Here is a 72,089-nt window from a genome sequence, read left to right as displayed (position 1 = left end):
ACAAATAATGGATATGATTCAGTTATAATTTAAAATATATTTTATTCAAAAGCTTACCAAACATTTGTTTGTAGCTAACTTAACTTCAATAAAAATATACTTGTATCAAACTTTAAAGTTTTCAGTTCAGATCATTTACGAACTTTAACATCACTTACAAAATCTAAGATCACTTAAAAACTTTAAGATCACTTACAAACTTTTAAACTTGCAAATTGACTTACAAAAAACTTTTAATTTGAGAACAGTTCATCATAGAAACATAGAAACATAGAAAATAGGTGCAGGAGCAGGCCATTCAGCCCTTCTAGCCTGCACCGCCATTCAATGAGTTCATGGCTGAACATGAAACTTCAGTACCCCCTTCCTGGTTTCTCGCCATAACCCTTGATCCCCCGAGTAGTAAGGACTTCATCTAACTCCCTTTTGAATATATTTAGTGAATTGGCCTCAACTACTTTCTGTGGTAGAGAATTCCACAGGTTCACCACTCTCTGGGTGAAGAAGTTTCTCCTCATCTCGGTCCTAAATGGCTTACCCCTTATCCTCAGACTGTGACCCCTGGTTCTGGACTTCCCCAACATTGGGAACATTCTTTCTGCATCTAACCTGTCTAAACCCGTCAGAATTTTAAACGTTTCTATGAGGTCCCCTCTCATTCTTCTGAACTCCAGTGAATACAAGCCCAGTTGATCCAATCTTTCTTGATAGGTCAGTCCCGCCATCCCGGGAATCAGTCTGGTGAACCTTCGCTGCACTCCCTCAATAGCAAGAATGTCCTTCCTCAAGTTAGGAGACCAAAACTGTACACAATACTCCAGGTGTGGCCTCACCAAGGCCCTGTACAACTGTAGCAACACCTCCCTGCCCCTGTATTCAAATCCCCTCGCTATGAAGGCCAACATGCCATTTGCTTTCTTAACCGCCTGCTGTACCTGCATGCTAACCTTCAATGACTGATGTACCATGACACCCAGGTCTCGTTGCACCTTCCCTTTTCCTAATCTGTCACCATTCAGATAATAGTCTGTCTCTCTGTTTTTACCACCAAAGTGGATAACCTCACATTTATCCACATTATACTTCATCTGCCATGCATTTGCCCACTCACCTAACCTATCCAAGTCACTCTGCAGCCTAATAGCATCCTCCTCGCAGCTCACACTGCCACCCAACTTAGTATCATCCGCAAATTTGGAGATACTGCATTTAATCCCCTCGTCTAAATCATTAATGTACAATGTAAACAGCTGGGGCCCCAGCACAGAACCTTGCGGCACTCCACTAGTCACTGCCTGCCATTCTGAAAAGTACCCGTTTACTCCTACTCTTTGCTTCCTGTCTGACAACCAGTTCTCAATCCACGTCAGCACACTACCCCCAATCCCATGTGCTTTAACTTTGCACATTAATCTCTTGTGTGGGACCTTGTCGAAAGCCTTCTGAAAGTCCAAATATACCACATCAACTGGTTCTCCTTTGTCCACTTTACTGGAAACATCCTCAAAAAATTCCAGAAGATTTGTCAAGCATGATTTCCCTTTCACAAATCCATGCTGACTTGGACCTATCATGTCACCATTTTCCAGATGCACTGCTATGACATCCTTAATAATTGATTCCATCATTTTACCCACTACTGAGGTCAGGCTGACCGGTCTATAATTCCCTGTTTTCTCTCTCCCTCCTTTTTTAAAAAGTGGGGTTACATTGGCTACCCTCCACTCCATAGGAACTGATCCAGAGTCAATGGAATGTTGGAAAATGACTGTCAATGCATCCGCTATTTCCAAGGCCACCTCCTTAAGTACTCTAGGATGCAGTCCATCAGGCCCTGGGGATTTATCGGCCTTCAATCCCATCAATTTCCCCAACACAATTTCCCGACTAATAAAGATTTCCCTCAGTTCCCCCTCCTTACTAGACCCTCTGCCCCTTTTATATCCGGAAGGTTGTTTGTATCCTCCTTAGTGAATACCGAACCAAAGTACTTGTTCAATTGGTCTGCCATTTCTTTGTTCCCCGTTATGACTTCCCCTGATTCTGACTGCAGGGGACCTACATTTGTCTTCACCAACCTTTTTCTCTTTACATACCTATAGAAACTTTTGCAATCCGCCTTAATGTTCCCTGCAAGCATCTTCTCGTACTCCATTTTCCCTGCCCTAATCAAACCCTTTGTCCTCCTCTGCTGAGTTCTAAATTTCTCCCAGTCCCCAGGTTCGCTGCTATTTCTGGCCAATTTGTATGCCACTTCCTTGGCTTTAATACTATCCCTGATTTCCCTAGATAGCCACGGTTGAGCCACCTTCCCTTTTTTATTTTTACGCCAGACAGGAATGTATAATTGTTGTAATTCATCCATGCGGTCTCTAAATGTCTGCCATTGCCCATCCACAGTCAACCCCCTAAGTACCATTCGCCAATCTATCCTAGCCAATTCACGCCTCATACCTTCAAAGTTACCCTTCTTTAAGTTCTGGACCATGGTCTCTGAAATTACTGTTTCATTCTCCATCCTAATGCAGAATTCCACCATATTATGGTCACTCTTCCCCAAGGGGCCTCGCACAATGAGATTGCTAATTAATCCTCTCTCATTACACAACACCCAGTCTAAGATGGCCTCCCCCCTAGTTGGTTCCTCAACATATTGGTCTAGAAAACCATCCCTTATGCACTCCAGGAAATCCTCCTCCACCGTATTGCTTCCAGTTTGGCTAGCCCAATCTATGTGCATATTAAAGTCACCCATTATAACTGCTACACCTTTATTGCATGCACCCCTAATTTCCTGTTTGATGCCCTCCCCAACATCCCTATTACTGTTTGGAGGTCTGTACACAACTCCTACTAACGTTTTTTGCCCTTTGGTGTTCTGCAGCTCTACCCATATAGATTCCACATCATCCAAGCTAATGTCTTTCCTAACTATTGCATTAATCTCCTCTTTAACCAGCAATGCTACCCCACCTCCTTTTCCTTTTATTCTATCCTTCCTGAATGTTGAATACCCCTGAATGTTGAGTTCCCTGATCATCCTGGAGCCACGTCTCCGTAATCCCAATCACATCATATTTGTTAACATCTATTTGCACAATTAATTCATCCACCTTATTGCGGATACTCCTTGCATTAAGACACAAAGCCTTCAGGCTTGTTTTATTAACACCCTTTGTCCTTTTAGAATTTTGCTGTACAGTGGCCCTTTTTGTTCTTTGCCTTGGGTTTCTCTGCCCTCCACTTTTCCTCATCTCCTTTCTGTCTTTTGCTTTTGTCTCCTTTTTGTTTCCCTCTGTCTCCCTGCATTGGTTCCCATCCCCCTGCCATATTAGTTTAAATCCTCTCCAACAGCACTAGCAAACACTCCCCCTAGGACATTGGTTCCGGTCCTGCCCAGGTGCAGACCGTCCGGTTTGTACTGGTCCCACCTCCCCCAGAAACTGTCCCAATGCGCCAGGAATTTGAATCCCTCCCTGCTGCACCACTGCTCAAGCCATGTATTCATCTGCGCTATCCTGCGATTCCTACTCTGACTATCACGTGGCACTGGTAGCAATCCCGAGATTACTACTTTTGAGGTCCTACTTTTTAATTTAGCTCCTAGCTCCTTAAATTCGTTTCGTAGGACCTCATCCCTTTTTTTACCTATGTCGTTGGTACCAATGTGCACCACGACAACTGGCTGTTCTCCCTCCCATTTCAGAATGTCCTGCACCCGCTCCGAGACATCCTTGACCCTTGCACCAGGGAGGCAACATACCATCCTGGAGTCTCGGTTGCGGCCGCAGAAACGCCTATCTATTCCCCTCACAATTGAATCCCCTATCACTATCGCTCTCCCACTCTTTTTCTTGCCCTCCTGTGCAGCAGAGCCAGCCATGGTGCCATGAACTTGGCTGCTGCTGCCCTCCCCTGATGAGTCATCCCCCTCAACAGCACTCAAAGCAGTGTATCTGTTTTGCAGGGGGATGACCACAGGGGACCCCTGCACTACCTTCCTTGCACTGCTCTTCCTGCTGGTCTTCCATTCCCTATCTGGCTGTGGACCCTTTCCCTGCGGTAAGACCAACTCACTACACGTGCTACTCACGTCATTCTCAGCATCGTGGATGCTCCAGAGTAAATCCACCCTCAGCTCCAATTCCGTAACGCGGACCGTCAGGAGCCGGAGGTGGACACACTTCCCGCACACGTAGTCGTCAGGGACACCGGAAGTGTCCCTGAGTTCCCACATGGTACAGGAGGAGCATAACACCCGACCGAGCTCTCCTGCCATGTCTTAACCCTTAGATACACTTAAACTGGTAATAACAATGTTAAAAGTTACTGACCAATATAAGAAGAAAAAGAAAAACTACTCACCAATCACCAGCCAATCACTTACCCCCTAGGCTGTGACGTCACCTTTGTATCTTTGCCTTCTCCCTGTAGCTGCACTGGTACGCCTCTCGCCGACCCCGGACTCGCGCTGCTCCGAGCTCCCGCCTCCTCGACTGACTGCTCGAACTGCTCGACTCCCGCTGGCCTTTATAGGCCTCTCGCCGACCCCGGACTCGCGCTGCTCCGAGCTCCCGCCTCCTCGACTGACTGCTCGAACTGCTCGACTCCCGCTGGCCTTTATAGGCCTCTCGCCGACCCCGGACTCGCGCTGCTCCGAGCTCCCGCCTCCTCGACATCATCATAGGCAGTCCCTCAGAATCGAGGAAGACTTGCTTCCACTCTTAGCATGAGTTCTTAGGTGGTTGTACAGTCCAATACGAGAACCACAATCTTTGTCACAGGTGAGACAGACAGTGGTTGATGGGAAGGGTGGGCAGGGAGCCTGGTTTGCCGCATGCTCCTTCCGCTGCCTGCGCTTGATTTCTGCATGCTCTCGGCGACGATACTCGAGGAGCTCAGCGCCCTCCCAGATGCTCTTCCTCACTGAGGGCGGTCTTTGGCCAGGGACTCCCAGGTGTCAGTGGGGATGTCGCACTTTATCGGGGAGATTTTGAGGGTGTCCTCGTGACGTTTCCTCTGCCCGCCTTTGGCTCATTTGCCGTGGACGAGTTCCGAGTAGAGCGCTTGCTTTGGGAGTCACGAGTCTGGAATGCGAACTATGTGGCCTGCCCAGCGGAGCTGATCAAGTGTGGTCAGCGCTTCAATGCTGGAGATGTTGGTCTGGATGAGGACGCGAATGTTTGTGCATCTGTCCTCCCAGGGGATTTGTAGGATCTTGCGGAGGCATCGCTGGTGATATTTCTCCAGGGAATTGATGTGCCTACTGTACATGGTCCACGTCTCTGAGCCATTCAGGAGGGAGGGTATTACTATGGCCCTGTAGACCTTGAGCTTGGTGACAGTTTTGAGGGCCTGGTCTTCAAACACTTTTTTCCTCAGATGGCCGAACGCTGCAATGCCTGCTCTTGTTGATAGGAGACTCCCGAGATAAGGGAAGTGGTCCACCTTGTCCAGGGCCGCGCCATGGATCTTGATTTCTGGGAGGCAGTGCTGTGCGGCGAGGACAGGCTGGTGGAGGACTTTTGTCTTCCTGATGTTTAGCGTAAGGTCCATGCTTTCATATGCCTCGGTAAATACGTCGACTATGTCCTGGGGTTCAGCCTCTGTGTGTGCGCAGATGCAGGCGTCGTCCGCGTACTGTTCCTCGACGACAGAGCTTGGAATGGTCTTGGACCTGGCCTGGAGACGGTGAAGGTTGAACAGCTTCCCACTGGTTTTGTAGTTTAGTTCCACTCCAGCGGGTAGCTTGTCAACTGTGGGGTGGAGCATGGCAGCGAGGAAGATTGAGAAGAGGTTTGGGGCAATGACGAGGCCCTGCTTGACCCCGGTCCGGACGTGAATTGGGTCTGTGATGGATCCGTTGGTAAGGATCGTGACCATCTTTAAAAAAGAGGACAAGTCCGACTGCAGCAACGACAGAGGAATCTCCCTGCTATCAGCCACTAGGAAACTCGTCGCTCGAGTCCTCCTAAACCGCCTTCTCCCCATGGCTGAGGAGCTCCTCCCGGAGTCACGGTGCAGATTTCGTCCCCTCCGGGGCACAACGGACATGATTTTTGCAGCGTGACAGCTGCAAGAAAAATGCAGGGAACAGCGCCAGCCCTCATACATGGCCTTCTTCCACCTTACAAAGGCCTTTGAGAACAGTTACAACAGTAACGACAACAATAATGACAACAACAATAACAACAACAGGAGCAAAGAAAGGCTGCACCCATCTCTCCTCCACCTTATTCTAAGACCGCCCGCTACGCTTGGTCTTGTTGACTTCACCCCTGCCCGCAGGCAGTGGCTCAGTGTTTCTCTGGTTGTTATCAAGCTCATTCTTTCGAACATCTCGGGTAATGCACACTTCTTGATGGGGAGGGGTGGGGGGGCAAGCGGTAATGTGGAAAGGCCTGGCTTGGGCCTCGTCAGAGGCGGATTTGTGGATTGGAGTGGCAGTGGCAGTTCATTCTGTCAATGGGCGCGAGGTCTGGGCTTGTTCCCTTATTGCAGCAGCTAACTCCGACATTCCCTCCCTCATGTACCCCGACAGTGTGTCAACTATCTGCAACATTCCCTCCCTCATGTTCACTGACAGCGCATCAGCTACCTGCGACATTCCCTCCCTCATGTGCACCAACATTGTATCTGCTGCCTGAGACATTCCCTCCCTCATGTTCCCGGACAGTGTTCCCATTTCTCGTGAGAGTGTTTTTACTTCTCCCGACAGTCCCGACACCTCATCACCCATCCCACTGATGCCCATCCAGGAGTGCACCTCAGGAGAGTGCTGTCGAGCTCGCCTTACTCTCCTCAACCTGGGTGTGCATCGCTGCATCCCACTGGGACCCATAGGCTTGGACAATGGGGCCCTGGGTGTGGCTCACTGCACCCCACTGGGACCCGCAGCCTCGGAGGGTGTGACCCTGGGTGTGACTCGCTGCACCCCACTGGGACCCGCAGCCTCGGACGGCGGGGCCTCGGGTGTACCTCACTGCACCTCACTGGAATCCCCAGCCTTAGACTATGTGAAACCATGAAATGTCCCAGCAACACTCGCACCACTCAGGAAAGGGGCTGGCACCTCAATGGGCGGCATCTGCACCTCCTCTAAAGTGAGTATAACAGTGGGGGCTTCATCCATAACCTCTCCCTTCCCCTCACCCCCATGCTCTTGGTCTGGAAGATGGGATTGGAAGATGTTCTTCTCTTCAGGCTTGTCCGCATCTAAATCTTCTTCCACATCGGCTTTAGCCTTGTCAGGGTTGGCCTAAAGTTCTGCAAAATATAACAGAACAGACAAATGGTTAGTAGCAGAGGAGGGGGCAGGGTGGCATGAGTAGACTCACACAGCACAGGCAGAAGGCTGATTTGAAGGACCACGATAAATGATAACACATTGCATCAACCGAAGCGTATCTGACGGAGACATCCCCAGGAACCGAAGCATGGCTAGCCCGCACAGTACTTAACATTTAGCAAAGCCAAACTGTGTAATTTGCAGGACTTACCCTCTCCCTCGAGTGTGGGCCCAGCTTGTGCAGTGGTGATTGCTTTTCTCCAGGCAGGACCCATCAAAGCAGCGACCCTCTCTTCCAAGGGTGTCAGTGGGTGCAGATATGCCGGGCCTCCTCCTTTTCGAGTTTTTTCCCGTTTGTTGTGCGCCACCTTCCTCTGCAAAGATGAAAATATAACTTTTTAGAGAGGGTGTCTTTCTGCTGGGTGGGGCATTATACAGCTGGTCACATTTACAATTGCAATTCCATTGAATAAATGAAAATATTACTTACACTAACTACTTGACCAAGGTCCTGCCACTTCTTTTTGCACTGGTCTCCAGACCTCGGAGTGCTTACCATTGCACAGTAATCTTGTACAAGTTGGTTCCAGCTGTTTTTCATTCCTTTTGGTGAAACTTTTATATGATCTCTACTGGTGTCCAGCTCATGCCATCTGGCCCCAATTACAGTAACTAGTGCCTCCACTTCATCCTGTAAGAAATTCTTGGTCCTTGAGCCGCGTTGCATCTTGTATTGCAGCTCCGTTTTTTCCAATGAGAATTAAAGTTGTCACACAGAACTGGCTCTTTAAAAATGGCCGAATACAGACTGGGCATGTGCGCCCATAACAATCACGTCAAAAATTTCCTTTTTTTCCCGCACATGCGCAGAAGGGCGGGCGAATCGTTTTTTCGACGCAGGCATTAGATTCCACCCATAGAAGCTAATGGACATGCTGCGTGGCACCAAGTTCAAAAAATAGAACGGGGAAACTTGCTAATTTTTTTTTGGAGTAGTTGGGGCCAAATAAAACAGCCGTAATTCTGGAAACATGCCAAAAAATGGCATTGGGGAAAATTAAGCCCTAGAATATGAGATACCAAGAGGCCATCAGTCAAATGTAACTTTATATTTATTTCCAAGAGGAAACGGAAGCCATGTCTGACCCATTGCCATGACCAGGCTAACCTCGCCTCAGAAACTGTTTGATTTCCGGTGGATTCAAGATGTTACATAAAATAAGTTTTTTTTAAAAACCTTCTTCCATTTCTTGCAGATTAAATATCACATTCAACTGGCGCCATAGAAATGATGTCCATCCCATTTATCCTTCAGTCACTATAAACTAAACACAGCAGCTTTATGAAATAGACGGTGCTTTGCACACCAGGGGGAGAAATTGGCCTCTTTGCACTTCCTGTTAGCGCCTTCGAGGGGCGATAACAGGGCGCTAATGGCATACTGACTGGGTGCGGCGAAGGTACTGACACCTGCGAACTTGCACGGCGGGTGAGCCTTACCGCCCCGATCTCCTGTGCCCCGAAGACCATGACGTCATCTGGTGTGCAGCGCCCCGTTACCGCTCCGGATCCTAAATTCGCTTCCGCCCCATGCAGCATCGCCGAGCGTCTACAACGGCAGCTGCAGGAGGCGTTGTGAGCTCGTCCGGCCGCTTGGGGAATGGTAATTAATGGCATTGGTGGTCAGGTAGGCCAATAAAAATATTTCACCCTACTGTGCTGCGTTTTGAATTTTTCCCGTGCCGCGATTGATCAGCCCAGCTCTCTGTTACAGTGCTTGGGTCTGATCTTTGCAGATCGCAGGTGCCGCCGCCGACCTTGAAATGACCTCAGCATTGGCCCTTCCCTTTAAGGGAGTGATGGAGCCTGTGATTCTGGCAGCCCTGCAAGGGACACTGTGCAGCCTTCATCCCTCTTGCTCCATTTAGTGCTCCAATGGAAGTGCTGGCGCTTGCTTTAACCAAATCAGATGTTTGCGTCCTTTAGAGTCGTGTGGTGCCCGGCGATGCTTGTGCGGGAGCGTAAGTGTTATCGTCCCAAATAGGGCGTTACACAATTTCTCGCCCCTTGAATTACTGTGGAATTTAGAATAATGTTTACCGTAGAAGCATACAGCACAGGAGGCCATTAGTCTATCATCCCTATGCTGCCTTTGTATAAGAGCTATCTAATTAGTCCCACTCCCTTGCTCTTTCCCCAGCAAATACTTCCTTTTTAAGTATTTATCCAATTCTCCTTTTGAAAGATGCTATTAAATCTGTTTCCATCATTATTTAGGCAGTGCTTTTGAGGTTAACATACACAATTATAAAACATTTATACGAAATTCCTTCTCAGGTTTTCTAGTGGAATGTTAAATGGTTTATTTGAAATGGTTCGGTAAATCCATTAAGAAAGTAGACAAAGACGTTTTACACAGAGCCTTGTTGAGTATGCTCAGATAACACAATGTGATTTCAATGCCTTTTTTTCAAATATTCTGTAAAATAAAAGCTGCTTCAGGATATTACAGACTGGTATCCTGGGCATTCATTAACAGCAGTCTGCTTCATCTGTCAAATTGAGAGGGGTCACTCTTTATTATAAAGCTTTAGAATCACTGGGGGTAACTTTGACTTTGTGCGAAAGTGTAAAACAGGTGCTAGCAAATCGGCAGCCCTGGAGTGCAGGTTGCAAAAGCACAGACTCTCACTGGGCTACAGGCTTCTCAATCACTGACTCTCACTGGGGTACAGGTTTTAGGATCACTGACTCTCACTGGGGTACAGGTTTCTCAATCACTGACTCTCACTGGGGTACAGGTTTTAGGATCACTGACTCTCACTGGGGTACAGGTTTCTCAATCACTGACTCTCACTGGGGTACAGGTTTCTCAATCACTGACTCTCACTGGGGTATAGGTTTTAGGATCACTGACTCTCACTGGGGTACAGGTTTCTCAATCACTGACTCTCACTGGGGTACAGGTTTTAGGATCACTGACTCTCACTGGGGTACAGGTTTCTCAATCACTGACTCTCACTGGGGTGCAGGTTTCTCAATCACTGACTCTCACTGGGATACAGGTTTCTCAATCACTGACTCTCACTGGGGTACAGGTTTCTCAATCATTGACTCTCACTGGGGTATAGGTTTCTCAATCACTGACTCTCACTGGGGTATAGGTTTCTCAATCACTGACTCTCACTGGGGTACAGGTTTCTCAATCACTGACTCTCACTGGGGTACAGGTTTCTCAATTACTGACTCTCACTGGGGTACAGGTTTCTCAATCACTGACTCTCACTGGGGTACAGGTTTCTCAATCACTGACTCTCACTGGGGTACAGGTTTCTCAATCACTGACTCTCACTGGGGTATAGGTTTCTCAATCACTGACTCTCACTAGGGTATAGGTTTCTCAATCACTGACTCTCACTAGGTATAGGTTTCTCAATCACTGACTCTCACTGGGGTACAGGTTTCTCAATCACTGACTCTCACTGGGGTATAGGTTTCTCAATCACTGACTCTCACTGGGGTATAGGTTTCTCAATCACTGACTCTCACTGGGGTACAGGTTTCTCAATCACTGACTCTCACTGGGGTACAGGTTTCTCAATTACTGACTCTCACTGGGGTACAGGTTTCTCAATCACTGACTCTCACTGGGATACAGGTTTCTCAATCACTGACTCTCACTAGGGTATAGGTTTCTCAATCACTGACTCTTACTGGGGTACAGGTTTCTCAATCACTGACTCTTACTGGGGTACAGGTTTCTCAATCACTGACTCTCACTAGGTACAGGTTTCTCAATCACTGACTCTCACTAGGTACAGGTTTCTCAATCACTGACTCTCACTGGGGTACAGGTTTCTCAATCACTGACTCTCACGAGGTACAGGTTTCTCAATCACTGACTCTCACTAGGTACAGGCTTCTCAATTACTGACTCTCACTAGGTACAGGTTTCTCAATCACTGACTCTCACTAGGTACAGGTTTCTCAATCACTGACTCTCACTAGGTACAGGTTTCTCAATTAGTGACTCTCACTGGGGTACAGGTTTCTCAATTACTGACTCTCACTGGGATACAGGTTTTTCAATCACTGACTCTCACTAGGTACAGGTTTCTCAATCACTGACTCTCACTAGGTACAGGTTTCTCAATCACTGACTCTCACTGGGATACAGGTTTTTCAATCACTGACTCTCACTAGGTACAGGTTTCTCAATCACTGACTCTCACTAGGTACAGGTTTCTCAATCACTGACTCTCACTAGGTATAGGTTCCAGGGGCACTGACTCTCACTGGGGTACAGGTTCCAGGGGCACTGACATTCACTGTAATATGTGTTCCATTGCAGTCAGTGGAAATAAAAATCGGGAGCAATGTAAAATGGGCTGCCGATTCTCCATCACCCGCTTTGCACAAAGAAAAAATCCGCCTCATTATGGTGGTGAGTTGTCAGGCAATTCCAGTTGATTGAATAGGCTGATTTTTTAGGGCATGGCAATTACATTCTGGTGCAGATAAATCAAATAATAATTTGATCCGTGGCGCAATATCATTGCAGCAAAAATGGTGCGTTATTGTCTGTAATACTATAATTTGTTGGATTCTTTCTTTCAAAATGCATTATAGAGGTGACTTTAATTGTGTTTGTGAGAGTTTTTTTTAACTCTCCCCCGCACCCCACACTCCCATCACCCCCCGCCCGCCCGCACCATTCCTAATTTTTTTACCTCCTCTCAGAACTGCTCCCACTCCCTTGCCATAATTTCTCCAGTCCCGATGAAGTTATAGGAAGGAAGGAAGGGAGGGAAGGAGGAAGGGAGGGAGGGAGGAAGGAAGGAAGGAAGGATGGATTTTCAGCTTTGTTGATTTCGGGTCGGTAATGGCAGCAGGGCAGTAAAGTTTGTTCTCGGGAACAGCTTGCGCCTCAGTCAGCAAAATTGGGTGGCTGGGTCCTGAGTGTGAGGCAGAGCGCTAAGGGAGGCGTTGTACATCTCTCTTCAGGCAGTAGGCCGGCTCAGCATGTGAAAATCCCAGCTAAAGAGACAGCCTGGGAGTACTCTGAGAGGCCTGGAGGGCAAGAAAAACTTGGAAAAAAAACCACCAAAATCATGCCAAATACATAACTCACGCCACCACAACATAAATCGCAAAGAAAAAGAAAAAACAATCACACTTACCTGTGGTCAGCATTATTTACCTCAGTGCAGTCAGTACAGGTTGCACTGCCCGTTTTCACAGGCGGTCCCAGCAATGCGAGCTGTGGAGTGTACAGGTTGGGCGAGAGTCAGAAAGCGAGCCGGTGTCACAACCAGGGGCATTGCTTAATTCTTCCGGGTGGTACTGCTCTGCGCCCCTGCAAACCGGCCCCGAAAACCCCCGCGAGGTGCTGGAAGCTGACTGAAGAGCTCATCGTCACCATTGCCGCCGGTCTGAGGCGAAAACAGAAGCGCACATCACCGGAAAATCCAGCCCTTGGATTTATATAGCGCCTTTCACAACCACCAGTCGTCTCAAAGCACTTTGCAGCCAAAGAAGTATTTTTGAAGTGTAGTCACTGTTGTAATGTGGGGAACGCGGCAGCCAATTTGTGCACAGCAAGCTCCCACAAACAGCAATGTAATAATGACCAGATCAACTTTTTTTGTTATGTTGATTGAGGGAAAAATATTGGCCATGTCACCAGGGATAACTCCCCTGCTCTTCTTTGAAATAGTGCCATGGGATCTTTTACGTACTCCTGAGAGGGCAGGCAGGGCCTTGGTTTAACGTCTCATCCAAAAGACAGTACAGCACTCCCTCAGCACTGCACTGGAGTGCATGAGTAATGGAACGAGTGCAGATCTTAGGAAATTCCCGGCCATTGACCTTGCTGGACTATTGTCCCAGGCACCAGCTTCCCGCTATTACCTCACACATGTGAGCAGTCATCAAGATTTTGTAGAGGCATTCAAAATCCAGAAGGGTTTTGTTGTGTATGCAATAACTCAATAGACTGAATACTGTAAACTCTGAACAGATACAAACCTGTCTGTACTTTATTAGGGCCCAAAGTGATTACATTACAAGATGGCTGGCCTTTTATACCTGGGCCGCACACACGTGAGCACATCCCACTGACCTCCGACAGTGGTGTCACCTGGTGGCTAGTAAACCCAAGCATACATACATAATAATATCCCCCTTTAAGATATTAGTAATAGTCTTTTTACAAATTGAGATGGTCAAGGGCTTTCTGCTCCTGAGTTGAACGTTTCAGTTCAACTCCAGCCTTGGCGAGCAGTCTGAGTCTGTTATGACTGGGGGTTGGGAGCCAATCTGATGGGAGTGGCAATGACCACGTCAGGGATTGAAAGTCCAGATTCATTGATGACGGCGGAGTCCTTATATGACTGAGGGTAGGTTGGTTGGTCACTGATTGTATCTTCCTCAGACGGTTCCGGTTCATCCCTGTGCCCAGCTTTATCTGATCGACATGTCTGCCCATTCTTGAGCTTGATGATAAACACTCTGTTACCTTCCTTGGCCGTAACAGTACTGGCGCTCCATTTTGGACCTTGACCATAATACAGTACATACACAGGATCATTGATAGAAATGTCGCGTGACACAGTAGCGCGATCATGATACCCTTGTTGATTTTGACATCTATATTCGACACGATTATTCAAGTCAGTGTGGACAAGAGAGAGCCTGGTTTTGAGACCTCTCTTCATCGGTAGTTCAGCAGGGGAGACCCCGGTAAGCATATGGGGTCTTGTCCTGTAACTCAGCAATATGCGTGACAAGCGAGTTTGCAGTGAACCTTAAATTACATGTTTCATACTCTGCTTGATGGTTTGGACCGCATGCTCTGCTTGTCCATTGGATGAGGGTTTGAATGGTGCTGACCTCACATGTTTGATACCATTGAGTTTCATGAACTCTTGAAACACCATACTGGTGAAGCAAGATCCGTTGTCGCCTACAACGATGTCGGGTAGACCATGCGTAGAAAACATGACACAAAGGCTCTCAATGGTAGCTTTGGATGTGCTGGATGACATGATTGCACACTCTATCCACTTGGTATAAGCATCTACCACAACTAAGAACATCTTTCCCAGGAAGGGACCTGCAAAGTCGATGTGGATCCTGGCCCATGGTTTAGATGGCCACGACCACAGACTCAGCAGCGATTCCGCTGGTGCTTTACTGAGCTGCATGCAAGTGTTGCACTGATGCACACATGATTCCAGATCAGAGTCAATTCCAGGCCACCATACATGAGACCTGGCAATGGCTTTCATCATGACAATACCGGGATTGGTGCTATGTAGATCATGCACAAATTTCTCTCTGCCTTTCTTGGGCATAACAACAAGATTACCCCACAGTATACAATCTGACTGAATGGATAGTTCATCTTTGTGACGGATGTAAGGTTTGGGCTCCTCACACATTTGCTTGGGTATGGCAGACCAATCACCGCTAAGGATATAATGTTTCACAACCAATAATATCGGGTCCTGGCTGATCCAGGTCTTAACTTGTTGGGCCATGACAGGGGTTCCTTCACTTTCAAAAGCATCCATAACTAACAAGAGGTCTGCTGGTTGTGGCGTTTCCACCTCCGGTGTGGGCAACAGCAGACGGCTCAGTGCATCAGCACAATTCTCAGTGCCAGGTCTATGGTGAATGACATAGACATATAATCATAGGCAGATAATGTCAGCACCCATCTCTGGATGCGGGACGATGCATTAGTATTGATACCTTTGTTTTCCGAAAGCAATGAAATGAGTGGCTTGTGATCTGTTTCCAGTTCAAACTGAAGACGAAAAAGGTACTGATGCATCTTTTTAACCCCATACCCCATGCGGTCGGCTCTTTCCGCCTTTGACAAACTTTTTGAAGCATATGCAACAGGTTGTAATTTGCCCAACTCGTTAACTTGTTGGAGCACGCAACCAACTCCTTATGACGAAGCATCACAGGTCAATAATGGATGCTTACACCATAATGTACCAGCAGCTTGTTTGAGCAAAGCAGATTAGTAGCATTCTCAAAAGCTCTATCTTGAGACACACCCCAAACCCAGTTGTCACCATTCTTAGCAGCATGTGCAGTGGCTCGAATAAGGTGCTCAATCTAAGTAAGAAATTACCGAAGTAGTTGATTAGACCAAGGAAGGATCGCAGCTCTGTCACTTTCTGAGGCTTGGGTGCATTCTTGATGGCCTTGGTTTTCGAGTCTGTAGGCCTGATACCGTCAGCAGCAATTTTCCTCACCAGGAATTCGACATCCAGTGCCATGAAGACGCACTTTGAGCATTTCAGTCTGAGTCCCACTTAGTCCAGACGATGTAGAACCTCTTCCAGGTTGTTCAGATGTTCAGCGGAGTCACGACCTGTGACCAGTATGTCATCTTGGAACACGACGGTTCTGGGGACGGACTTCAGTAGACTCTCCATGTTCCTCTGAAATATGGCTGCAGCCGAGCGAATTCCAAAAGGGCACCTGTTGTAGATAAACAGTCCTTTATGAGTGTTGATGCATGTAAGTTTCTTCGATGTATCGACCAGCTCCTGTGTCATGTAGGCCAACGGCAGATCCAGTTTAGTGAATGACTTCCCCCCGGCTAGCATTGCAAACAGGTCATCAGCCTTCGGTAACGGGTATTGATCCTGTTTCGAAACTCGGTTGATCGTTACCTTGTAGTCTCCACAAATCCTGACAGTGCCATCACTTTTTAACACACGAACAATGGGGCTGGCCCATTCGTTGAATTCGACCGGTGATATAATCCCTTCACGCTGGAGTCTGTCCAGTTCAATTTCGACTTTCTCCCTCATCATGTACGCAACAGCCCGAGCTTTAAGATGGACGGGTCTTGCATCTGAGTCCATGAGGATCTGCACCTTGGCTCCTGTGAAATTTCCGATGCCTGGTTCAAACAGCGAGGGGAACTTGCTCAGCACTTGAGCACATAGAGTATCCTTCTCCGACGACAACACTTTGATGTCGTTCCAGTTCCGTTTGATTGTTTCCAACCAGTTCCTGCCTACCAGTGTTGCCTGGAACAATCCATAACGGTAAATCGTGAACCGCACCTTCATACAGCACCTTGATTACTGCACTGCCAATCACCATTATGAGTTCTTTAGTGTACATACACAACTTGGCATTGTCTGGACTCAGCTTAGGCCTCACAGCCTTAGTATCCCACAGCCTGTCGAATGTCCTCTGGCTCATTATTGATTGACCCGCACCCGTGTCCAATTCCATTGATACCGACACACCATTAAGTTTTACATTAATCATTATCGGTTGGCTCTTTGTTAGGAACGAATACAGTCCATACACTTCCTCCTCTGGTATCTCAGATTGCATATCTGGATCCACGCTAGACTGCTCATCATCCTCCACGTGGTGTGTCCCAGCACGCTTGCTCAGTTGCGGACACATGTGCTGGAGATGCCCCACTCTCGAACAGCCTTTACAAATATACTGTTTAAACTGACACTGATGATGCTGATGATTTCCCCCACAATGCCAACATGGTGATCTCGGATTCATTCCTATTGGCAGACTTTGAGCAACCACAGGTTTCACATATGCAGTCAAGTAGGCCCTGCCATATGCAGCTCAGCCAAACGACGATACTATCTTGTTTACAGTACTTGCCGAGTTCCGATTCTTCAATGATATCTGCTTTAAGCTTTTGTCCATCGTCATGCATGATTGGGCAATTGTGATGGCCTTGCTCAAATCCAGCGTCTCTGCCACCAGTAGCTTACGCAGGATCACTCGTGGTTGATGCCGATTACAAAGAAGTCCCGCAGCATGTCATCCAACGCAGTTTCAAATTTCAAACTTACATGGTCCAACTAGACGTCTTAGGTCGGTAACGAATTCCAATACATCCTGGCCCTCCGTATAGAATCAATATCTTGAGATGATGATGCCTTCATCTGGTTGGAGATGGTCACGTACCAGAGTACACAATGTTTCATAGTCCTTGTCCGTTCAACTTAAGGGCGAGAGGAGATTCTTTATGAGTCCACAGATTTTCGGACCACAAACCGTGAGGAGGACCGCCTGGCGCCGAACTGCGTGTACCTCTTCCTCCATTTTGATGGCCACAAAATACTGGTTCAAGCGGGCTACAAAGTCTGCCCAATCTTCTCCCTCCAAGAATCACTCCAAAATTCCAATTGTGTTCATTTTTACATGCGAAGATTCTTGTTACCTCGTCGCCAAATGTTGTGTATGCAATAACTCAATAGACTGAAGACTGTAAACTGTGAACAGGTACAAACCTGGCTCTACTTTATTCAGGCCCAATGTGATTACATTACAAGATGGCTGGCCTTTTATACCTGGGCTGCACACACGTGCACACAGCCCAATGACCTCCGACAGTGGCATCACCTGGTGGCTAGTAAACCCAAGCATACATACATGACAGGTTTTGATACAGTAAATAAAGAAAAACTGGTTCCAGTGGCAGAAGGGTCGGTAACTGGAGAACACAGATTTAAGGAAATTGTCAAAATAACCAGAAGTGACTTAAGGAAAAAATAATTACACACGAATTGTTTTGATCTGCAATACATTGCCAGAAAGGATGGTGGACGCAGATTCAATAGTAACTTTCTAAAGGGAATTGGATAAATACTTGAAAAGGAAAAATGTTCTGGGCTATGGGAAAAGAGCAAGGGGTTGGGAATAATTGGATAGCTCTTTCAAAGAGCTTGTCAGATGTGTGGAATTACCACTCACCTCGTCTAACAGGTTATAGTTTTCGGACTTGAGACTTATGAGAAATTATACAAGACACATGAGTTCTGCCTTTAACCTTTTATTTTCCGAAGACAGATTCAAAACCCCAGCCACTATTCGAGCAATACACCAATAATGTTACAAGAAATCATATATACAATCACCCGCAGATGATCAGTCCAGCGTTGATTGTAAATCCCCTTCCCTGACTGGAGCAGGCTCTCTCAAGTCGAGCTGACTGCCCAAGTTCCTCCTTCCAACTGCAGTAATGGTATCTTTGGACCACTGTCTTTTAGACAGGTTTTCTTGCCTTTCTCAGTAAATCAATAATTCAGGCTCGTGTGAGGCGCTCCTTTAATGTTTGATTTGAATTCTGTGACTTGTTACATTTTCATACATACACATACTGTGTTTGCTGCCTTTATCAAAACCCAAATTGTTCAGTCACTCATAAAAGTTTACAGAAGTGGCAGTAAACCATTTGGTCATATTTTACATGTTACCTTGCGTCCTCCTCTTCACAACTCCCAAGGTTTGACTCCTCCCTTTAATCACATGACCGTGTGACTTTTGCATTGTAGACACGAAGTCTGCAAACCGTGCTTGAAATGAAAGGGGTTTGTTTATTTATCCCTGTTGTCTATGACCACTCCCTGCTGTAAGTGGTTTCCCTTAGGTGTTTTCGACGCACCCCCACGTTACACTAGTTCTAGACCGGGGGATAATTACTGTACTGAACAGATGAATGAGTCACGGACAAATACCTCAGTCTCAACTGGCAATACTTTATTAAAGTTAAAACACACACCTGCACCCAGTAAAACCACACACACCCTGGTGTGTAAAACAAACAAGTACAGTACAATACACAGTGTGACCTGTCTAACAGGCCCCTAACGCGAGGTACCCCAATGTCTAAAACACCTCCCCTGTAAACCCCTAAGAATTTGATTGGGAGAACGCACGATACCCTCTCACACTGTGGCTGTGATCTTAAAAGATGTGTGTGCAGAAATGCTCACTGATTTCACTGGCTTACTCGCTGCTTCTTCCAATGAAAGGGTATCTTCTCTCTGTCATAATACGGAGGGTTGGATTCTTGTAGGGACGAAGCAGCGATGGTCTGGGAAATTATGGCTTGATGTTCAGTCATGGGGCCATGATCCAGGGGGAGGTAGGATGAGGTGTCAGAGAGTTGGCGATCAGCCTCTGCAAGGTAGGGGTCGGTTCGCCAAACAACAACAGTGCCACCCTTGTCAGCAGGTTTGATGACAAGGTTAGGGTTGGATCTGAGCGAGCGGAGTGCTGCAATTTCAGAGGGAGGTAGGTTGGAGTGTGTGAGGGGCGCAGAGACATTTAGGTGGTCGATGTCCCATCGGCAGTTTGCAATAAAGAGATCTAGAGAGGGTAAGAGGCCAGAGGGAGGGATCCAGGTAGAGCGAGAATTCTGAAAACAGAAGAAAGGGTCAGCTGTGCAGGAGGGAGACTCCAGGCCGAAGAAGTGGGCATGGAGGTGAAGGCAGTGGAAAAAGAGCTCAGCATCGTGCCGAGCTCAAAATACATTGAGGTGGGGGCATAAGAGGATGAAGCTCAGGCCTTTGCTGAGGGACTGATCGTTCGGGGTCAGACAGGGGAAGGTCAGAGGGTATACTGAAAACACGGCAGGGAGTGAGATTGGAAGAAGAGATGGGATCAGAGGGAAGTGTGGGGGAAGAAGGTTCCGGAGGGGCATTGGTGTCCAAGAGTTGTTGAAGTTTATGATCCTTGAAAGGAAGGAAAAAAGTTTTTGGTTGAAGCGTCCGATGAGGCAAAGAATGAAATGTAACTGCGGACCAGGACAGCTTAGTGATCGAGTGAGTCGGTGCTGCTGAACAGAGAGGTCGAGGGTGTGCATGTGGCGGTGCTTAGTGTTGAGTGTGGATCCCAGGATCCGGCGAGAGCAGTGCTTTGCGGAACGCTGAATATCTCGTAAGTTCTCCACTCCATTCCCACTCAGACTTCTCTGTCTTCGGTCTCCTTCACTGTTCCAACAAAGCTCAACGTAAGCTCGAGGAATAGTACCTCATCTTTCGTTTAGGCACTTTACAGCCTTCTGAACTCTTCAAAGATTTCAGGGCGTAACCGCTGCCAATCTTTGGCTCCCTTCCCACAGAGCCTGTTTCCTTCTTTTATTTTCTCCTTTTCTCTAATGACAGTTGTTCTTAATCCCACCATTCACACCCTACCTTGACTAATGTTTTTCTAACTCCTGGCATTACCATTTGAATTTGGGCCATCATCCCTTTTGTCTCTCTAATCTTTCCTGTCTTCCACCCTATCACAGACCTTCCCTTCTGTTCTTTCTTCCCCCTCCCACTTTCAGTGCTTGTTAAGAATCTGTTTCTTTTCGAACACTCTCCAGTTCTGACAAAGGGTCATCAACCTGCTGAGATTTCCAGCATGTTCTGTTTTTATTCAAAAATTAAGGGGCTGTATATTCTTACCCAATGGGCCAAATAATCTCCTGTGCTGTATCAGTCTACGATTCTATGGTTCCATGTGTGAGTCCAGTGAGTGTTAATAGGCTGTTAAAAGGTAGATGGGTATCCCAACCAATCTAGATTGTGTTGTCACCAAATATACACAAATATTTTCTGCCAGAAGCAGGAATCCTGGCTGATTTGTCTCCCTAGCTCAGGAATGTTGAGCACAATGTTGGTACCTCCACTATGACCTCATCTGTTATCCTCTGGTAGCAATCAGCCCAACTCAATTCCAAACTGGGCAGGTACCCCTTCAATTCAGCTTAGTTCTTGTGAGCTTTGAACTGCATCAGTAGATTATGATGATGCACTGAGACATTGTTACCACTACCTCGGAAAGGCAAGGGTCCATCCTATCTTGCAGCTGAACAGTAGGCAGCAACATTTCAAACAAATCAAAGGAAGGAGAAGACAGCAGGGAGGCGGTGATGTTACTATACAAGCTCAACCTCTGAAAAAAATTAATGCCCATTCTCTGCAGATGTGTTCTGCAAGTAGGAGTGTTAATGACCAATAGGTGAACTCCAAAGGGCCGAACTGCCCTTTTGATATGACTGATTTGAAGTAACATTTGCATATTATTTGTGTATTGCTTTCTTCCCCATTAAACTATTCCTTTCAATTTGTCCTCGAACATTTACAGCTGCTCACACAAATAGTTGAAGTAGTCACTGCACAGTCCTTGGCCGATGCTCCTTCAAACCCCCACAGAACATCGGGGAGTAGGATATTTGCCTCATGTCTCAGGGGCTAGTTGTGCTTGTGCAGTGCAGCCTCAAAGATTCACAGATGTTCAAATATAATTGAGCTCGAGGGTCACAGTAGAATTTTGTTGTCGTTGTGATATGCACAGTGGTGGCAAGTGAAAAGTCAGCTATTGTTCTGTGCACTGTACTGTTAACATTAAACCTGCAGCTCTCACACCAGTACAAAGTCACTTAACGATCATCCTGGGAGAATCATTAGTGTTTCATCCACTAATACTGCTAATGGCCAGCTCCAGCAGGGGGCAGGGGCATGTGACCGTGTGGAGCTATCTCCATTGAAGATTCATCTTTACACAGTGATAAATATTATCTGAAATTATATGATAGATTGATAAGGTACTGATTTGTCCTGTGCCTCAACAGCTTCCTGTTTTTTTAATTTTAATTTGACATTTATATGTTGTTTCAGCTCATATTTTAAACTAGTGTGAAGCTGGTGCTGCAGATGGTATTGTTTTAATATTTTATCCAATTTATTACACACAAGGCCTGATTGTATTAAACTATTTGCTTTAGTTTACAGTTATGGAAATTAAGGGAATCTTGATCCACACCAGTTCTTTTATCCATATGAACCAACTCGTCACCCCTAATACCCGTTAATATTCCACCTAGTCGAAACTATCACTTTTCGGATGAGATATTAAACCGTGGCCCTGTCTGCCCTCTCAGGTGGACATTGGGGGCTAGAATTTCCGTAACTTTTCCGGGAGCGCAAAGGTTGCGCCAGGTGGAAAAGATTTTTTGATCCTGGGAACTTACGCTTTAGCGCTCCAAGAGGGAAGTGGAGCGCTAAATAGAAACATAGATAGAAACATAGAAAATAGGTGCAGGAGTAGGCCATTCGGCCCTTCTAGCCTGCACCGCCATTCAATGAGTTCATGGTTGAACATGCAACTTCAGTACCCCATTCCTGCTTTCTCACCATACCCCTTGATCCCCCGAGTAGTAAGGACTTCATCTAACTCCTTTTTGAATATATTTAGTGAATTGGCCTCAACAACTTTCTGTGGTAGAGAATTCCACAGGTTCACCACTCTCTGGGTGAAGAATTTCCTCCTCATCTCGGTCCTAAATGGCTTCCCCCTTATCCTTAGACTGTGTCCCCTGGTTCTGGACTTCCCCAACATTGGGAACATTCTTCCTGCATCTAACCTGTCTAACCCCGTCAGAATTTTAAACGTTTCTATGAGGTCCCCTCTCATTCTTCTGAACTCCAGTGAATACAAGCCCAGTTGATCCAGTCTTTCTTGATAGGTCAGTCCCGCCATCCCGGGAATCAGTCTGGTGAACCTTCGCTGCACTCCCTCAATAGCAAGAATGTCCTTCCTCAGGTTAGGAGATCAAAACTGTACACAATACTCCAGGTGTGGCCTCACCAAGGCCCTGTACAATTGTAGCAACACCTCCCTGCCCTTGTACTCAAATCCCCTCACTATGAAGGCCAACATGCCACTTGCTTTCTTAACCGCCTGCTGTACCTGCATGCCAACCTTCAATGACTGATGTACCATGACACCCAGGTCTCTTTGCACTTCCCCTTTTCCTAATCTGTCACCATTCAGATAATAGTCTGTCTCTCTGTTTTTACCACCAAAGTGGATAACCTCACATTTATCCACATTATACTTCATCTGCCATGCATTTGCCCACTCACCTAACCTATCCAAGTCGCTCTGCAGCCTCATAGAATCCTCCTTGCAGCTCACACTGCCACCCAACTTAGTGTCATCCGCAAATTTGGAGATACTACATTTAATCCCCTCGTCTAAATCATTAATGTACAGTGTAAACAGCTGGGGCCCCAGCACTATCACTTCCCTTAGAGCGCTAAAGTGTGCAAGCGGAGCGGTAGCGGCAGAGTGCTGAGTGCTGAACAATGTTCCGTCCAGTGCTGCTGTCTTCAGTAGTATGGCCACGGGACCTGCGCTACATGCATAATAGCCCCAAGCACTGTAAGAGAGTGCAGGGTTGACGAATCGCGATTCCAAAAAAAGCGAAAGACACCAGACTGGGTGTTGAATAGATTTTGCTCTCCCTGACTACCGCTGCCTTTACATATTACTCCCCAAGTGGCCAGGCAAGGTGACGCCTCCTGCAGCTGCCATTGTTGACACCCGCCGATGCTGCAGGGGGCGGGAGCGAATATCACATCTGGGGCGCTAATGGGGTGCTGCACACCGTAAGACGATCTATGGGGTGCAACAATACGAGGTGGTAATTATCAGCGCCAGCCTAAAACCGCCAGGGAAGTTCGCGGGCGTTAGTGAATTTGCCGCGACTGGTTGGTAACCCCTTTGTGCCCCATTACCGCCCCCCGCAGGCGCTAACGGGAGGCGCAAACCAGGCCAATTTCTCCCCCAAAAGATCCTGTGGCACTATTTCGAAGAAGAGCAGACGAGTTCTCCCTGGTGTCCTGGCCAATATTAATCCCTCAAGCAACATCACCAAAACAAATTTTCTGGTCATTATCATATTGCTGTTTGTGGAAACTTGCTGTAGCAAACTGGCTGCCGTGTTTCCTACATTGCAACCGTGACTATACTTCAAAAGTATTTAATTGGCTGTAAAGCACTTTGAGAAATCCGGAGGTCATGAAAGACATTTTTATAGAAATGCAAGTCTACCTTTCTTTCTTTTTAATCTAATTCCACTCTTCTGCTCACTCCACATACTGTTTTATATTCCACCAATCTAAGTCCGCTCTCCTGCTTGTCCCCCATACACTTTAACATTTATTTTCAAGCAACTAATTCCTTTTAAAATAATTTATGGACTCTGATTGAACAGAACATTCCACATTCTAGCCAGCTTGTGAGTAAAGACATTTTTTTCTAGCCTCCCTTTTAATTATTTTCGTGATTATCATAAATGTATGAACTCTGGCTACTTCTCACTGATTATTGAAACAATCTATCACTATTTACCTTATAATAATCCTTAATAATTCTATCAGGGTAACTCTTAGGCTTGTCAACTCTAGTTAAAAAATGCCTTAAGTTCTCAAGTGTTTCTTCATAGCTTTAACCACTCATCGCTGATTATGCTAAAGAATCTTCACGCACCTTTCCATTGTTTTTATATCCTTCCTATAATGGACTTCAAAGAACAGCTCAGAATTATAAGATTGCGGCCTAACTAAGATCTTGCAGAAGTTGATGTCATTTTATTTTCCTAATTTTTGTCAATGAATGTATCCGTTTCTTATTATATTTTGAGGGGAAATATCTTTTCCCAGTGTTCTTTAGTGACAGGACAATTTGTAAACCACTTTATATTTGTTTATTTTCTACATATGTGAGACGGTCGAAGAGACAGCAGGTGATCAGATGAAGCTTAAAATGGACTGCACCTTTTCCCACGCAATTTGAATTTGGTTTCTTTCTGCTCAGTTAGCGCTTGATGTGCATTATGCTGTAAATGCTTAGAGAGTTAACTTGGACCGGCAACACTTTTCCATTTTTAGCAACATCTTAAGTTCAGTGTCTGAAAAGGTATGGCAAGTCACGTAGCGCGCAGGACTGTCAGGTTAAAGAGTGGTTGAAGTGTGCGACAATAGTTCTCAGTTATTGGCACTTGTTGCACACATGGGACTATGGCGGCCTGGTAAGATACAGTTGTGTTTAAGCTTTCATTCCCTGAATGTTTTTTTCTCAGGACTTCTCAGGGGGAAAACAGAATATAAATCAAGATGTTGCAAGGACTCCTGCAGATAAAGCTGTCATATCGATCTACAGAATGGCACCTTGCTTTCCTGAGCAGTTCAATGCAAGTGACAGAGGCAACTTACCTGCTCTTAGACCTGATTCATTTGACTGGATGTGTGTGTGTGTGTGTGTATGGGGTATGTTTGTGTGTGGGGGTGGGGTTATATAAGTTAGTTCAGTGAATCAGAATTAGGCATCATTAACTACTAGGCATAGGCAATCTCCAAACAAGGAATTGTGAAAAGTTAAGGAACTGTTTGGTAGCCTTAATGTACATTCTTGTCAGTGTATTAATCCCAGTATTCTTACAATTCTCCCCACCCCCATTGTTTAAATAATTGCATTTTAACTTTTGGGATAAAACTCTGCCCATACCTATATCCAAAGATCCCTTCTCTCATAGGTCAGGCTGGAGCCAAGCAATATGAATGTGGTCCTTTCTGGTTGGAACCCATTTTCAGTGCAATATTCCCTCAGAATTGTTTTTTATTCGTTCATGGGAAGTGGGCATCACTGGCGAGGCCAGAATTTATTGCCCATCCCGAATTACCCTTGAGAATGTGGTGGTGGGCCTTCTTCTTGAACCGCTGCGGCCTGTGTGGTGAACATACTCCCATAGTGCTGTTAGGGAGGGAGTTCCAGGATTTTGACCGAGCAACAATGAAGGAACGGTGATATATTTCCATCTCAGGATGGTGTGTGACTTGGAGGGGAATGTGGAGGTGATGGTGTTCCCATGCGCCAGCTGCCTTTGTTTATCTAGGTGGTAGAGGTCGCAGGTTTGGGTGGTGCTGCCAAAGAAGCCTTGGTGAGTTGCTGCAGTGCATCTTATACATGGTACAAACTGCAGCCACGGTGCGCCGGTGGTGGAGGGAATGAATGTTTATGGTGCTGGATGGAATGCCAATCCAGCGGGCTGCTTTGTCCTGGAAAGTGTCAAGCTTCTTGAGTGATATTCTGCCCCAGTTAGTATCAGTTGACTTCTAACCTTAGAACTTGTTCACTGAATTGTCACTGAATTGTCTGTAAATGTGATATAAATCAGTTATAGAAACACAGGTTATACGAATCGCAAGTTCAGATGGAAATGTAAATAGTATCATCTCCATTATTAGACACTAGAAATGAGATTCTGCTGAGAGAGTTTGAGGAGCTAGGGCCGATATTAAAACGCCGAACTTCACAGGTAATAATCTCTGGATTTTTACCTGAGCCACGCACAAATTGTCATAGGGACAAGCAAATTAGAAGGTTAAATGCATGGCTTAAAAATTGTGTGGGAGACAGTGGTTTCCATTCAAGGCACACTGGCACCACTACTGGGGAAAGAGGGAGCTGTTCCATGGGGATGGACTCCACTTTAACCGGGCTGGGACCAGTGACCTGGCGAATCGAATAGCTAGGGCAGTAGACAGTGGGGGTGGGGGAGGGGGGTGGGGTGGTCGGCAGGGGTTGGTGGGAGAATTCAGGAAAGTGTAAATTCTAAAGCAATAAGAGAAATGTCCAGGTTGTAGAGCAGAGTATTGATCTGGGTAAAGATAAGCAGAGTGGATCAGGAAGGGACAGAAAGATTAATAAAGGTAATACAGCATTAGTGATTAAAGTTCAAGCTAAAGGTACTATATCTGAATGCATGAAGCAATTGCAACAAAATAAATTAATTAATAGCACAGATAGAAATAAATAGGTTTGATTTAATAACCATTATAGAAACGTGGTTGCAGTGTGACCAAGATTGGGAAGAAAATATTCCAGATATTTGACTTTTAGAAGAGACAGGCAGAAGGCAAAAGGAGGAGGGGTAGCCCTGATAATAAAGGAGGGAATAAAGACAGTAGAGAGAAAGGAACTTAGCTCAAACAAAATGTATGGGTGGAGCTAAGAAACAACAAGGGACAGAAAACTGTAATGTCTGTAAGCTTGTAATGTTTGGAGCTCCACACTATGGATGTGGACGTATTGTGTACTGCAATTGCACAGTTAATAATAAACAGAGCTAGGCAGATTTCCGGAGGCTTCCGAGAGAGCTGCCTGCCATGTAGGAAGCTGTGTGTGCTTGTGCTCTGTGAAGATATCAAAAAACAAAAGTGGGAGTAGTGTATAAGGCCCCTAGCAGTGGTTGTAGTGTCGGGCAGAGTAGAAATCAAGAAATTAGAGATGCATGTAATAAGGGTAATGCAGTAATCATGGGGGACTTTAACTTTCATATAGACTATGAAAACCACATTTTCAGAAATAGTGCAGAGGAAGAGTTCATGGAACTTTTCTAGATCAGTATGTCAACGAATCTATGAGGGAATTGTCTATTTTTGATCTAATACTGTGAAATGAGACAGGGTTAATTAATTATCTTGTAGTAAAGGAGTCTCTGGGGAGCAGCGATCATAATAAGATAGAATTATATGTTGTGTTTGAGAGTGATTTAATTAAGTCCAAAACTAGGCTCCTAAACCTGAACAAAGCAAACTATGTAGGTATGAGAGGCAAGTTGGCTAAGGTGGGTTGGGAAACTAAATTAAAACATATGACAGTAGAAAAGCAATGGCATACATTTAAATAAATCATTCATAATCGGCAACGAATATACATTCCCCTTAGGAGTAAAAATACCATGGAAGAAATGGTCCAACCGTAGCTAACAAGATAGTATTAGATTAAAGGAAGAGGCTTATAATATAGTAAGCCTGAGGATTGGGAGGATTTTAGAATTCAGCAAAGGAGGACCAAGAAATTGATAAAGAAAGGGAAAATCGAATATGAGAGTAAACTAGCAAGACACATAAAAACAGACTGGTAAGCTTCTATAGGTATGCAAAAAGGAAAAGATTAGCGAAAGTAAATGTGAGTCCCCTACAGGCTGAGACAGGAGAAGTTATAATGGGGAATAAGGAAATGGCAGAGAAATTAAACAAATACTTTGTATCTGTCTTCATGGAAAAAGATGCAAAAAACCTCCCGGGAATAATGGAGTACCAAGAGTTTAGTGGGAATGAGGAACTGAAAGAAATTAGTATTAGTAAAAAAATAGTACTGGAGAAATTAATGGGACTGAAAGCAGATAAATCCCCTGGACCTGATGGCCTACATCCTCGAGGTGGCTATAGAGATAATGGATGCATTGGTTGTCATCTTCCAAAATTCCATAGATTCTAGAACAGACCCCACGGATTGGAAGGTAGCAAATGCAACACCACTATTTAAGAAAGGAGGGGGATAGAAAATGGGGAATTACAGACTAGTTACAAAAATTGAAAAGCAGAGTATTTTTTAAATGGTGATAGATGAGAAATGTTGGTGTTCAGAGGGAACTGGGAGTCCTTGTACACAAATCATTGAAAGTTAACATGCATAGACAGCAAGCAATTAGGAAAGCAAATGATATGTTGGCCTTTATTACAAGAGGATTTGAGTCCATCTTTACTGCTAAAGTTTATTTTTCCTTTTAACTGCGGCTGTGCCTCTGCTGAACTGGTTCTACTGTTTTTTCAGCTCTGCTGCCGTTCTACTGGTTTTCAACTTCGCTGGTTGTGGTTTTACGGCGATCTACCATGATCCATAACTTGTGTCAATGTAGCCATCATCTTTCTGCACCGTTACCGACTCTCCTTCCTGCAGCACGTCCTCGAACTCTCTACACTTCAAACAGCTTCTGCGCCTCCCTCGCCTGCTTAGGACAGCGGTTCGTTGATGCTCCGTGCCGACCCCATCCTGTTCGTGTTGGCTTTGTCCTTCCATGGAACCTCTGACTTTGCCCCTGGTCTCGCTATTATTGTATCCTATTAACTACTATATTTAAACAGGCCTATGTAACCTGAGCTTTTCTCGTGTCGATTCCTGTGCGGAATTTGGCTGCCACTCCGGACCCGAGCCATTCAATACTTTTCCACTTTTTCCCCCCTCTTTCTTTTTCTCCCTATCCCTCCATGATCGTTCTCTCCTGTCATCATGCCTCCTTTCATTTCTCCTCTCTCGGATATTCTGCCCTCCAAAATCCCTATCCCAATCATTCATTACTCTTTGACCTTCCTATGCTCCTGCCGCTGTCCCAGGCTTGACTCCCTCCTAGATAAACCTACAGCTTCCCTCTATACTTCCCTTGGCATCCTAATTCCACTGCAATTATGAGCTCCCAAATGTCCAGTCTACGGCCCTCCAGTCACCATGACATTTCTGCAGCTACCAATCTGCTCAATCAACACCGCCTTTGATGCCCTAGTCCCTGTTAAAACAATTGCTCTTTCTCACCCTGCCCATTCCACCTGGTACAGCCCTTATGTCCAAGGGATGCAGACTTGGACGGGTATGGCAGGCAACTGGTTTAGCCATTGACCGCCAGATCTGCTTGGACCACATAAAGCATTATTGGATCCTGCTCTCATCTGTCAAAATTGCTCACAATTCCAGAATAATTCTGGAATGTAAAGATAACCCCTGGCTACTATTCTCTGCTGCTAACCATCTTCTTAAACCCCTCTCCCCTGTCTCCACCCTCACCTCTGACAATAAGTGCAAGGAGTTCATGGACTTCTTTGTCTCTAAGATTGAGATCATCCTTTCAGCTGCCTCTGCCTCTTCCCTTCCTTCCCCTAGCCCACTGGGCCAAACTTCCTCTAAGGATCCCCCCTGCCCTAGCCCTGACCTCATATTTTTCTCCAGTTTCTCTTCGATCTCCCCTCATGGTCTTTCTGAGCTCATCCTGTCCGTGATTGCTTGAATCTATTCCCATCAAACTGCTGACCACCCAACTTCCTTTCCTGGCTCCCATGTTAGCTAACGTTGTTAACGGTTCTCTCTACTCAGGTACTGTCCCCTCTCCCTCAAATCTGCCGGCATCAGCCCTATCCTCAAAAAACCAACCCTCAACCCCTCCGCCCTTGCAAACTACTTCCCCATCTCCAACCTCCCTTTCCTTTCCAAAGTCCTTGAATGTGTTGTTACCTTCCTAATCCATGCCCATCTTTCCTGCAATTCCATATTTGAATCCCTCCAATCCGGTTTCCGCGCCTGCCACAGTACTGAAACGGCTCTCATCACAGTCACAAATGGCATCCTTTGTGACTGTGACAAAGGCAAACTATCCTTCCTCTTTCTTCTTGACTTTTCGTGCAGCCTTTGACATGATTGACCACTCGATTCTTCTCCAACGTCTCTCCACTGATGTCCACCTGGGTGGGACTGCACTCACCTGGTTCCATTCTTAGCTATCTAATCATAACCAGTGAATCACCTGCAATGGCTTCTCTTCCCGCCCCCGCATCGTTACCTCTGGTGTCACCCAAAGATCTATCCTTGGCCCCCTCCTATTTCTCATCTACATATTCCCCTTGGCGACATCATCCGAAAACACAGCATCAGTTTCCATAAGTATGCTGACGACACCCTGCTCTACCTCATCCCCAGTTCTCTCGACCACTTCACAATCCCTAAATTGTCAGACTGCTTGTCCAACATCCAGTTCTGGATGAGCAGAAATTATCTCCAATTGAATATTAGGAAGACCAAAATCATTGTTTTCGATCCCCGCCAAAAACTTCATTACCTAACCACTGACTCTATCCCTCCTGTCTGATGCTGAACCAGACTGTTCGAAACCTTGGTGTCATATTTTACTCTGAATGAGCTTCCAACCACATATCCATGGCATAACTAAGACCGTCTACTTCCACCTCTGTAGCATTGCCCATCTCCGCCCTTGCCTCAACTCATCCACAGCTGAACACCTCATCCATGTCTTTGTTACCTCTACACTTGACTGCTCCAGCCCACTCCTGGCTGGCCTCTCACATGTTACTCTACGTAAACTTAAGATCATCCAAACCTCGGCTGCCTGTGTCCTAACTCGCACCAAGTACCTTTCACCCATCACCCCTGTGCTTCGATTTCAAAGTTCTCAACCTTGTTTTAAAATCCCTCCATGGCCTCGCCCCTTCCTATCTTTGTAATCACCTTCAGCCCCAGAGCACCCGAGATGTCTGCACTCCTCTAATTCTGCACTCTTGAGCATCCCTCATTATAATCGCTCACCCATTGGTGGCCGTGCCTTCTGTGGCCTAGGCTCTAAGCTCTGAAATTCCCTCTCTAAATTCCACCGCCTCTCCACCTCTTTTTCCTCCTTCAAGATACTCCTTAAAACCTACCATTTTGACCAAGCTTTTGGTCACCTGCCCTATTTTCTCCTTATGCGGCTCGGTTAAATTTTTTTAAATCACTTAATACTCCTGTGAAGCACCTTGGACGTTTCACTACATTAAAGGTGCTATATAAATACAAGTTGTTGTGATTGTTGTTGTTATAAGAGTAAAGATGTATTACTGCAATTTTATAGGGCCCTGGTGAGACCACACCTGGAGTATTGTTTACAGTTTTGTACCGAAGGAAGGATATACTTGATATTGAGGGAATGCAATGAACCAGACTGATTCCTGGGATGGGGGGATTGTCCTATGAGGTGAGATTGAGTAGATTAGGCCTATATTCTCTTGAGTTTCGAAGAATGAGAGGTGATCTAATTGAAACATACAACATTCTTACAGGGCTTGACAGGGTAGTTGCAGGGAGGATGTTTTCCCTGGCTGGGGTGTCCAGAACCAGGGGTTACAGTCTCAGAATAAGGGGTCAGCCATTTAAGACTGAGATGAGGATAAATTTCCCTACTCCAGAGGGCTGTGGAGGCTCAGTCGTTGAGTATGTTCAAGACAGAGATCACTAGACTTTTGGATATTAAAGGAATCAAATGATATGGGGATAGTGCAGGAAAGTGGAATTCAGTCCAAGATCAGATCAGCCATGATCTTATTGAATGGCAGAGAAGGCTCGAGAGGCCGAATGGCCTACTTCTGCTCCAATTTCATATGTTCTTATGTTATTATTATTGCAATTTATAGCATCCTGTAAACTCTCTGATAACTGCTGTAAGCCTCATTTGAATCCCTTCATTGAACATGTTTGAGTAACGGATTACCATGGTCATATTAAGCTAACAAAGTGAAATACGAAAGAACTTGCATTTACAAAGCGTCTTTCATGATCACAGAATGTTCCAAAGCACCTCACAGCCATTGGTGCAAGTTTAAAATGTTATTACTGCTGTAATGTAGGAAACACAGCAGCCAAAGTTCCACTAACAAAGATAATTAACAGATAATATATATTTTTTTAGACACTGGGATGAACTCCCCTGTTCTTCTTAAAATCGTGCCATGGGATGTTTTACATCGATCTGAGAGGGCAGAAGGAGCCTCAGTTTAACAGCGCATCTGAAAGACGGCACCTCCAACAGTGCAGCCTCAGCCTGGATTATATGCTCAAATCTCTGGAGGAGGACTTGAACTCACAATCTTCCGATTCAGAGGCATGAGTGCTACCACTGAGCCATGGCTGACACTCAGGGCTGGATTTTCGGTTGTCTAACGTCTCAGTTAACAGCCAGAGGGGGCGTTAATGGATGCGTAAGAGGTTACCGACTGGGAGTGCAGCTTGTAGCGTCTCGACCGAAAATTCATTAGAGACTCACCGGGGGCGCAAACTAGTAGCGCCTGGCAGCTGATGATCAGTGCGATCCTGATGTCAGTCCTGGTGCAACGCCCCGCTTGGGTGCGACCACCTCATTTAGCAGTGACCAAGAACGTCTGGGAAAACAGTCAGTACAGGCTTGCAGAGTCGTTAACAGGTGGCTGCTTAAAAGGATGAGGCAGCGCTTTCCTCGGAGGTCACAGTCAATACAACGTTTGCACACAGCACGGTGCGTGAGCCTCCGAGTTTGCAACGGCAGATAGACATAACAGTACAGGTTGAAAACAAGTGATTATGAAAACTTTAATGGGTGTATTACTATGCCGTGCCTTTAAGACTCGGCTTTTCCCGGGATCTGAATCGGAGATCTGCGCATATGCAATGGGTCCGCCAAATTTACCGACCAAACTATCGGTATCGCTAAAATTACCGCTCCGCCTGGATTAACGCCCCAAATGAGGCGCGACCAAATTTCTCCCCCTTGGTGTTACTGCCTGATGTACTTAGTGGTTAACAAGAACACATCCTAGAGAAGCTCACATCCTAGAGATGGTGGTTACCACTGAGCGTTTCAGTCAACACTAAGCATGATTAGCTGCAGAGAAAAAGCTCCCCCTATTCTGCCCCCAAAGATTACCTCAGTCTCGACCTCACAAGAGCATCCCCTACTTGTACTAGGTAATAGGACATGTTATTTCCCCACACCAGCCCCCTGTAGACATTTTGAATAAGTTTGCTAATTTAGTGCTAAATTGCACTGAATTAGGAGCAGCTTTGCAAACCAAGTCTGTGCCCACCAAGAGCTGGGCTGAGACCTATTGGGCTTTTACAGTGAGAAGTTAGCGATTATGGGTTTCTGTCTGACATGGTTTGGATCAGATGTAATACTGTCGTTTCAAGAAGGCATATCAGTCCTGATTATCAACACTGTCCCTACACTCTGCAATATCTTACCATCCCTTTTATTTGAGATCTTAGTTTTGTCATCCTAGCTTCTGTTATGAGGCAAAAATACTCTGTAATGAGTCTGACAAACTGATAAAATCAGGATTGCTTTAGGGATGTGAGAGTGATAGAAGAATATCAATGTCTCTGAGCCAAATGAAAAGTTCATGCTACAAAACTACATTAAAACTGTTAATCATGGTAATTAAACTGGGGAAAAAGTCTGGAGCAGCCCTGAAGCAATCTGTTTGACATGTCTACAGATGTAGTATTGAATTCCAAGAATAGCACTTATTATAATGCAAAGAACAAATACACATTCAAGTGTGAAAGAAATCAAATCCTGATTTTATTTCCATGAGAAATTTTCCCCCAGCTGATAAACATATTGAAGAATAGTTTCTGAATGCAATTAGGAGGAAAATGAAAAATAAACTGAGATCTCACTGAACAATCTGTCTGCATTGCAGTCTGCTCACTGAAACAGTGGAACAAATTAATGCCCTTCAGAGGTTGTAAAGGCAGGCAACAAATATCATTCCAAACATCGAGAATTTCGATTCCTAATCCAGGTTAACAAACTTTAACTTACTTTCTTTTGGAAAAAGGAGACTTTGAAAAAAGAAAGTCTTGGATTCAATGTTCCCGCTGGCCTGGCTGTGCACCAATCACGAGGTCCCATGTGGCCGAGCATCAATCAGAAGATTGCGCGTGGCCTGTGCACCAATCGGGAGGTTCTGTGTGGGCTTGCATCAATTGGGAGGTCCCGCGTGGCCGTGCACCAATTGGGAAGTCCCGCGCAGGCCGCTCACCTATCGGGAGGTCATGTGTGGCTATGCACCGATCGAGAGGTCCCATGCAGGCCGCTCACCAATCGGGAGGTCCTGCGTGGCCGTGCACCAATTGGCAGGTCCCACGTGGCTGTGCACCAATCGGGAGGTCCCGTGCAGCCGTGCAACAATCGGGAGGTCCTGTGTGGCCGTGCACCAATCGGAAGGACCCGCGCAGGCCTCTCACCAATCGGGAGGTCCTGCATGGCCGTACACCAATCGAAAGGTTCCGCGTGGTCGTGCACCAATTGGAAGGTTCCGCGTGACCGTGCACCAATCGGGAGGGCCCGTGCAGGCCGCTCACCAATCAGAAGGTCCTGCGTGGCCGTGCACCAATCGGAAGGTCCCGCGCAGGCTGCTCACCAACTGCCGCCACTGGAAGATACTGCGCAGCAAATTTAAAGGGCCCATGCAGGAAAAGAAAAATTAGAGGGAGCATTGCTTGGATTTATATAATGCCTTTCATGACCTCAACACGTACCAAAGCACTTTACAGCCAAGTAAGTACTTTTAAAGTGTTGTCAATGTTGCAATGTAGGAGACATGGCAGCCAATTTGTGCACAGCAAGGACCCGCAAACAGCAATGTGATAATGACCAGAATAACCTGTTTTTGGTGTTGGTTGAAGGATAAATATGGACGAGGGCACCAGGGAGAATTCCCCTGCTCTTCCTCGAATCGTGCCGTGGGATTCTTACTATCCACTTGAGAGGGCAGATGGGACCTCCAATTATGTCTCATCCGAAAGTCGGCACCTCCAACAGTGTAACATTGAGGTGAGTGAATTTAAGTTCTCGAGGAACTGACAAAAGGAGATTCAGGCAAATTGTTCACTGGGGTGATGTGCTCATAATACCAGGAGACACAAGCTAAAATTTAAAAGTAAGGGTTTAAGGCGAGAAGTCAGGTGGAACTCTACTATCTATAGGGCATAGAGTCGTGGAATTAGTTGCCAGAGTATAGGTTCAACTGGACAACTGGATGCATTTCTGGAGAGAGAAACATTTGAGAGATGTGGTGAAAAGGCAAAGAGATGGGTGCAACAAAAGAACAATCTTTTCCTGTGAGATTACTGTTGGGTAGAATACACAGTGCCTGCATTTTGATTTCTGGTGGATGTTTCTGCAAGCTACATGAATACATATTTCAATCAGCCAGGGAAAAGTTAATTCATTTGCATTTGAGTTCTGATTCCTCCCAGTTAATAGGCTCTTGTGTTAATTATTCAAATGGCCAGTTTTAATTTCAAAGCAGCTGAACCACAGGGATTCCACACTGGTTTCAGAAGAATTTTCTGTTTTTAAAAGCTGTAAAATGGTAGGCAATCTATCATTGAAGGTGCTCTGGTTTATTACCTTTTGTTCTAACGTGTCTTCAAAAGGTCTTGAAACAGGTCAAAGAGCCAAGCCAGCCGCTGTGATAACAATCCATACAATGGGGCAGGGTCAATAATTGGTTGCAGTCTTTTTATGGACAGCGTTGCCCTCGACCTCATGCTTCTGGATATATCTGGCGATGCCTGTGCCAACCCACTCAGTCTGTGGCCAGCAGAAGATCTGGACGTGTCTGATCCAGAGGTAGCTTTTTGCCATGCACAAAGTGAGCAATCATTCCAAGGATCTAAGTTATGTTGAAACGCAGTTCAGCAGAAGCATCTTTGTTGTTTTATTATATCATAAAGGATCACAATGCTTTTAAAATCTTGTAAATGCATAGTATTTTCCACTGAGTGCTGTTCATTTACCTGCTCTTTGTTGAAATCAATTGTCTTTTGGTTTAAAAAGAAAGACTTACATTTATACAGCGACTTTCACGGCCACCGAACATCTCAACGCGCTTTAGAGCCAATTAATTACTTTTTGGAGTGCAGTCACTGTTGCAATGTGGGAAACGCAGCAGCCAATTTGCGTACAAGCAAGCTCTCACAAGCAGCAATGTGATAATGACCAGAATAATCTGTTTTTTTGATTGAGGGATAAATATTGGCCATGACACTGGGGATAACTCCACTGCTCTTCTTCGAAATAGTGCCATGGGATCTTTTACGTTCACTTGAGAGGGCGGATAGGGCCTTGGTTTAACATCTTATCCTAAAGTCTGAATCTTAGTCTGAGAGTGTATTTTCAATCCACTGACTGAAGACCAGGAGAGTCACATGGCAGCACATGGTACATCCCAGTCGCTGGCATACAGTGGCAAGGATCCTCTGTTCAATCCCTAAGCATCACTATTATATGCCTATATATATATTGGGCAGGTGAAGGCAAAACTCTAGATCAGAGAGGACATGGGACCTGCTTACAGAAGTGGCCAATGGCATTGAACCCAAATAAATATTTGGCTAAAATCCAAAAATCTTAACATTGAGGTCTATCTAAGTGATGTCATAATGGCCTTTTCCTGTTCCGAAGTATCATGTTCCTATGCTAAAACGGCATGGCTGATTGGTTGGTGAGTTCTCCATTTCTGTGCAATTGCTAGATTAACTGGGATATCTCTGTTACTGTGCTAACTTTTGCAAAGCATTTCTAGAATAAATTTATGATAGTTCTTTGAAAAAAAAGTGACCCGATTGTCGCAGTGGCTCATTACATTTATACACTGTCAGCTCTGGCACTGCGCCATACTGGCCTGGAAGGCCACAGGTTTAATCTTCAATCAGCTCAGACTTCACACTTCTCCACTACAGTAGCAGCAGACTGTGAGGGCATAGCTAGCCAGGGTCACACTTCTGATTACTAGCTAATCATCAGTGGTGGAACGGATGTGAATTTATATGTGAAGTGAGGACCATATCATTGCCCAGACTCACAGATAAAGAACACAGGCGACCAGCTCACGAGACCACTCCAGCATGAGTTAGCACACTCAGAAAAAGAAAGGAGAAAATTGTGGGTTACGGGGAGTTCATGAGGCCACATGCAATGTGCCTATGGTCTTGTGTTACTGATGACATGTTCTATAGATTTATGAGCACGTTATCTTTACTTTTATAATAATTAAGGAGATGGTAAAACACCTTTAATGGAAAACACAACCTTTATGGCTCCAGCAGCACAGTATTACATGCTAAGGGTTTAATGGCTAGCCTTGGTTGCCAGCACAACCTGTTTCATGGCTACTGTGCCATGGCACATCATGTTGAATATACCTTTTTACCACTCAGATCAGGAACTTATGAGACATGAACACACACAGGTAGATGAGACAGTCTCTCTCACACAAACTCACACACACAGACACATACACATCATCATAGGCAGTCCCTCGGGATTGAGGAAGACTTGCTTCTACTCTCAGCATGAGTTCTTAGATGGCTGTACAGTCCAATACGAGAACCACAGTCTCTGTCACAGGTGGGACAGAAAGTCGTTGAGGGAAAGGGTGGGCAGGGAACCTGGTTTGCCGCATGCTCCTTCCGCTGCCTGCGCTTGATTTCTGCATGCTCTCGGCGACGATACTCAAGGAGCTCAGCTCCCTCCCGAATGCACTTCCTCCACTTAGGGCGGTCTATGACCAAGGACTCCCAGATGTCCGTAGGGATGTCACACTTTATCAAGAAGGCTTTGAGGGTGTCCTTGTAACATTTCCTCTGCCCGCCTTTGGCTCGTTTGACGTGGACGAGTTTCGAGTAGAGCGCTTGCTTTGGGAGTTTCGTGTCTGGCATGTGAACTATGTGGCTTGCCCAGCGGAGCTGATCAAGTGTGGTCAATGCTTCAATGCTGGGGATGTTGGCCTGGATGAGGACGCTAATGTTTGTGCATCTGTCCTCCCAGGGGATTTGCAGAATCTTGCGGAGACATCGCTGGTGATATGTCTCCAACGACTTGAGGTGTCTACTGTACATGGTCCACGTCTCTGAGCCATACAGGAGGGCAGGTATTAGTATGACCCTGTAGACCATGAGCTTGGTGACAGTTTTGAGGGACTGATCTTCAAACATTCTTTTCCTCAGACAGCCGAAGGCTGCACTGGCGCACTGGAAGTGGTGTTGGATCTCATCATCAATGCCTGCTCTTGTTGATAGGAGGCTCCCGAGATAGGGGAAGTGGTCCACATTGTCCAGGGCCACGCCGTAGATCATGATGTTTGGGGGGGCAGTGCTGTGTGGCGAGGAAAGGCTGGTGGAGGACCTTTGTCTTACTAATGTTTAGCGTAACGGCCATGCTTTCATACGCCTCTGTAAATACGTCGACTACGTCCTGGAGTTCAGCCTCTGTGTGTGCACAGACGCAGGCATCGTCCGCGTACTGTAGCTTGACGACAGAGGTTGCAGTGGTCTTGGACCTGGCCTGGAGACGGCGAAGGTTGAACAGCTTCCCACTGGTTCTGTAGTTTAGCTCCACTCCAGCGGGGAGCTTATCAACTGTGAGGTGGAGCATCACAGCGAGAAAGATTGAGAAGAGGGTTGGGGCGATGACGCAGCCCTACTTGTCCCCAGTCCGGACATGAATTCGGTCTGTGATGGATCCGTTGTTAATGATCACGGCTTGCATGTCGTCGTGGAGCAGGCGGAGTATGGTGACGTACTTTTGGGGGCATCCGAAACGGAGGAGAACGCCACATAGACCTCACGGTTGACAATGTCAAAGGCCTTTGTAAGGTCGAAGAAGGCCATACACATAGACTCTCGAATACACACAGGGGCTGAAATTGGCCCGCTTTTGCACCCCGTTAGCACATCCGGGAGGCACTAATGGGGCACAGTGGCCTTTTTGCCTGGGGCCATTAATTGGGTGAAATTGGCCCTAAGATTTTGGGGGCGATTTGCTGGTAGCACCGTGCCCCATGGTTAGCGCCTGTGGCCGGTGCATGACAGGCAATGATGTCATCACTGTGTGCATCGGCCCCTTTGCGGCCTGTAGGGGAAATTACCCCGTGGGCCGCGAGGCTGACATGGGCTGATGTTAGCGCCAACTTCGTGGGGTGCAGACATCCACCTTAATGGGGAGGCTGTGTGCGTCCCGGGCTGCCATTTTATTTTGTCGGTTGAATATTTGGTCGGCCCGACAATGGCTGCCCTTGCCTCAACCGGACTGCCATCATGCAGCCCGGCACTCCTTTTTGGATGCCAGGCTGCTGGTCTGGTCGAGCGCATCCCTGGAGGCACAATGGCAGCCACCAAAGGGCCTGCAGAGTGTGCAGCAGCCCTACCCTTTACCGCAAGGGGAGGGGGGTATTGTAATGTGTCAGCACCATGCTGACTTCCTGGGAGCGCCCCTCCAACGAGGCAGAATGCCTAAGACAGTGCTCCGCCTCATTTGAGGGGCACAAAGACCAATTGCATGCCGGGGGCGAGACTTCCGGCTTGGGTGGTAAAAGTCCCGGGACCTGAAGGTTACCGCCCCCAACAGGGCATGAGGCAATTTCGGCCCCACAGACTCACACACACACACACACACAAACAGATCCTCTTACGCACACTCACTCATGCACACAGACTCTCAACACACACAGACTCACACACACACACACACACAGACTCTCGTACACACTCAGACTCTCGTACACACTCAGACTCGCACACACACACACACACATATACACAGACTCTCGTACACACACAGATTCGCACTCACACACACACACACAGACAGACACTCAGACACACACAGACTCACGCACACACAGATACACATATACACAGACTCTTGTACACACACAGACTCTCATACACACTCAGACTCGCACTCACACAAACATACAGACAAACTCATAAGCACTCACAGACTCACACTCATACATACAGACACACAAACCCTCGTAAACACACACCGACTCACACACACATATGCTCATACTGGCTCCAATCTTTACTGCTGTGGGATTTCTAAGTGGGGGTGAGGAATTCTGGTCAGGATACCCAGAAGTACAGGCTTCCCTGAATGCCGTGGTATTTTAACTAAGCTAAATAGGCCAATCTGAAGATTTCTAAGTAAATCCCAGTGCTCAGGTCTGATAAATTCCAAATCATCCCTTCAGCCGCCCAGAGTGCGATGGCAGGGTTAGAAGGAGGGTAGCTTGGGGCGGGTGGGGGGGGAGGGTTGAGGGAAAGTATTCCTGCTCCTCCTGGCCCACAAGTAGTGCTGGAAAAGAAACTGCCTCCTCCCTTGAGCTGTCAGGTGTTCCAAGCCCCGGGTTAAATCTGGATTTTAACTCCACAGCACGCATTGATTTTTTTTCAACAGGATCTTCACCTGGAAGTCAGCCTGATTGATAAGCTTGGCTCCCTGTCTGATGGGGAACACTGCAGAAGAGGACGCAACCCAGGATCAGGTAGGTATCCTGCTGCTGGCGGGGTAGGTATCCCGAGGGAGGGTGGGTATAGAGTGCCTTGTATGGTTGGGGAGGGGTGATCGCGGGATGGTCAGAGACAGATAGGGGGCAGAGGTGGGGTCGGGACGGGTCGGGACGGCGGGAGATCCGTGATCGCACGTGGTGGTGGGGTTCCGATGGGGGGGAGGTGTTGGTGATTGTGGCGGGGGGGGCGGTGGGGAAAACCGGTTAGCTTAGGGGGCTGAGGGGAAGCACTGCTACTCCTCCTGGCCCATAAGCAGTGCTAGAAAGGCCTTTACCTCTTCCACCCTTTATCTGCCGGGATTCCCAAACCACGGGAAACCCAGACGGCCAGCATTAAAGCTGGAAGAGAGAAAAAAAATCTGAGGCACACAGCCTCATTAAAATATTTAAATGAGCGTGCCATCTCCTGGGAGTGGGTTGGTTTTCCCCACAGTGTCCCGTCTCCATTAAAAACTGATGTGGGCGGGTTTGAGATTTTAAAAATGTTTACATCCTGATCCAAACCCACCCGTTTTGGAGATGGTTAAAATTCCAATGGCAGTATGTGGCACACACAGACTCTCACATGCCCACCATTACAACAGTGCTGCAACAGCCTCAGAAAGATCCAGCACAAGCAAGACAATAATCTATTTGTAGCAGGATAGCTGCAGCTTAAACTGAATCAGATGCATCTAGTTGTGATGTGGACAGTCTGGCAGATTGAAGACGCAGTCATTACTCATCTTTGGAGATGGTATCGAAGCAAAAAAAAACACAAATAGAATCTGGGTTCAAAGTTTTTAGTTCAGCCCAGGTTTGGCTTTCTCGTGCAGAATGTACTGTTTGCCGCTTGCTGAGAAGGTTGAGGCTGAGATCAACAAATGTGAATTGCAGAATGATTGCATCAACGGAATTTGGATGAGGCGAGGGCAATCTGTGTTAGTTCAATACCTGTCCGGAGGGGCGATTTGGAATCTGTCTGACCTCAGCACTGGGATTTATTTAAAAAATCTTTAGTTTGGCCCACTTAGACTGGTTCAATTTCTGAGCATTGCTTCTTTTCACCTCACTCAGCAGATGTGCAGCAGGGCAAATTTTGACTTTGTGCGATGTTGTAAAACAGATGATAGCGAATCGGCAGCCTCTTTTACATTCCGCCCGGCTTTTATTTCCACTGACTTCAATGAAATCAGGAGAGCTGTAAAACAAGCCGCCAACTATACCATCACACAAAGTCAAAATCTACCCCAATGTAGGGCTGAAGTTAGGGTGTGCGTGGGCTTCTGATGTCACTGGTCATTGGGGACATGTGACTGCGCTTCGAAGCTTGTGATTGATCACAGGAATTTCTGTCTTTATTTTCTGTGGTCTTAGATAGGCTTAGCCCTAATTTTTACATGGTGTAATGGGATCAGTCAGCTGAATCCCTGCGATATGTGTGAAACTTCCTGTCCCATGCGTGATATATGTAGCATTCAAATCACTGACTCCACACAGTCTGGTGTTGTAGTAACTGCTGTGACCTTGGTCCTTTATTGTGTAACTCCAGAGTGCCCTTCAGGTGTGGTGGGCAGCCTTTTATACTCTGTCTCGCAGGTACTTTCGGGTCTCCCATCACAGTGCCCCTTGTGGCGCACCATTGTAACTATACATTTAATGAACATGGACAATACATAACACCACGTGTTAAAATGAGCCTGTCGTGGTCAAATGTACATGACAGGCTGCCTGCTGTCAGACCTCGTGAACATATTCAGTGTAAGCGTCTGTCCCCGAAGGTATTTTTGATTGCGTTCCATACCCCCGTCAAGTCACAGTGGATTATTTGTTGCCAGGGACACGTGATATGAATCATTCTTGGAGTTGGCTGTGTAAGGTCATTTCCTTATTATCAGGTATCAAGAACCAATGAAAGAAAGACTTGCATTTATATACAGCAGCACCTTTCATGTCCCACCAGTGACAGAGATTGTGGTTCTCGTATTGGACTGTATAGCCACCTAAGAACTCATATTAAGAGTGGAAGCAAGTCTTCCTCGATTCCGAGGGACTGCCTATGATGATCATGACCTCAGGACGTCCCAAAGTGCTTTACAGACAAAGAAGTACTTCTGAGGTGTAGTCACTTTTGAATGTAGGAAACGCAGCTGCCAATTGAGCATAGCAAGGTCCTACAAACAGTAATGTGATAATGACCAAATAATCTGTTTCAATGATGCTGGTTGAGGGATAAATATTGGCCAGGTCACTGGAGAGAACTTCCCTGCTCTTCTTCGGTACAGTGTCATAGGATCTTTACAGCCATGCTACAGTACTGAAACAGCTCTAATCAAAGTCACAAATAACATCCTCTGTGGCAGTGACAATGGTGCATGATCCCTCCTCACCCTTCTCGACCTGAATGCAGCTTTTGACCACACCATCCTTTTCCAATGCCTCTCCTCCATTGTCTAGCTCACTTGGATTACCGTTGCCTAATTCCACTCTTAACTATCCGGTTGTTGCCAGGGCAACCCTGTTCATGTCCCTGTACTGTTATCTTTGGATTTCTCAGGGGATCTATCGTTAACCCCCTTCTAGTTCTCATCTACTTGCTGCCCCTCGGCAATATCATCTGAAAACATTACGTGAGCGTTCACATAAATACTGACAACAACCAGCTCTACCTCAGCACTAAATCTCTCCGCCCCTCCACTGCCTCTGTCTTTCCAGACTGCTTGTCTGAAATCCAGTCCTGGATGAGCCATCGTTTCCATGGGGGGGAAAATTTGGTACCTCAGCTCCTCCAGTTAGTGCCTGGCGGGGCACTAATGGGGCACTGAGGCAATAGCTCCGCGGTGAGATGAATCCAACAACACCCGCCAAATCCAGCCGCCCATAGTGCTGGCGCTACAAGTTAGTGCCGGGGATTCAGCGCCAGGCAGATTAGGATGTCAGTGAGCATGCACGCTCATTGGACGCCCAATCTGCAAACTCCATTGTCGACCCCTGCCTCCGCACCTCGCCCCGATAGCGACAGGGAAAGGAGGCATCAACTAGGTGGATACTGGCTCCAGGGGCGCTACTTAAAGGGATCACCATGAGTAACGATGGTTGGTGCTGTTTGACTGCTTCCTTGAGTGTTTGAGATTGTAAATTCAGTCTCCGGAATGTTGTGGCTACTAAAAATTAGTGCCATTTTTATTCTCACAACATATCGAAGTGTTACACTAGAATGAGTATCAATGAACTTCCCGTTTAAGAACTGGAAAGAGCCTCTGGCAATGATAACTTGCGATTTGACGGCACCTGATGTTGCTTTGAGTCTAATGGCACTGAGCTAGGCCATCAGCACTTGATTTAGCGCTCCAATCCTTTATTTGTGCTATGAGACTCCGGGATTGAAATTGCCCTGTTTAGCTACGCCCATTAGCGCCTCCGGAGGGCGCTAACGGGGTGCAGCAGTTTTCGCCTGGGTGGGTGTTACCGGCTCCTGCAAAATTGCATAGGAGCTAGTGGAGGCACTTCCACGATAGCGCCACACCCCCCTGGTACCACTCCGGGCCGGCGTCATATCCTTCGCCGTGTGCGCCAACCACTTAGCGCTGTGCAGCGAAGCCTTTCCGCCCCACAGCAGATATGAGGCTGCCGCGAGCAGTGTCAGCGCCAACCTCGTGGGTCGTGAACCGGGCCAACCTCCGCTCACAGGGCGCAGGTTAAAGGGGAGGCCGAGAGCACCCCACGCCGCCAACTTACCTGTTTGGCCGACTCACCGGTCGGTCCCTTCATTATTTCTCTGCCATTACCCGGACCACCATTGTGCAGCCCGGCACTCCATTTTGGGTACTGGGCTGCGACCTCGGCACCAAGCTGCCCTGGTGGCCCAGTGCAGGCCATCAGAGGCCCAGCAGAGTGTGTAGCGGTCCTCCCCTTTAACCGAAGGGGAGGGGTGTTGGACCTCTTTAGCACACGTGATTGTGCTCCACGTCCTGTGAGGCGCGGCAACTGCAATTCCGCGGTCAGGCGGGTTTTCCGCGCCGAGCACAGGAAGTATCATCCCGAGCTGGTTACTGCCCTCAACCAGGATGCTGGGGAATTTCTCCCCCTAAATGCAGCGTGATTCCTTAGTGTCTGGTGCTTAATCTCAAACTTTTCTAAAGTTCCCAGCCATTCCTGGGCTATAATGAATTTCTCCCCCGTTAAGTTCAGCATTGGGAAGACCAGGTTGAACCAGACTGTTCGCAGTCCCTGGTGTTCTAACTGACCTTGAGCCAAACTTCTGACCCCATATGCTGTCCATCACAAAGACTGCCTACTTCCACCTTTGTAACATCATCCGTCACTGCTCATGCCTCAATTTATCCGCTGCTGAAATCCTCATCCATGCTTTTGTTAGCTCCACACTTGATTATTCCAATTCACTCCTGGCTAGTTTCCATCTTCTATCCTCCATAAACTTGAGCTCATCCAAACCTCTGCTGCCTATAACCATATCCCGCTCACATCTCACCACTGTTCTTGCCCCTCCCTGTCTCTGTCACATCCTCCAGCCTTCCAAGAACTTTGCGTTCCTCTAACTGCTAAATTCTCGGTGGCAGAAATTTTGTGATACAGCTAACTTCCATGAGTGTGGGAAAGGATTCACTCGGTCATCCAGCCTGCTGATACACCAGCGAGTTCACACTGGGGAGAGGCCGTTCACCTGCTCTGTGTGTGGGGAGGGATTAACTTGTTCATCCACCCTGCTGAGACACCAGCGAGTTCACACTGGAGAGAGACCGTTCACCTGCTTTGAGTGTGGGAAGGGATTCACTACCTCATCCAACCTGCTGGCACACCAGCGAGTTCACACTGCGGAGAGGCCATTCACCTGCTCCATGTGTGGGAAGGGATTCAGTACCTCATCCAACCTGCTGGTACACCAGCGAGTCCACGCTGGGGAGAGACCGTCACCTGCTCAAAGTGTGGGGAGGGATTCACTTGATCATCCAACCCGCTGGTACACCAGCGAGAGGCTGTTCACCTGCTCTGAGTGTGGGAAGGGATTTACTCACTCTTCCAGCCTGCTGAGACACCAGCGAGTTCACAAGTGACTGCAGGGTTTGGATTCTGCTGTTATTGCTGCTGTTATTCATATCATATATCCTACTGAATCGTGTTAATTCTGTTAGTTGGCGTTTGTTTCTGCCGATGTTAATAACCCTTCAACTAGGCTGGAGTTTAATATTTTGATATTTCAAATAACAGTGTTGATATTTGATGTCTCCAAGATAAGAGGAGACTAATTGATGTCCTGTTTCTGACTGCTCCATTTTTGATTGGGGACAGGAGCGTCGTGACCGGGGCCCAGGAGAGGCGAGGGCCCAGGGGCAGCACGGGCCAGCCCACACTGCGATCTATGGATAGTAGGAGTATGCGTGCACACTAGATCTGTGCAGCAGAGCTTGGTCTCCCGTCATCTTGGTTAACCTTTGCCACTGAATCAAGACCTAGCTCTGTCAAGCCAGTGTAGTGGCTGGTGTGTGACGGCCACCCCACGTTAAAAGAATCCATGCACAGGCATCTTCCACCCTTCAGTATGTAGTTCGGGACCTAGATTGTCAGGTCCCTCATTGAAACACCTGTGAACGCATCCCTTTTTGGTGTGGAAGCAAGTCATCCTCGATAGGAGGGATTGCCTAATATTATACTATTTCTCAACCAGGTATTTGTTTCGACAAAGTCTGTGGGACCCTTCCTTTGTCTGCCATTTATCCTTGTTTAATTTGTATTGATGTATCCATTTGCTGTGTCCAGTTAATTTCATTTCTGCGCTGCTGCCTCTTGGTATCTTTTCCTAGAGTGGGTGGGATGATGTTGAGCATGTCCTCAGGAGAGTTTTAAAAATCCAAGGAATTTGAAGAGAAACGCTGCCATTTCTACAAATAAAAAATGGAAAATGCTGGACAATAGTACCGTCAGCATTTGTGATGAGAAAATGCAGATTAATGATCTGGGTATAGATACTTCATCAGAGCTCAAAATTGAAAGTCAAGAAAGCCTCTAAATTGCACTGAACACATTCCAGAGCTTTTGTTTCTTTTATTCCTATTTATTTGAGCTGTTTGATTCACTGTCACTTCCCATTCTTGGAGAAGTTCTGTTCATCTCTTAGTTATGGCTTTCATTTGTTTCTTTCACCCTTTTCATCATCCAACCTGTTTATCTCATGACGTGAAGGGACTGCTCCAATTGATCTTGATGTGATCCTTGTCCATATATTTTATTTATTCAGATCATCCGAATGGCAGATACATATCTAAGTCATTTTGAGTTTTGCCCCCTCAAGCCTTGTCAGAAATTAGTTCCAGTAATTTACAATATGACCCTTACTACCTCAGTTGATGACTGACACTGCATCCATCACTGTGATTGCATATGTGAGCAATGTGAGAAAATAGACCACTGAATCTCTCAATGGTCTTCCCAGCTACTAGAAGAATTGATTGGATGATTAAAGGAGGATAGAGGAAAGATAGCTAGTCAGTGGATCTACTGCCCCATTGGGATTATAATAATGTGCAGTAGTCTACAATAGGCCTGGAGCCTACTGCTAGATGGTCTAACCTGCAGTTTTGGTAATTTTAGGGCCGGAGTTCTGTTTTGACAATGCAGTCAGACTGTACAAACTCATTTATTTGAATGGACTTTCATTACTTGCCAGTCTCTGAATGTCCATTCTTTACCCAAGAAGATAATGTTTTACAATTACAGTTGATGCCATTCTGTCCAGTTAATAGGAGCCATGGTTTTCATTGAGCAATTTTCATTCCTATCTATTTTCCCGTCCTAATTTCCTTTCCATTGTCCAAAGGTCACATGTCGTGGCACCACAAGCTATTAGTTCCGCTTTAGCCATGAATAGTAAAAGTCTCCGGCAGAAGATAATTCAATTTGAATACCAACCAAGCCTCTGGGTATGAAACCAGTATTTCTGCATTATTGGGTCACAGAGAACCTGTTTTGATTTCCTTTGATCCAAGTATCTTTTCTCAGGTTCTCTCAGATTTCGCAAGGCAAGAACTCCTGATTAGAGTAGCATGTGGAGAATGTCTTACCTACACGTAGTATAAAGTTTAACTTTGCAAGGATACTTACTGGATACTTGTGCCACAGCTGAATGTAAACCCCTGTGCATGATTCTCATGATTTGAGCTGTATGTATTTTCAACATAATAGAAGTATCAATGTTTGGGCCTCCTGATGGCACAGGCAGGATGATTCCAGGTTCAATCTTCAGTCTGCGATGAACTAGCTGATCTCTGTAGTGCCTCTCCTGCCACCTTCACTATCAGCTACAGTGCCCATGGACGAGAGATGAGAATAAAACAACCAGGATTAACACTCCTTATGACTGGAAGGTTTATGTGTGTAGACAGGGCAGGATTGGGATTGGCAGTGCTGTAATGCTACCTCCAGTCTGTAAGTGCATAAGAACATAAGAAATAGGAACAGGAGTAGGCCATACGGTCCCTCGAGCCTGCTCCGCTATTCAATAAGATCATGGCTGATCTGATCATGGACTCAGCTCCACTTCCCCACCCGTTCCCCATAACCCCTTATCCCCTTATCATTTAAGAAACTATCTATTTCTGTCTTAAATTTATTCAATGTCCCAGCTTCCACTGAGGCAGCGAATTCCACAGATTTACAACCCTCTGAGAGAAGAAATTTCTCCTCATCTCTGTTTTAAATGGGTAGCTCCTTATTTTAAGATTGGCCCTCTAGTTCTAGTCTCTCCCATCAGTGGAAACATCCTCTCTGCATCCACCTTGTCAAGTCACCTCATAATCTTATACGTTTCGATAAGATCACCTCTCATTCTTCTGAATTCCAATGAGTAGAAGCCCAACCTACTCAACCTTTCCTCATAAGCCTACCCCCTCATCCCAGGAATCAACCTAGTGAACCTTCTCTGAACTGCCTCCAAAGCAAGTATATCCTTTCGTAAATATGGAAACCAAAACTGCACGCAGTATTCCAGGTGTGGCCTCACCAATACCTCATATAGCTGTAGTAATACTTCCCTACCTTTATACTCCATCCCCTTTGCAATAAAGGTACCATTGGCCTTCCTGATCATTTGCTGTACCTGCATACTATCCTTTTGTGTTTCATGCACAAGTACCCCCAGGTCCCGCTGTACTGCCGCACTTTGCAATCTTTCTCCATTTAAATAATAACTTGCTCTTTGATTTTTTTTCTGCCAAAGTGCATGATCTCACACTTTCCAACATTATACTCCATCTGCCAAACTTTTGCCCACTCACTTAGCCTGTCTATGTCCTTTTGCAGATTTTTTGTGTCCTTCTCAAACATTGCTTTTCCTCCCATCTTTGTATCGTCAGCAAACTTGGCTACGTTACACTCAGTCCCTTCTTCTAAGTCGTTAATATAGATTGTAAATAGTTGGGATCCCAGCACTGATCCCTGCAGCACCCCACTAGTTACTGGTTGCCAACCAGAGAATTAACCATTTTTCCCGACTCTCTGTTCTCTGTTAGTTAGCCAATCCTCTATCCATGCTAATTTATTCCTTCCAACCCCGTGAACTTTTATCTTGTGCAGTAACCTTTTATGTGGCACCTTGTCAAATGCCTTCTGGAAGTCCAAATACACCACATCCACTGGTTCCCCTTTATCCACCCTGTTTGTTACATCCTCAAAGAACTCCAGCAAATTTATTAAATTTATTAAGGCTGACTCTGCCTGACCGAATTTTGCTTTTCCAAATGTCCTGCTACTGCTTCTTTAATAATAGACTCCAACATTTTCCCAACGGCAGATGTTAGGCTAACTGGTCTATAGTTTCCTGCTTTTTGTCTGCCTCCTTTTTTAAATAGTGGCGTTATATTTGCAGTTTTCCAATCTGCTGGGACCTCGCCAGAATCCAGGGAATTTTGATAAATTACAACCAATGCATCCACAATTCCTACTGCTACTTCTCTTCAGACCCTAGGATGCAAGCCATCAGGTTCAGGGGACTTATCTGCCTTTAGTCCCATTATCTTACTGAGTACCACCTCCTTAGTGCCCTTGAAGCATCAACCAACATCCGCTGTCCATTCTCACACTTGAAGGATGTCCACATGGTGAAAGAAAAAAAAGAAAGAAATACTTGGATTTATATAGCGCCTTTCATGACCACCAGATGTCTCAAAGTGCTTTTCAGCCAATTTACAGTACTTTTGGAGTGTAGTCACTATTGTACTGCAGGAAACACGGCAGCCAATTGGCCAATTTGAAGTACCAGAAGGTGATACTTGTGGAACCAGCATGAGTCACTGCCATTGGAGGAACAGGGAAGAAAATAGAAATAAAACATAAGGCAGTATTTAAGAGTTCTAGTGGTGATCAAGGAATCAGCATTTTTTTTTACATCTTGTAAGAAAATGGTGATGATCTAGCTTACATTGCCAATTCTGTGGATTTTCTTGAATTGAAGCATGTGTTAATGTGTATGATCTGTATACCATTGAAACGTTTAATGCAGCGCATACTACTTGTATTATCTATAACATATTAAAAATGTTATATATGCATGCATGTTGAGTCTACAAAACCTTACTTCCTGTTGTCTTCTTTTACCATTATAATTTCCTGTGCCCACATTTATAATGGAAGCTATCTATGTAAACTTGTCACACTGTAATTACATCCTCCTGCCATAGGAGGTGCTGTAACACCTCAGTTTTGTGTCTCTCTGCTCTTCAAACTGTACAGCAGAGAAACACCAAATCTCCAACCAAAACTACATCTCTGCCTCCCAAATTGTATCAATTTTGCTATTTAACTATGAATAATAATATAAAATAAAAGTATTAGGAAAGAGCATATGACATTAAAATGGGGGCTGAATTACATCCAGTCCAATTACCCTCCCCCGCCCCACCCCCGCCTCTAACTCCACCACCTGAAATCTACACCTGGTTGCGATTCCCCATGTTCAATACCACGGGAGACCGACTAATATTAGAAAAATTGTTTCTGGTTACATAACTTGAATGCTGCATGATATCATCGTCTCTTAAGTGGTCTTTTAATGTGTAAACGATCTTAAACATTCAAACAACTTAATATTAAAAGGATAAATCAACAATTTCAAAAATAAGTCATGCGCCTCATCCATTGTAAATAAGATGGGGCTTTTATTACATATCATTTTTGTTGTTGTCTTATAATACTCCTGTGAAGTGCCTTGGGATGTTTTACTACTTTAAAGACGCTATATAAATACAAGTTGTTGTTGAAGAATTACATAGAATTTTACAGCACAGAAACTGAGCATTCAGCCAGTGTTTATGGTCCACACGAGTCTCCTCCCACCTCACATATCACCCTATCAACATATTATTTCATTCCTTTCTCCCTCAAGTGTTTATCAGCTTCCTTTAAATGCATCTATGCTGTTCGCCTCCACTACTCCTTGTGGTGGCAAGTTCCACATTCTAACCACTCTCTGGGTAACAATATTTCTCCTGAATTCTTTATTGGATATATTAGTGATCAACTTATATTTCTGACCTCTAGTTTTCCACTGCCCCCACGATTGGATACATCTTCTCTACATTTACCCTATCTAATCCCCTCATAATTTTAAAGACCTTTGTCAGATCAGCGCTCAGTTTTCTATTTTCTAGAGAAAAGAGCACCACCCTATTTAGTGTTTCCTGATAGTTATAACCTCTCCGTTCTGGTACCATCCTTGTAAATCATTTTTTTGCAATTTTCCCAGTGCTTTTATACCCATTTTGTAATACAGACGATTGAGGAGAACTCGAGCGACAACTTTCCCAGTGGCTGAAAGCAGGAAGATTCCCCTGTAGTTGCCGCAGTCAGACTTGCCCCCCTTTTTAAAAATGGTCACAATCACTGCATCTCTGAGATCTCCCGGCATGCTCTCTGCCCTCTAGATGAGAGAGATGAGAGAGTATTCACTGAGGCATATGAAAGCATGGGCCTTACGCTTAACATCCGTAAGACAAAGGTCCTTCACCAGCCTGTCCCCGCCACACAGTACTGCCCTCCAATCATCAAGATCCACAGCACGGCCCTGGACAACGTGGACCATTTCCCATATCTTGGGAGCCTCTTATCAACAAAGGTAGACATTGATGCGGCGATTCAGCATCACCTCCAGTGCGCCAGCGCAGCCTTCGGCCACCTGCAGAAAAGAGTGTTTGAAGACCAGGCCCTCAAATCTGCCACCAAACTCATGGTCTACAAGGCTGTAGTAATACCCGCCCTCCTGTATGAGTCTGAGGCATGGACGATGTAAAGAAGGCACCTCAAGTCGCTGGAGATATATCACCAACGATGTCTCAGCAGGATCCTGCAAATCTCCTTGGAGGACAGGCGCACCAACATCAGTGGCTAACATCGACCAGGCTAACATCCCCAGTATTGAAGCACTGACCACACTCGATCAGCTTCGCTGGGCAGGCTACATAGTATGCATGCCAGATACGAGACTCCCTAAGCAAATGCTTTATGCGGAGCTCCTTCATGGTAAATGAGCCAAAGGAGGACAGCGGAAACGATATAAGGACACCCTCAAAGCCTCACTGGTAAAGTGCGACATCACCACTGACACCTGGGAGACTCTGGCCGCAGACCGCCCGAGGTGGAGAAAGTCCATCTGGGAGGACGTTGAGCTCTTTGAGTCTCGATGCAAGGAGCACGAAGAGGCCAAGCGCAGGCATCGTAAGGAGCACGCAGCAAACCAGCCCTACCAACCCCTTCCCCCGACGAATGTCTGTCCCACCTGCAACAGAGTCTGTGGCTCTCATATCGGACTGTTCAGCCATCAAAGAACTCACTTTGGAAGTGGAAGCAAGTCCTCCTCGATTCCGAGGGACTGCCTATGATGATGGTGATGGAATACAGAGACCAGAACTGCGCACGTGCTTTAAGTGTGTTCTAACCAAGGTTCGATATTGGTTTAACATAACCTCTCTGCTTTTGAATTCGTGGATGAGTGGCACAGCTGTCGCCGCTGGAGAGGATCTGGTCGCCGCTGGGGAGAGACTTGGTCGCCACTGGAGGCCCGATCGCCTGGTCGCCGCTGGAAATGCCTGGTCGCCGCTGGAGGCCCGATCGTCCGGTCGGAGGCTCACCTAGCTCGCCGGGCGTCGTCGAGGGTCGGGGATCAAGTGGAGCACCTGGAACGATGTTGATGTCTGTCATCGAGCTGCAGTATGTGGACGATGCCCGTGTCTGCGCACATACAGAGACTGAACCCCAGTACGTAGTCAACGTATTTACTGAGGCGTGCGAAAGCATGGGCCTTACATTAAACATCCGTAAGACAAAGGTCCTCCACCAGCCTGTCCTCGTCGCAAGCACTGTGTCCCCAGTCATCGAGATCCAAGACGCTGCCTTGGTAAACGCGGACCACTTCCCTTACCTCGGGACCATCTTATCAACAAGAGCAGACATTGATGACGAGATTCAACACCTCCTCCAATGCGCCAGTGCAGCCTTCGGCCACCTGAGGAAAAGAGTGTTCGAATCTGCCACCAAGCTCATGGTCTACAGGGCTGTAGTAATACCCGCCCTCCTGTATGGCTCAGAGACATGGAACATGTACAACAGACACCTCAAGTCGCTGGAGAAATAGCACCAACGATGTCTCCACAAGATCCTACAAATCCCCTGGGAGGACAGACACACCAACATTAGTGTCCTCGACCGGGCCAACATCCCCAGCATTGAAGCACTGACCACACTTGTTTAGCTCCGCTGGGCGGGCCACCTTGTCCGCATGCCAGACACGAGATTCTCAAAGCAAGCGCTCTACTCGGAACTCCTTCACGGCAAACGAGCCAAAAGTGGGCAGAGGAAATGTTACAAGGACACCCTCAAAGCCTCCCTGATAAAGTGCAACATCCCCAACGACACCTGGGAGTCCCTGGCCAAAGGCTGCAGTAAGTGGAGGAAGTGCATCTGAGAGGGCGCTGAGCACCTCGAGTCTCATCGCCGAGAGCGTGCAGAAATCAAGCGCAGGCAGAGGAAGAAGCACGCGGCAAATCTGTCCCACCCACCCTTTTCCTCAACGACTGTCTGTCCCACTTGTGACAGAGACTGGGGTTCTCATATTGGATTGTTCAGCCACCTAAGGACGATTCCGAGGGACTGCCTATGATGATGATGATGCTTTTGAATTCTATTCTTCGAGTATTTTATACGGAACAAAATGAGGGATCAGTGCTCAGATATAAACTTGTGGATCCCTTTACGTTCTAGTTTTTCTTCCTTCCTGCCATCTCTACAATTTAAGGGTAAGAGACCTTATGAAGTTGGCTCGGTTGGAAGGACTCTTACTCCCGAGTCGAAAGGATTTTAGTTCACAACTTGGGCATCTTTAGTTTGAAATGAAGTCTTTGGCAGCCCCAAATGTATGTGGCTTTGTGATGCCAGGTGTTCTCTGGTGGGTGGATCATTTACATTAAGGGGTGATATTCACAGTGAGAGCACCCTTTGCCCACCTTCAACACCACCCCTATCAGTATACCCCAACTGTGGACACCTGTCCGTCAGGCTGTTATGTTAGAATAAGGATTAAGACCTGTTCTTATGAATTTTCTTTAAAAATAGCAACCAAGCTCCTTTGTGAACTGACTTCTGAATAAGGGCAGCACAAAGCACAAAGGTTGGTATCTGAATTATAAAGAAATACGCTTCATCAATTTCCTGGAACTCTGTGAAGTTGATGAAATTTCAAAAGGGGCTCCATCAGAGCTGTGCTATTCTACAGAACTCTGCTAGAATCCTCCAGGAATTCATATAAAACAATCTTTGAGAATTTTCAATAACAGCAGGGCTGCACTTGAACTACAAAGGATTTATGGTCCTGAAAGTTTAGGTTTGATGTTCCGAACGATTGTACTTCAGATGTATCAGAAAGGAATTATTTACCAAGAATATTAAATATATATATACACTCCAACATAAGAATATAAACATTTCCCCTCTGCACCTTGAAAAGATGATCTCACTTAAAAAAACATCAATATCAGTTCTTCTGAAAATGTTAAACTTATAAAATGTGCAGAACAGTGAGTTTTGGATTTTGTAAGCCTCTGAAAAACTTTCTAGAGAAATTCATGTATTTACTGTTGGTGGACTTTTAACTGTAAAAGACTTTAAAAGCTGGAAAGATTTTACCTGCCAACTGTGTGGGGCGCTTTAGAACAATGCTATAGAAATGTATGTTAAAATTGCACATTAAAATTGCACAACTTAAATGATCTTTCGATGGTTTATGGTCGTAGTGTTGGATATATTGGATACATTCTTTTCAGGCAGTCCTCGGGAGTTGAGGATAATTACTTCCACAGTTCTAAGGTGACTGATGAGACCAATGCGGGATCTACAGTCTCTCGCACAGATGGGGAGATGGTGGCTGGGGGGACGGGTGGATGGAGTACTTGATTTGTCGTGCACCCCTTTTGTTGTTTATACTTGGCTTCCGCGTGCTCCCGGCAAACAGACTCGAAGTGGTCGGCGCCTTCTCGGGTGCTTCTCCTCCACTTTGAGCGGTCGTGGGCCGGGGATTCCCAAGAGTCGTTGGGGATGTTATATTTTTTCAAGGAGGCTTTGAGGGTGCCTTTGAAGTGTCCTCCTGGGACTTGCCTGCCGTGACGTAGCTTGGAGTAGAGCGCTTGTTTCGGGAGTCTAGTATCGGGCATGCGGACAATGTGGCCCGTCCATCGGATCAAGCATGGTCAATGCCTCAATGCAGGGGATTTTGGCCTGTGAGGGAATTTGCAGGATTTTGCGAATGCAGCATTGGTGGTACTTCTACAGTGCTTTGAGGTGCCTACTGTACATAGTCCATGTCTCTGAAGCATAAAGAGGGCGAGTATCACGACTGCTCTGTAGACCATGAGCTTGGTGCTGGGTTTGAAATCCTGATATATGAACACTCACTTTCTCAGGCAGCCGAAGGTTGCACTGGCACATTGAAGGCGGTGTTGGACTTTGTCATCAATGTCTGTCCTTGCTGATAGTAGGCTCCCGAGATATGGGAATTGGTCCCATTCTCAAAGGTCTCGTCATGGGTCTTGATAATCAGGGAGCAGTACTGTGTGACGGGGGCAGGTTGGTAGAGAACCAATGTCTTACTGATGTTTAATGTAAGGCCCAGACTAGTGTACGCTTCAGTGAAGGTGTCAACGGTGGTTTGGAGTTCGGACACCGAGTGTGCACAGACGCAAGCATCATCTGCATATTGTAATTCAATGACAGAGGTTGGAACAAACTTGGATCTGGACTGGAGGTGTTTTTTTCGCTTGTCCTGGAGATTAACTCCACTCCAGCGGGAGAGTTTGTTCGAGGTGAGATTAAGCATTGCAGCGAGGAAGATTGAGAAGACTGTTGGTGCAATGACACAGCCTTGCTTGAACCCAGTCTGCATTTGTATTGGGTCCGGGGATCTCAGAGATGCTGTAATTGTGACCATCTTCAAGAAAGGTGATCAGTCCAATAGCGATAATTACAGAGGAATTTCCCTGCTGTCTGCCACAGGGAAAACCATTGCAAAATTCCTCTTCAACCATTTCCTCCCAGTGGCTGAAGTGCTCCTCCCGGAGTCGCAATGCAGATTCCACCCACTGAGGGGCACAACGGATATGACCTTCACCGTGCGTCAAATCCAAGAAAAATGTAGAGAGCAGCATCAACCTTTGTACATGGTTTTCTTTGACCTCATAAAGGCCTTCGACGCTGTCAAACGTGAGGGATTATGGAGTATCCTTCTCAAATTCAGCTGTCCTCAAAAATTTGTCACCATCCTCCGCCTGCTTCAGGTTGACATGCAAGCCATGATTCTTACCAACGGTTCCACCACGGACTAAATACAAGTACTGGATATGGTAGCAATTGTAAGACGTGGCCTCTAGTACCAGTAGATAGTCGATTGTACCTGGTGAACTGTGTGATGTATTCTTCTACATGTATCCGCACCAGGAGTTGTGCATTTACCCTTTGAGGAAACAAGATCTTTTCTGAACATCACCAAGGTTGAAACAGAGTAGGCAAGAAGTTCTAATCAATCAGGAAACAGTGATTAGGTTGTAGTGTCTCTGCACCTTGTTACAAACTCACACGAGGCATGTATATATCAGACACGGTCACTCTGTGAACTTCACTTTATTCCCAGGACCAAGCAGTGCTGACCCTGGGTGGGACCTCCCCTGTTATACCTGGAAACCCAGGTGAGGAGTGTCTCCTGCAAGCTCACCCCCTGTGGTCAGGGTGTGCATTTCAAGGGTACAGGTACAGTGTGCATGAGTTACAGTTACATAACTATTGTCATTGCAAGATGGTGAAATACATGACATAGGTGACGCCAAGTTTGGGTATTAAAACCTAGTAGATTGTATGAGGAAGAACATAAGAGTTTAGGAGCAGGAGTAGGCCATTTGGCCCCTCAAGTCTGCTCTGCCATTCAATGAGATCATGGCTGATCTTTGACCTCAACTCCACTTTCCTGCACTATCCCCATATCCCTTGATTCCCTTAATATTCAAAAATCTATCCATCTCTTTCTTGAATATATTCAATGACTGAGCCTCCACAGCCCTCTGGAATAGAGAAATCCAAAGATTCACCACCCTCTGAGTAAATAAATTTCTCCTTATCTGTCCTAAATGGCTGACCCCTTATTCTGAGACTGTGACCCCTGGTTCTACCCTCCCTGCACCTATCCTGCCAAGCCCGGGAAGAATTTTGTATGTTTCAATGAAATCACCTCTCATTCTTATAAACTCAAGAGAATATAGGTCTAGTCTACTCAATCTCATCTCATAGGTCAATCTTCCTATCCCAGGTAAAGAGACCAAGACTGTCCACATTACTCCAGGTGTGGTCTCACCAGGGCACTATATAATTGCATTAAGACATCTTTACTCTTATACTCAAACCCTCTTGTAATAAAGACCAACATACCATTTGCTTTCGTAATTGCTTGCTGTACCTGCGTGTTAACCTTCAGTGATTCGTGTACAAGGACACCCAGGTCCCTCTGAGTACCAACCTTTCCCAATCGCTCACCATTTAAAAAATACTCTGTTTTTCAATTATTCCTACCAAAGTGGATAACTTCTCATTTCTCTACATTATATTTCATTTGCTATGTTCTTGCCCCCTCACTTAGCCTGTCTCAATCCCCTTGACGTCTACTTGCATGCTCCTCACAACTTAAATCCCTACCTGGCTTTATATCATCAGGAAGCTTTGGGGCCGATTTTCATCAAGACCTCCGCCCGCCCAAGTGCCGCCCAAGTGCCGCCCAAGTGCCGCCCAGAGTGCCGCCCAGAGTGCCGCCCAAGTGCCGCCCAGAGTGCCGCCCAGAGTGCCGCCCAAGTGCCGCCCAAGTGCCGCCCAAGTGCCGCCCAGAGTGCCGCCCAAAGTGCCGCCGATGGTCGCCGAGGCACCGGACGGTACTTTGGGCAGGATATTCATCGCCGAGGTCCCTCGAAGGTCGACAGGCGGCAAATAGGCAATGTACACCGCCAATCTGGGCGGCAGTGGGTGGGAGGTCTCATTCTCAGCGGCAGAGGTGCTTGCCGCCCAAGTGCCACCAAAGATGGAGTCGGGCCCACGGAGGGTCGAAGACCAGAAAATAAAATCAACAGGAAAAAATAAAATAACTATCGGAAGACCTTCAGGGGACCCCGTTCAGGTAAGTCATTGTGGAAAAATCTTTTTAAAATGTTCACTTACCTTTTTTTCACGTTCTTCAGGCTTACCGTCGGGGACAGACCAGCCTCCAGCCAGCGGTCCATCCCCATTTTCTTGCGACTCCCGCCCACAGGAATCTGGGAGCTCAGTGGGCGGGAGGTCAGTTGCATCACTCGACCGTCCGCTGACGTCAGCGGGCGGTTCCCGGTGGCTTTCTCCTCCCGCTCGCTCCAGGCCACCTCCAAAGTGGCACTGGGCGGATCTTGAGGAGGAATGTCAGCGGCAGTCGGCGGCAGCGGGCGGTGAGGTGAGGAATTTCAGCCCCTTGGATATATTACATTTGGGCCCCTCATCCAAATCATTGATGTAGATTGTGAATAGCTGAGGCCCAATCACTGATCTTTGTGGTACCCCACTAGTTACAGTCTGCCAACCTGAAAATGATCCGTTTATTCCTACTCTCTGTTTTCTGTCCGTTAACCAATCCTCAATCCATGCTGGTATACTACCCCAATCCCATGAGTCCTAACTTTGTGTGGCACCTTATCGAATACCTGCTGAAAATCCAATTACACCACATCCACTGGTTCCCCCTTATCTATTCTGCAAGTTACAACCTGATTTCCCTTTCATAAATCCATGTTGACTGTGCCCAATCCTATTATTAATTTCTAAGTGCCCTGTTACCACGTCCTTAATAATAGATTCTAGCATTTTCCCTATGACTGATGTCAGGCTAACTGGGCTGTAGTTCCTTATTTTCTCTCTCCCTCCTTTCTTAAATAGCAGGGTTACATATGCTATCTTCCAACGGCCTAGGATGGAGGACATCGGGTCCAGGGGATTTATCAGCTTTCAGTCCCATTAATTTCTCCAGTACTATTTTTTTACTAATACTAATTTAGTTTAGTTCCTCAGTCATGCTAGACTCTTGGTTCACATTATTTCTGGGAGGATTTTTGCATCTTCTTTCATGAAGACAGAAACAAAGGCCTGAATCTTCCCAGCCCTGCGAGTGTAGGTTTGCAGACTGTCAAAATGGCCCTGATTGACAGCATGTTTGGATCCCACTCTGAACCCACCTCCGTGTCAGTTTTCGACCTGTCAGGACTGCATGCAGATTGTGGACCCAACAGCAAGCGGCGGGCCAGTTAATTAAGATAGTTAGGAGGTAGTTGAATGCTACTTAAGAGGATTAAAAGCAGGCACTTACAATTTTACCAACCTTTTGACATGTTTGCTGTCCCTCAGGGAACATGCCAGGTAAATGGAATCGGGTTCTCAGTGACTCTCCATTAATTTGACTAGTTGACAGCTGCAGAAGTGTATAACTGCTACCATTTCAAAGCTGTTCACTTTCCAATGTCAGAAGCTGAAGCCGTCATGATTTGGAAGAAACTTTTGAACTGTATGCAGTTTGGAAGTGTTTGAAGTGAACTCTCTATTCACTGTCACCTCCTTGGAGCAATCTCTCTCATCATTGACAGATCGCTTCTGTCATCTCACTCTCACCTGCCATCTATTCCAGCAGCATTGGTCCCTTGAAAAAATCTCACCTTGGTCCTCAGAATCCCACCACGATCAGCCCCAACACCAATTACACTAAACACACCAGAATCACCATCAACAACACCAATCTTCTCCGCAATTAACTGATGCTGCACAGTACACAGGGCAACAGCACCCAACCACATTGCTGCCCAGGAGGCCAGGGATGGCCTCACCATGGCCGGATTTACTTCACTTGATGCTGTACCCCCTGACTGCCACATGATGCGCCAGGTTGGCACCACCCCACACCAGCTCCATAAAGCATCCCTGCAAAGTCAAGCCATTCCTTTCACACTCATCACCATTGTAGGGGGTACCCTTATGTCTCACTATTCACTACAACGCCACGAAGCCACTTCCAAAAGTGCCCACAAATCTGTCCAAGAACGCAAAGTGCTGAAAGTAAAGATTTCAATGTTTGAAAACACATCAACATAAACTTTACATGAACATTGGGTAAAGGATCCAAGTGCCTACCCTCTTGTGTTGGTAGTTGGTATGATTGGACAAGGATGAGGGTGAGTGTGAGGGGTGGCTAGTGAGATGGGGAAGCGATAATGTAGATAGAGAGAGCGGGATGGGTGGAGATGGACGGTAAGTTGATGTGAGTAAGGATGTGCAGGGTTAGAGTAGTGAAGGCAGATTGATGGGGATGTGATGAGTGGCACAGCAGGATGAGGTTGAGTGTGGATTTGCAGTAACGTTTCATGACCTACTGAGAACATTGAAAGATTTGCGCCACTGCAGCCAGGGCCTCATGACGACATCCCTGCTTGTGCCCACCTGTGCAATGTGCAACCAGGAAGTGTTGGTGAGCTGGGGAGGTCTCTTCCGCCCATTGGAATGGAAGAAGACCTCTCTGCATGCTGTGACTCCTTCCAGAAGCATCTGGGTGCAGCTGTGCACCGATGTGCAGTGCTTGTCAGTATTTGCAGAAGCTCAACATCATCAAATCGGCTTTCTGTTAATTTGCTGAGAACCCCGCAGGGCGGGCTTAACAAGCCCCATCAACGGAAGATTGGGTAGAGCGGGAGGGATGGAGTCGGGAGCAGCTTTCCCACATGCCACCAATGCTGACTGCACCCAACTCACCATAAGTGGCAAAATCGCGGCCAGAGTATTTGTTTAATTTCACTACCATTTCCTTATTCCACAATATAATTTCTCCTGCCTCAACCTGCAAGGGACCCACATCCTCACAATCATACTGCTGATTGCTCTTCCTGGCAAAATGATCAGCCTCTTCCTTTGATCTAATGCTATCTTTAACTTCTCTTTATTGTGTATCTGTAAAGCATGCACTCCCATGTTCCGCCACCAGGGAGCTCATCCCCTGAAGTCCCAAGGGATCCCAGCATCCCTTGGGAGCACTGTATATAAGCCGGCCCCTAAGGCCTGTTCCTCACTCTGGAGTGTCTTATTAAAGACTGAGTTCACAATTACTTTAACCTCCCTGTGTGCAGCCTCATCTGTGTTAGGAACACAATAACTGGCGACAAGGATACGAATCCAACGAAAAGATGCAGCAAACTGTGAGCATCCTGGAGAAGTTCTCGGTGGGTGAGGATTTGGATGCCTATGTCAAATGGCTAGACCAGTACTTTGTAGCCAATGAACTGGACAGAGAAGGAATCGCTGCAAAAAGGAGAGTGGTCCTCCTCATAGTCTGCGGGGCACCGACCTACAGCCTCATGAAGAATCTTCTGGCTCCGGTGAAACCCACAGATAAGTCGTATGAGGAGCTGTGTACACTGGTTCGGGAGCATCTTAACACGAGGGAGAGCATGCTGATGGCGAGGTATCGGTTCTACACGTGCCAGCGATCTGAAGGTCAGGAAGTGGTGAGCTACGTCGCTGAGCTAAGGCGACTTGCAGGACAATGTGAGTTTGATGGCTACCTGGAGCAAATGTTCAGAGACATTTTGTAGTGGGCATTGGCCATGAGACCATCCTTCAAAAACATTTGACTGTAGAGACACCGACCCTCAGTAAGGCCATTATGATAGCACAGGCTTTTATGTCCACCAGTGATAACACCAAACAAATCCCTCAGCACACAAGCGCTAGCAATGTTCATAAATTAACTGGAACTGTGTTTGCGAACAGAAATGTACAGGGCAGAACCCACGAGTCTGCAACTGCCAGCAGGCCTCAGGTGATCCAGTTGACACAGAGTCCTCAACAAATGATGAATGCAAGGCAATTCACACCTTGTTGGCATTGTGGAGGCTTCCATTCAGCCTATTCATGCCGCTTCAAAGGGTATGTTTGCAAGAGCTGTGGAATAATGGGGCACCTCCAACGAGCTTGCAAATGAGCTGCAAACTCTGCAAAAACCTGCTAACCACCACATGGCAGAGGAAGATCGGTCCATGGTGCATCAAAGCAATTTCGAGCCTCAGAGAGAGGAGGCAGATGCTGAAGTACACGGGGTGCACACATTTTTGACAAAATGTCCACCGATAATGCTAAACGTAAAATTGAATGGCTTACCCGTAGCCATGGAACTGGACACTGGTGCTAGCCAATCCATCATGAGATGTTGGAGAGACTGTGGTGCAACCAGGCATTCAGACCAGCCCTGAGCCCCATCCACACGAAACTGAGAACGTACACCAAAGAGCTTATCACTGTCCTGGGCAGCACCATGGTCAAGATCACCTACGAGGGCACGGTGCACGAACTGCCACTCTGGATTGTCCCGGGCGATGGCCCCACACTGCTTGGAACGAGCTGGCTGGGCAAAATCCGCTGGAACTGGGATGACATCCGAGCGCTATCACATGTGGATGAGGCCTCATGTACCCAGGTTCTTAACAAATTTCCTTCCCTTTTTGAGCCAGGCATTGGAAACTTTTTCAGGTGAAGGTGCGGATCCACTTGGTCCCAGAGGCACGACCCATTCACCACATGGCACGAGCGGTACCTCACATGATGAGGGAGAGAGTGGAAATCGAGCTGGACAGGCTGCAATGCGAGGGCATCATCTCCCCAGTGGAATTCAGCGAGTGGGCCAGCCCGATTGCTCCAGTACTCAAAAGTGATGGCACGGTCAGGATTTGCAGCGATTATAAAGTAACTATTAATCGTTTCTCGCTACAGGGCCAATAGCCGCTACCTAAGACAGACGACCTATTTGCGATGCTGGCAGGAGGCAAGGCGTTCAGCAAGCTCGACCTGACTTCGGCCTACATGACGCAGGAGCTGGAGGAGTCTTCGAAGGGCCTCACCTGCATCAACACACACAAGGGACTGTTCATCGACAATATATGCCCGTTTGGAATTCGGTTGGCTGCAGCGATCGTCCAGAGAAACATGGAGAGCCTACTCAAGTCGGTACCACAACCAGTGGTCATTCAGGACGACATATTGGTCACGGGTTGGGACACCGCTGAGCACTTACAAACCTGGAGGAGGTCCTCCAGCGACTGGATCGCGTAGGGTTGCGGCTGAAGAAGTCGAAATACACCTTCATGGCAACAGAAGTGGAGTTTTTTGGGAGAAAGATCGCGGCGGACGGCATTCGGCCCACAGACGCTAAGACAGAGGCTATCAGGAACGCGCCCATGCCACAGAACGTCACGGAGCTGCGGTCGTTCCTGGGACTCCTCAGCTATTTTGGTAACTTCCTACCGTCACCCTTTTAGAGCTCCTACATGTGTTATTGCGCAAAGGTGAGAACTGGGTATTGGGAAAAAAAACAAGTAATTGCTTTTGAGAAAGCCAGAAACATTTTATGCTCCAACAAGCTGCTTGTATTGTATAACCCATGTAAAAAACTTGTGCTAGCATGTGATGCGTCGTCGTACGGAGTCGGATGTGTATTACAACAAGCTAACGTTGCGGGGAAGTTGCAACCTGTCGCCTATGCTTCCAGGAGCTTGTCTAAGGCTGAGAGGGCCTACAGCATGATTGAGAAAGAGGCATTAGCGTGTGTGTTCAGGGTAAAGAAAATACATCAATACCTGTTTGGCCTCAAATTTGAGCTGGAAACCGATCACAAGCCCCTCACATCACTGCTCGCTGAAAACAAGGGGATAAATACTGATGCCTCAGCCCGCATACAAAGGTGGGTACTCACGCTATCAGCGTATAACTATACCATCTGCCACAGGCCAGGCACCGAGAACTGTGCGGATATTCTCAGTCGGCTACCATTGCCCACCACAGGGGTGGAAATGGTGCAGCCTACAAACTTGTTAATGGTGGCGCAGCCTGCAGACTTGTGATGGTCATGGAAGTGTTTGAAAATGATAACTCACCTGTCACGGCCTGCTAGATTAGGATTTGGATTAGTTAAGAACCTCTGCTGTCCCTAGTAAAAAAACTGTGTACTGCATGGGAGCTGGGCCAGCATCCCCGTTGAAATGCAAGAGCCAATCAAGCCATTCCAGCGGCAAAAGGACGAGCTGTCCATTCAGGCAGACTGCCTGTTGTTGGGTAACCGCGTAGTGCTACTAAAAAAGGGCAGGGAGACGTTCATCTCGGATCTCCACAGCACACACCCGGATATAGTAATGATGAAAGCAATAGCCAGATCCCACGTGTGGTGGCCCGGTATCGACTCTGACTTAGAGTCTTGTGTACGGCAATGCAGCCTATGTGCTCGGTTGAGAAACGCGCCCAGAGAGGCACCACTAAGTTTGTGGTCCTGGCCCTCCAGACCATGGTCGAGGATCCATGTCGACTATGCGGGCCCGTTTCTTGATAAAATGTTCCTGGTGGTGGTGGATGCTTTTTCAAAATGGATTGAATGTGAAATAATGTCGGGAAGCACCGCCACCGCCACCATTGAAAGTCAGAGGGCCATGTTTGCCACCCACGGCCTGCCTGACATACTGGTCAGTGACAACGGGCCATGTTTCACCAGTGCCGAATTTAAAGAATTCATGACCCGCAATGAGATCAAACATGTCACCTCGGCCCCATTTAAACCAGCCTCCAATGTACAGGCAGAGCGGGCAGTACAAACAATCAAACAGAGCCTTAAACGAGTCACAGAAGGCTCACTCCAAACCCGCCTGTCGCAAGTACTGCTCAGCTACCACACGAGACCCCACTCACTCACAGGTGTGCCCCTGGCTGAGCTCCTCTTGCTGGTTCACCCCAACCTGCATGATCAGGTAGAGAGCAGGCGGCAGCAACAAAACGTAAACGATGGTCGCGCCACTGTGTCACGGGAAATTGATCTGAATGACCCTGTTTATGTGCTAAATTATGGATATGGTCCCAGGTGGATCTTGGGCACGGTGATAGCTAAAGAAGGGAATCAGGTGTTTGTAGTCAATCTCGACAATGGACAAATTTGCAGAAAGCACCTGGACCAAACGAGGCTGCAGTTCACAGACTGCCCTGAACAACCCACAGCAGACACTACCTTTTTCGAGCCCACAACACACACCCAAAGGATAAACGACACCACCCCGGACCAGGAAATCGAACCCATCACGCCGAACAGCCCAGCAAGGCCAGGCTCACCTAGCAGCCCTGCAGGGCCAACAACACGCCAGCCCAGCGAGGGCACAGCCAACACACCAGAACAGACATTTGTACTGAGGCGGTCCACCAGGGAAAGAAAGGCTCCTGACCGCCTCACCTTGTAAATAGTTTTCACTTTGACTTTAGGGAGGGGAGTGATGTTGTGTGTCTGTAAAGCATGCACTCCCATGTTCTGCCACCAGGGAGCTCATCCCCTGAAGTCCCAAGGTATCCCAGCATGCCTTGGGAGCACTGTATATAAGCTGGCCCCTAAGGCCTGTTCATCACTCTGGAGTGTCTTATTAAAGACTGAGGTCACTGTTACTTTAACTTCCCTGTGAGCAGCCTCATATGTGTTAGGAACACAATACTCTTGTTAGCCACGGTTGGACCACTTTTCCTGTGGGGTTTTTGTGCCTTAAAGGAATGTATATTTGTTCTGAATTATATATTAATTCTTTAAATGCTCGGTAGAGCTGAAGGAGGTATGTCATTCTGGGAAAAAACTAAGGGCTAGAAATCCTGTTGCGCCCTGTTTGGGGCGATAACTTTTGAGAAGTGAGAAAATATCACTCGACAATAATCCTTTTTTTATCCTGGGAACTTCAGCTTTCATGCTCCAAGAGGAAGGTATCATGCTAAATTAAGCGTCACCACTTCTCTTAGAGCGCTGAAGTGTGTGAGAAGGGCGGCAACGGCAGAGCGCTGAAGAATGTTCAGTGCAATGCTGCTGGCATCAGAGACTCCTTCCCTCGTTTAAAGGGAGGACCAATGTTGGGTTGCAAGATTCTTCATTTTATTTCTGTGGGGCCACGGGACCTGCTTTACGCCTCCCCTTAGTTCCTTCGGGTAACGTTAACGGGGCACGAAGGAGTTACGGACCAGGCGCGGTGAATTCACCAGCGCCCACGAACTTCCTTTACAGCCCCAAGCACTCTCAGAAAGTGAAGGGCTGAAGAATCATGCAGCAATGCGCCGTCAAAAACTATCAGCAGGCACAAGAGTTTGCCCTACCTGACCACCATGGCCCTTAACTATTGCTCCCCAAGCAGCCAGCCGAGGTGACAACGCTTCCTGTTGCTGTCGTATGTTTACACCCTACGATGCAGCAACGGCAGGAGCAACGATCACATCCGGGGCAGTAACGGGCGCTGCGCACTTGATCACTTGATGACATCACGATCTACGGGGCACAACATATTGAGGCGGTGCAAGACTGCCAAGGAAGTTCGCGGGCGTTGGTGAATTCACCGGGCCTGGTCCGTAACTCCATAGTGCTGCGTTAACGTTTCCCGCAGGCACTAAGGGGAGGTGCAAAGCAGTCAAATTTCTCCCCCAGGTCCTCTAAAAATGTCATACTAATAGTCATAACAGAAGTAGAAATGAGAAAGGCCGTTTGGCCCATCTTAGCCCATCTCACCCCGGACAATACTGCTGTGCCTCCAAAACCGTATCCAACTGTTACATGACTCCAAGGTTTTTGCCTCCACCACTCTCAGTAGAAGCACATTTGTTTTGAACTAAAGGAATCACTGAAATACTCTTCAGCAGCAGGATTCCTGTTTCTAACAACCTTCAAACTCATAATTATTCAAAAAATGCAGGTAACGGTGGCCATATGCCTCTGCATGATGGGATTGCACAGCTAGTTGGAGTTCTGATTTTAAGATGGTGGTTGAAGTGATATTATGCAAGGAGAAAGCCACCAAAAACATGTTTACTTTTAAAGAACTTAATTCACAAAATATGAGTTGTTCAGAAATATTTAGATTCAACAAGTTTTGTCATGAATAATCACCAACCAATGGAGGGATGAGTAGGATTTCAATGGCCCAGAGATAAGACCATGGATAGCTAAAAGGTAAGAGTGAAAATGCGACCAATTTCACAGAGACAATCAATGTTAGCCTTTATAAATAAAGGGATAGAATATAAAGGTGAGGAAGTTTTGCTATAGCTATACTTAGGCAGTCCCTCATATCGAGGATGACTTGCTTCCACACCAAAAAGGGATGAGTTCACAGGTGTTTCAATGAAGGACCTGACACTCCAGGTCCAAAACTACATATTGAAGGATAGAAGATGCCTGTACATGGAATTTTTTAACATGTGGTGGCCATTGCACACCAGCCACCACACGGGCTTGACAGAGCTTGGACCTGGTTCAGTGGCAAGGATTAACCAAGATGACTGGAGACCTGCTCTGCTGCACTGACCTAGTGCGCACACATATCGCAGTGTGGGCTGGTCCGTGCTGCCCCTGGGTCCCTCGCCTCTTCTGGGCCCGAACTCACGCCTCTTATCCACTTTGGTGGCAAAAACATGAAGGCAGAATATTATCTGAATGGTGACAGATTACGAAAAGGGGAGGTGCAATGAGACCTGGGTGTCATGGTACATCAGTCATTAAAAGTTGGCATGCAGGTACAGCAGGCGGTGAAAAAGGCAAATGGCATGTTGGCCTTCATAGTGAGAGTATTTGAGTATAGGTGCAGGGAAGTCTTACTGCAGTTGTACAGGACCCTGGTGAGGCCATACCTTGAATATTGTGTACAGTTTTGGTCTTCTAATCTGAGGAAGGGCATCCTTGCTATTGAGAGAGTGCAGCAAAGGTTCACCAGACTGATGCCCGGGATGGCAGGACTGACATATGAAGAAAGGCTGGATCGACTAGGCTTATATTCAGTGGAATTTAGAAGAATGAGAGGGGATCTCATAGAAACATATAAAATTCTGACAGGATTGGACAGGTTAGATGCAGGAAGAATGTTCCTGATGTTGGGAAATCCAGAACCAGCAGTCACAGTATAAGGATAAGGGGTAAGCCATTTAGGACGGAGATGAGGAAAAACTTCTTCAGTCAGAGAATTGTGAACCTGTGGAATTCTCTACCACAGAAAGTTGTTGAGGCCAATTCGTTAGGTATATTCAAACGGGAGTTAGATGTGGCCCTTACGGCTAAAGGGATCAAGGGGTATGGAGAGAAAATAGGAATGGAGTAGTGAAGTTGCATGATCAGCCATGATCATATTGAATGGAGGTGCAGGCTCGAAGGGCTGAATGGCCTTCTCCTTCACCTATTTTCTATGTTTCTATGTTTCTCTCCTGGGCCCCGATCACATCACTCTGCAATCTCCCCGCCCATTCGCCCCGAGCTCGCCGCTCCTGCTGTACCTGCTCACGCTCCAATCAGCGACCTTGATTTTGGTGATGTCCAACCCAGTCTCCCCTTTCTAAGTCGTTGCCCTCCTGCACCAGCTCACGCTGCTCCCTGAAGTTGTCTCCATACTGCTCCCGGGCCGCTGTTTCGACAAAGCCTTGGTTACGCCACATTTGGAGTAATGCGTACAGTTCTGGGCACTCCACCGTAAAAATATAAATATTGGCCTTGGAACGAGTGCAGCTCAGGTTTACCAGATATTGCCAGGGCTCCAAGGAATAGATTATGACGAGCAACTGCAAAAACTAAGCTTGTATTCCCTCGAATATAAAAGGTTAAGTGGTGATTTGATTGAGGTTTTTATGATTTTGAAAGGAATTGATAGGGTAGATGGAGAGAAACTTTTTTCACTGATGAGTGAGTCTAGGACGAGGGGATATAACCTGAGAATCAGAGCCATGCCCTTCAGGAGAGAATTTAGGAAACACTTCTTCACGCAAAGGGTGATCGAGGTGTGCAACTCTCTCCCACGAAAAGCAATAGATGCTAACTCAATTAATCATTTTAAATCTGACATCACTAGATTTTTGCTAGACTAGGGTATTAGGGGATATGGAGCCAAAGCAGGTGGATGGAGTTAAGAATCAGATCAGCCATGATCTAATTAAATGGTGCAATAGGCTTGAGGGGTTGAATGACCTCCTCCTGTTCCTATGTTACTATTTAACACAACTCTTTTTGGGGGAACAAAATAACATTAGATCAAGTGCCCCCCAATCTGGGGGACACTCCAGACACTTAACTGCCCCCTTTTTTAATAAATGTTTTTTTTTGTTTTGTTTTTTTGGGGTTTTTTTTTTGTGGGTTTTTTTTTGTGATTTGTTTTTGGGACATTAAAACCATATATTTTACAAGTGCCCCCTATAAAAGGGGAGGAGGACACTAAAAATCCGGCAATTAAAGCAAATGAAACTTTAAAACATTTACTATTTAACACATGTGACACAGAATTTGAGCAGATGCAGCCTATTAGCAGCTTGCAAATTGACTTTTAGTGATCCACACTAAGTTGGACTCAATATTATATTGAATGGTGAAGCTAAACATTACACAGCTTTTAGAGATCAAATTTTGGAATTGTGAGAAAAAAAACTCTAGGGACCATTAAATAATAAAGGAGAACTACAGCATGAAAGAGCAGAAAAAATAATTGAATATTTGAAAGACATTTTTAAAAGGACGTGGAAAGAAAATGTACTCCTGCAAGGTAAATGAGCAATATAGCAATGCTCTCCCAAAGGATACCAATTAGGTGGGCTATACGTCATGATGAAGGGCAAGTCGTACATTGTGGAAGGAGCAAACTTGATAGGCCAAATGGCCTTTCTCTTTGCCTGATTTTTTACATACCATATGTAATGTCAGCCATGGCTCAGTGGGTAGCATGCTCACCTCTGAGTTAAGAAGGTTGTGGGTTCAAATCCATTCCAGAGGCTTGAGCACAAAAATCTAGGCTAACACTCCAGCACAGTATTGACTGAGCACTGTACTGTTGGAGGTGCTGTCTTTTGAAAGAGATGATTTAATTGAGGCCCTGTCTGCTCTCTCAGATGGACATAAAAGATTCCATTGTACTGCACTGAAGAAGAGCAGGGGAGTTATCCCTGGTTTTCTGGCCAATAGTTAATCCTGAATCAACATCACAAAAGTAGATTATCTGGTCAGTATGACAATGCTGTTTGTGGGAGCTTTCTGTGCACAAATTTGCTGCTGCATTTCCTACATTACAACAGCGACCATGCTTCAAAATTGGCTGTAAAGCGCTTTGGGATGTCCGACAGTTGTGAAAGGCGCTAAATACATGTAAGTCTTTCTTTTTCTTTATTCAGAACGTCACAGCAGGGAGAGTTCACCATATAAACTGTCTGCTCCTAAGCTGCCCACAGCCAGCAGTTTTAAAGCATTTAGCATGTTGGTGAAAGGTGACTAATACCTCTTTTATATACATGGAGTGGTCCTGAGAAAGTCGCACTGAAAGAGACTCCATGACTTTCATACACCACCCTCCCCTCATTTCCTTTCTTTCCGCCCTGATTCCCGTCGATTAAAGGGAATGAATCCAACTCTCATGCATTTAAGTTGAAGTTGCCTTGTAATGGCATCAGGGACTCGGGTCTGACAAGCTGCATTTGTGTCTCTGGAAGTTGGGTCCTTTATATCACAGAATGTCAGTGACTGTGGGAGTACCGTGCCTCTGCCAGCTACAGCATCACATTCATGTGAAATCGGCTTAAGAGAGATCAGTAAGTTTACAGATAGCTTCCTTCTTTGCAATGAATATTACATAGAAATTTAACAGACAACACTTCCCCTTTAAATAGCGGTGTCGATTTGTGACTGATTTCTCTGCTATTGTATTGGCCGTTGTTTTTTCTGCTTTTGACTTGAAAACGAATAGAGGAAGTAGGAGAACAGTGGAATGTTAATGTTGGTTCGACATTATTGCAAAAGCTAATCTTCAATTACACTGATAGTTCTGCCTCTGCCAGTATTTTCTTCTGGAATCAATACCTTCTGGATCATGTTGTTCTGTGCTTCCTCATTCATACACAAGATTATGCTCTGACTAAAGGGAACATTTCCATCTTGATTTCATACAAATTTCTTAAAATAGGTAGATTTAAAATGGCCTCTCTCAGTAGAGGTTCTAAATAAAGGATGGGAGTCAGGTTGTCTGCGGGAACCAGGCAAGGATGATTGATCTGGAAATTAGTCAAGGTCAAGAGGCTGTGGTTTAAGTGTGAATTGAATTGTCTAGGTGTTAGCAAGCACTCAGAACTCAGACAATCTGTCAGTAAGTGTTCATCAGCATTCTATGCAACAGGCCCGACACATTATAGGGTAGAGTTTCTGCTTTGGGGGCAATCAGTGATCTGGGCGCAAATTGAGCCCAAAATTGCATTCGTTTTAACAAGGTTTTTTTTCTCTGTTTCTGCTCAAACTCATTTGCATATTTGAATGTCAGCTGTGGAACCATCGTTTGCACTTTCACTGAAGCGTACGAGAGTCTGGGTCTTACATTAAACTTCCATAAGACAAAGGTTCTCCACCAACCTGCCCCCGCCACACAGTACTGCTCACTGATTATCAAGAGCCATGATGAGACCTTGGACAATGTGGACCACTTCCCATATCTTGGGAGCCTAATATCAGCAAGAACAGTCATCGATGCCGAAGTCCAACACCGCCTTCATTATGCCAGTGCAGTCTTCGGTCACCTGAGGAAAAGAGTGTTTGAAGACCAGGATCTCAAACCTGGCACCAAGCTCATGATCTACAGAGCAGTAGTGATACCTCCCCTCCTATATTCTTCAGAGACATGGACTACGTACAGTAGGCACCTCCAAGCACTGGAGAAGTAACACCAACGCTGCCCCCGAAAAATCCTGCAAATTCATTGGCTGGATATGCGCACCAACATCAGCATTCTCTCTCAGGCAAACATCACCAGCATCGAGGCATTGACCACACTTGATCAGCTCTGATAAACGGACCACATTGTCCGCATGCCCGATACTCA

This window comes from Pristiophorus japonicus, chromosome 20 (genome assembly GCF_044704955.1).
Source record: "Pristiophorus japonicus isolate sPriJap1 chromosome 20, sPriJap1.hap1, whole genome shotgun sequence".
Classification (NCBI taxonomy): Eukaryota; Metazoa; Chordata; class Chondrichthyes; family Pristiophoridae; genus Pristiophorus; species Pristiophorus japonicus.
This window is presented reverse-complemented; position numbering follows the sequence as displayed.